The following is a 71,938-nucleotide window of genomic DNA, read 5'->3' as shown; positions in this document are numbered from 1 at the left end:
ACGCAGCAATACAAATATCTACTGGGGTTTTAATTCAACCTTCTGCGGACGGGGCACAATGGTTCAATCACAGTGACAAATTTTCACACGATGGCACTGAGCCATGGAAAGTCCACTTCATTTATACTAAACAAGACTCCTCCTCACACATGAGAAGAACGTTCTCCAATCAGCTCTCTGGGTGTCGTGATCAGACTGATCAGACATTCTGTCTCCATCAATGTCCATGGGCCTTCTTTGAAGTCTACAACACAATGACATGTGGATTCTGCTCAGACGCTTTAAGAGTCTCTTGGTGTTGAAAACATCTTTCTCGGAGACCCCTCATTTCTGGGCAATCACACTGATAGCCCCCCTGCTGTGAAACCTCATCTCCTTGAATGGCCCCTGCTGTTAAACCTTTTGCCTAGCTACAGGCAGAAGTCTAGAAGCAATACACATATGACTCCTATGAGAAACAGTCTGTTCACTTAGAAGTCTTAACCACAGAAAACACATTTGTCATTACATTCTCTATATTCGCTTTTCTTTCATTAAACATATCCAAATACAGAATTTCCCATTACAAGGACCAGCAATGCTTTGTAAATAGGTGACACTGTACCCTGACGATCTCCACCCTGAATAATCATTTGATCATCTATTTTTGTTAAAGTTGTGAAAAAAATGTATCAATGCCTTTAAAAAATGCAGCATAAGGTAAAACAAATTAATAAATCCAAAAAAATTACATTTGATTGACTAGATACATTTCAAGAAATTTTATAACTCATTAACAGGCAAAATTACAAAGTAATGTCCTTGTATCTTGTGTGAATTATTAACATTAAAAACAAGACACACAAAAGATAAAATATGAAACAGGTGCAGTTCAAGCACTTTCCTACTGTATAAGTTAGTTTAGTATTTTTTTTGCATACTTACCTCTTGCATCACAGAGCCATTTAATCCCAGGCAGTGCAGCGTCTCCTCTCTGTAGCTTTACTTCATCTTCAATTGGAGCTATTGCTGCCCTTGTCTGCCTATCCATATTCTGATCCCTTTTATCCAAAATCAGTATTCATCAGAGCTGAGGCCAATAGGGAGCCAGGCAGCCGGGTGCGGCACTTCCTCTGTGACAAGGAACAATCAACAAATACCCAGAGACCATGAGCAGAGGGAGGGGTTAGACAGGAAAAGATAAAGAGATGCACATGTTTGATTGATATAAATTAGAGTTTTGGAGACAGGGATTTGTGTATGACTATTTTCAAAATGTATCTGACTTTCCTTGAACTGTATCAATATTAGCATTCTATACTGATTAGGCATCAGATCATACTGATCCCTCATTCTGTTGTTCCTGACTGTTTATGTGTTACTGATTACTAATGGGGCCCCTCATCTCTAACAACCTTTACTATGTCTACTCAGGTCCCAGTTTATAGGTAAATATCTAAGTTACAACATTACACACTTTTGTAAATAGACAAAATAGTGGTTGATGTAATTTGTTGCCCTTGAATGTAACTTATGACATGGTTAGTCTTGTACACAGTGTGGATTGAACTGCCGACCTTCTGGTTGGTGAACAAATGCTCCACCGCTCAGCCACAGTTTCCCTGTTGTGTCTCTATGCATACCTACGTTGGGAGATACTTATTTTACAACCAGTGAGGATGTGTAGCTGGAGCTGGGCATAGTGGGCAGGTGTAGGTTTTGGGTTGAGGTAATTACATCATAGGTTGCTCTAAGAAAGTAACTAATCATGCTTGCATCATTCCCCAAAGGTCCTTCCAGCTGTTCGTTCGTTGCTCTCCCAATTCATCCACTGCCTTGCTTGAGTGACAGCCCTTGCACATCTTGCTGCTTCTGCCTGATGCCGGATGACAGGATAAGGCAGGAAAGGAACAAAATAATCTTCCCAGAGTTGCAACATCTTGCCTTTCTGCTCCTGACTTGCTTTGACATTTGTATTCAAGTAACCATTGCAACAAGGTGAATACAATTGAATAATATTTATTACATAAAATGTATGAAAATAGATCAATCTAAATCAGGGGTTCTCAAACTTTTGCAAGCTGGGCCCCCCCAAAGCCCCAACCCCCTGCCGCCCGTCACCGCCGCCCTCAACTACACCACCATATATAGATAGATAGATAGACCACAGGCTTCTCTTTCAAGTCAGGGTGTTAGGGGAGTAAGGTGCCTTGCTCAGGGGCACTTAGACAGTGGGGTGGGGTAGGCACTTTGACAGTGTGGAACAGATCCAGGTGTTGTCCAGGTGTTGTCCGTCCAGGTATGTTGTTTTTGTTGTCACTCCGTGGATTCGAACCAGAGACCACCGTCGGATTTTCTGCCCACAGTCCACTAGTCCACCGCCTCACGACAAGGGCAGGGGCTCAAGCTCCCTTTGATGTCTGTGTGTGCATGTGTTTGTTATCAGGTATACCAGCCAGAAGGGAGTGGCAGTAGTCTAGGCGTGAGATGACAAGAGCCTTGACCATAACCTGTGCCTTCTTTTGAGTGAGAAGGGAACTCATTCTCCTGTACATGCCAGGCCACATTTCGAATCATGATGCCGGATGACCAATCAGAGATCGTGATGGCTGATTGTATAGGCAGATCGTGGATTGTGTTGGCAGCCGATCGTGGATAGCGGCAGTGGAGCATAACGATAGATGTGGATTATCGTGGCATCTGATTGTTGTGGTGGATCCTGATCGTGGTGGCATCTGATTGTGATGGTGGATCCTGATCGCGGTGGCGGTGACAACTATTTTTAACAAGACTGCTTGATATACAATATGCCTACTCACATACTCTACCATTTCTGACAATAACTCATCAATTCAGTTACTTTCCATCATTTTACAAACAGTTTCTTCTAATCCATGTTGTAAATACTACTTATTATTCTCTTGTTCTCCATTACACGTGGCTTCTATTACACTTCTGTCCATCCTGGGAGAGGGATTCCTCACATGTGGCTCTCACATGTTATTCTCCCACCTTGTTTTTTAGTAGTTTTTCCTTAGTCTTGGTGAGGTTAAGGGTAGAGGATGTAACATCTTTTAACTGAATGGTGCCGAACTCTGTCAATCAATCAATCAATCAATCAAATTTTATTTGTATAGCCCATATTCACAAATTACAATTCATCTCATAGGGCTTTAACAGGGTGTGACATCCTCTGTCCTTAACCCTCAGCAAGAGTAAGGAAAAACTACTAAAAACCCTTTTAACAGGGTAAAAATATGTAGAAACCTCAGAGAGAGCCACATGTGAGGGATCCCTCTCCCAGGACGGACAGAAGTGCAATAGATGCCACGTGCAGGAGAACATCATCAATAATCAAAGTCTCTAGCAGCATTTGATGAGGGTAGACATCCCGAAGGACAACCCCAACATGACATGCCAAGCAGTCCCGCTGCAAGCACAGTCCATGCTCAGCAACCATCTAGACCACGATCCACCATCCAGACCAGACGCCACTCCAGTCTTCAGTCACCGTCCACCGCCGCCCACCAGGACCCATCACAAGCCACCACGCAGTCCTGGTCCACCGCCCGTGTCCAATGCCAACGCGACACAGGGTCCGCCACCAGCAGCACGATCAGCCCACATGACTCAGAATACGCCACACTGGATCCAACACCGCGACCCCCGGTGCGTGATCCACAAACAGCAATCCATGGTGTGGCCACAGAGGCCCTGGATCTGCGGGTGATAAAGCAAAGGGATTCCGGGGAAGGGGGATAGGGATGGAGAACAGGAAGGAGAAGCTGGAAAGAGAAGCTCTGTGTGTCATGTGTCATAAAATAGAACAAGTAACGTTCTGGCGCACTAATTAGCGCTAACTATAAGCTTTATCAAAAAGGAAGGTTTTGAGCCTACTTTTAAACGAAAAGATGGTGACTGCCTCCCGGCCTTGAAGGTGAGGAGGAGAATTTTAAATTCTATTCTAGATTTAACTGGAAGTCAGTGTAGCGATGCTAATATTGGAGAAATGTGCTCTCTTTTCTTTGTTCTCGTCAGGACACGTGCTGCGGCATTTTGGACAAGCTGTAGAGTCTTTAACGACTTACTGCTGGAGCCTGATAATAATGAATTACAATAGTTCAGTCTCGATGTAACAAAGGCGTGGACTAGTTTTTCTGCATCTTTTTGTGAAAGGACATGTCTAATTTTTGAAATATTACGCAAGTGGAAAAAAGCGGTCCTAAAAAATTATTTTAAGTGACTATTAAAGGATAAATCAGGATCGAAGATCACTCCCAAGTTCCTGACTGTTTCATTGGAAGCAAGGGCAATGTCGTCTAACGCAGCTATATCATTAGATAATGCATCTCTAAGGTGTTTGGGGCCAAGTATTATAATCTCTGTTTTGTCTGAGTTTAAGAGAAAATTGCGGGTCATCCAGGTTTTTATGTCCTTGAGACATGTTCGAAGTTTAGTTAATTGATTACTTTGTTCAGGTTTTATTGACAAATATAACTGGGTGTCATCCGCATAGCAGTGGAAATTTACCGAGTGTGTCCTGATAATGTTTCCTAATGGAAGCATATAACATCATAATATCAACCTTAGCAGTTATCACAGTTACACAACTGTTTCTGGTCTCTCTCTTCTCTCCCCTCTTTTCCACCCACCTCTTCCCTAGTTTTCTTATTTCACCTTAACTGGTGAAAGCAGATGACATCCAATCTGGTTCTACTAGATGTTTATTCCAGTTCTGAGTTTTTTTACTCCATAATCCCCAAAGTTTTGATTGTGTGAGTTGTTGGGATATTTTATCATATTTAATGTCTTGACCTTACTTTACACAGTGCCTTGAGGTATTGTTTGTTACATTTTAGCGCTATGCAAATACAAAATTTATTGGATTGCATTTAAAAAAAAAAAAAAATCAGTTTGGTTTTGTTCAGTCCAGCTCAAGTTTTTGGGGTTCTTTTGCCTGCCACAAGTTTAAGCCTCTTTATCTTTGATTACAGGTTTTTTCTGCACTTGCTTCTTTTGTTTGACTAAATTTGGGTCCAGCTCAGAAAATGATGTGACATTTATTGAACTGAAAGTTAATTTAACTCGCCATTTTTAAGTTGGAACAACTTGAAACAAAATATTAAGTAAAAATCTATTAAGTAAATACAACAAATAGTAATTTTAACTCACCTTTTTCAAGGCAATTTATTCCCTAGTTTTTTTAAAGTTAGATCAACTTTTCAAATTTTACAGTTTAGCAGGGGCAACAGGATGGGAAGTGATGGTTAACTGTAGAGTAGGGTTTTGATGCAAGGATGGTGGTGGAATAATTTTTGGATTGCAGATAAGAAAAGTGTCCCGATAACTACAGGGTGGGGTGTCTATGGGGGATAGTTGTTTATAAAAGAGGTATTTTCCACTTATGTGCCACAGCATGCTTCTCACCACATAATTAACTCCATGCAGTCACCATAGCAATCCAACATCCTGAATAGATCTGACCTTATATAGTTTGTAAGTTCAGGGCCAACTAGTTGTTTGTAGCTCTACTGTGTTTATCTGAGCAGGAAGAATCTTGCATAATTATGCTTATCTGGATTTTTTTCTCTTTTTGCTTCAATTGTTGTTGTCTTTTGACAGAACTTTCTCCACCCTATAAGCAAATCATGCTGCCTAAATAAACATTTTTATATCAATATATTAGTTTTATGATTTAATTCACTCTGGGATATTGGCAAAAAACAATACAGAAAGTGAAAAACAGTTGAGCTATTTCTGTTAATCGCCTTTCCCGAGTTTAGTCTTAACTACCTCCGCCCTGAATGAAATGCACTGAAATTTACTCTCTCATTATGAGATTAATAAAATAATAAAAATAAAATGAATGTCTTGATCCTGTCTTGAATCAAAAGCAATATAAGTTAGTTATCCTCCTGATTGCCATTTCATATAGCCAGAACCATTTTAGTTTGTGTAGGGATCTTCTAACAGGAAAACAGGTTAAATGTGCAGAAAATGCTGCTATTCAGGCAGATAAACAAACCAGACATGAGTGGAAACACAGGCACTGCTAGTTTTAGGGGCCTGTTTCAGAAAGTGGGTTTTGTGAAATCTGAGTTTGTTGATCCTGAGATGATGGGATATGTCACAAGGTCAAGAAAAGATGTTAAGGAGAAGCAAAAAATATGCTGTACAATCTGTATAAATCTATACAAAGATATATTTTGCTGATGATGTTGTGAAATATAATTTCATTATGTTTGTTGTTTATTGTGACTCTTGACTGGACAGATGACAGAGAAGAAATACGGAGCTCAGGCGTTCATATCCCATTCACATCAGTTCTGGACCCTAAAAACAGCTGATCCTAAAAATAGCTTGAAATGTTGCTGCCACAAAAACGTTGAGGGGCTGCATGTACTCCTTTCCTTTCGTAAAGGATGGTCTGATGTTTCCTAAGCTAAAGGAGATAAGTTATGAAGCATTGAACACCTTTCGTTATCATTTAGAGAATTCAAACAGCTCTTATTATGGCGGCCGCAGATGTCAGCATGCCGAACAGTTTATGGCTGGGGTGATAGGGGTCTGTAATGACCCGGTTGGCCTTCCTACACCGCTTGGTGTAGAGGTCCTCCATGGATGGCAGCTCCGTCCTGGTGATGTGCTGAGCATACTTCACCACCAAAGCCCTACGGTTCAGGGCGGTGCAGCTGCCAAACCAGGCGGTGATATAGCCAGTCAGAATACCCTCTAAGGCACTGGTTCTCAACCTTTTTAAGTGATGTACCCCCTTTAAAAAAAATTCTGGTTAAAGTACCCCCCTAACCAGCACAAAGCATTTTTGGTTGAACGAAAGATGTAATACACAGTACTGTGCCATTAGTATCTGATTTATTAAACTTTGTAACTAGGCACATTCAAATTTAAAACTCCATCAATGTCCATAGCATTGCTCAAATGTAGTGGTCTCTCTTGAACTATATGGAAACAAAAAGATATAAAAATAACTAAAGACTTATTAAAAATAAATAATCATCTCAATTATAAATAAAGATTTGTGCACAAAAAAATAACTTTCAAATTAAACTGACATTTTGGGATCATAATAAAGTTCTCAAACTGAACTAATGAACTTAATTATAGATAAACACTTAGATAAACAAAAATAAATCATTAACTTAATTTTAAATAAAACATTAGCTCAAAATAAAATATTAAAAAATGTATCATCATAAAATACCTTCTTAAGGATCGAAAAGAATACTGAAATTTAAAAACTTTTTTTCAAGATGGCGGCGTGAGGGAAGGTCATGTTCGGGAGAGCTGCTATGCTTATTAACTAATTTATTCACTTAATCCTACAAAAATAGCACTCCAACCTCTTAATGGTTCATTAGCCTAACATGAACATTGACAGCTACTTTCTGAGGCATCCGACAGCATGCCACGTAAAATAAATCAATCTCCGGATGATGCTGAGCACAGCCAGCAAGCTGGCGTGGTCCATCAGGGAGCTAGCATCATAGCCGACACCGGAGCCAAGGCTAGCCTACGGGCGCTTCGCGAAGCGGTGGGCGAAATTACATCCAACATCACTAGAGTCATCGACGAAAAACTCGGCCCACTGTCAGAGCTCTTTAAAATACACAGAGAAGAACTGGAAAGCCATGAGGAGCGGATCAACGAGGCCGAGCAGAGGATTTCAGCGCTGGAGGACTTCAAGGACCCGAGGAGGAAAAGTTGAAAGCTCTGGAGAGGTTTGTGTGTGAATTAAGAGAGCGGTCCGGCGACCTGGAAAACAGAGGACGATGCAGGAGGAGGCTGAAGGAGATGAGCCGACTCAGTTCTTTGAGGCTTGGCTCCCTAAAATCCTTCACATTGAAACGAAGTCGGGCCGCGTGAAGTTGGAGAGAGCACACCGCTCGCTGGCCCCGAAGCACCCCTCCACCCAGAGACCGCGGCCGGTGCTGGTCAGGTTCAACAACTATCAGGATAAACAGCGTGTGATGAATGCATCGTGGAAGATATGAAGGAAAAATCAAGCGCTGAAACATGAGGACGCGACGGTGATGATATTTCAGGACTTTTCAGCTTCCGTTCTCCGCAGGAGAATGGGATACGACGGATTGAAGAAACAGCTGAGAGCGCTCGGCACTGAGTACAGGCAGGTGTACCACGTGTCACTGAGAGTCACCTGTCGCAAATCCACCAAGATGTTTCACGACCCAGCCGCGGTGGAGAAATACATCCAGTCATTGAAGGTTGCCCCCCGTGATGATGATGTGTGAACATTAATCTAAGTTTTCATGCTGAGCAGCGGATCTGTCGGACCTTAGGTAAGTTTTGCTGTTAGGTCATGGATATACATTACACTTGATTTGGAGCACTGATGACGTCTTTTAGCTTTGTAAGATCACTATAAGCAATGCTTCCGGACTTCCCGGATAGATATTTCTCTTTTGAAATTTTTCTTTTGTTGCTAGAGAAGCCTTTCGCTCAAGCTCACAGTGTGTACATTTTATGCCAGTGTTAGGCAGAGGGTGCCTTAGATGCACTATTTTTTGTTATAACCTTTATAATGTTATGTTTTTGGTTTTGTTCTGTTCGGCTCACATCATTATGGATTACATTACAGGCAAATAGCTTTGAAGCTATGCACTTGGAACGTAAACGGTGTTCATACACCTGTCAAACCGAAAAAGGTTTTAACTTATCTTAAAAAGGAATGCGTTGACATAGCGCTATTGCAAGAGACACATTTAAACGACAGTGAACATCTGAAATTACAACAAGAAGGTTTTGGACAGGTTTATTTTTCATCTTTTACTTCAAGGAGTTGAGGCGTGGCCATTTTAATCAATCAATCAATCAATCAAATTTTATTTGTATAGCCCATATTCACAAATTACAATTCATCTCATAGGGCTTTAACAGGGTGTGACATCCTCTGTCCTTAACCCTCAGCAAGAGTAAGGAAAAACTACTAAAAACCCTTTTAACAGGGTAAAAATATGTAGAAACCTCAGAGAGAGCCACATGTGAGGGATCCCTCTCCCAGGACGGACAGAAGTGCAATAGATGCCACGTGCAGGAACACATCATCAATAATCAAAGTCTCTAGCAGCATTTGATGAGGGTAGACATCCCGAAGGACAACCCCAACATGACATGCCAAGCAGTCCCGCTGCAAGCAAAGTCCATGCTCAGCAACCATCTAGACCACGATCCACCATCCAGACCAGACGGCACTACAGTCCTCAGTCACCGTCAACCGCCGCCCACCAGGACCCATCACAAGCCACCACCGCGGTCCTGGTCCACCGCCCGTGCCCAATGCCAACGCGATACAGGGTCCGCCACCAGCACAACGATCAGCCCACATGATTCAGAATCCGCCACACTGGATCCAACACCGCGACCCCTGGTGCGAGATCCACAAACCGCAATCCATGGTGCGGCCACAGAGGCCCTGGATCTGCGGGTTATAAAGCAAATGGATTCCGGGGAAGGGGGATAGGGATGGAGAAGAGGAAGGAGAAGCTGGAAAGAGAAGCTCCGTGTGTCATGTGTCATAAAATAGAACAAGTAACGTTCTGGCGCACTAATTAGCTCTAACTATAAGCTTTATCAAAAAGGAAGGTTTTGAGCCTACTTTTAAACGAAAAGATGGTGACTGCCTCCCGAACTGAAAGTGGTAGATTATTCCACAGCCAAGGGGCTTGATGGCTAAAAGCTCTGGCTCCTACTCTACTTTTAGAGAATATAGGGACGACAAGTAGGCTTGAATTCTGGGAGCGGAGTGCTCTAGCGGGTTTATAAGGTACTAACAGCTCTTTAAGGTAAAAAGGCGCTATATTATTAAGGGCCTTGAAGGTGAGGAGGAGAATTTTAAATTCTATTCTAGATTTAACTGGAACCCAGTGTAGCGATGCTAATATTGGAGAAATGTGCTCTCTTCTCTTTGTTCTCGTCAGGACAAGTGCTGCGGCATTTTGGACAAGCTGTAGAGTCTTTAAGGACTTACTGCTGGAGCCTGATAATAATGAATTACGATAGTCCAGTCTCGATGTAACAAAGGCGTGGACTAGTTTTTCTGCATCTTTTTGAAATATTACGCAAGTGGAAAAAAGCGGTCCTAGAAATTTGTTTTAAGTGACTATTAAAGGATAAATCAGGATCGAAGATCACTCCCAAGTTCCTGACTGTTTCATTGGAAGCAAGGGCAATGTCGTCTAGCGCAGCTATATCATTAGATAATGTGTCTCTAAGGTGTTTGGGGCCAAGTATAATAACCTCTGTTTTGTCTGAGTTTAATAAGAGAAAATTGCGGGTCATCCAGGTTTTTATGTCCTTGAGACATGTTCGAAGTTTAGTTAATTGATTACTTTGTTCAGGTTTTATTGACAAATATAACTGGGTGTCATCCGCATAGCAGTGGAAATTTACCTTGTGTGTCCTGATAATGTTTCCTAGTGGAAGCATATATAATACTCTCAACAAATGAGAATAAAATTGGGCCGAGCACAGAGCCCTGTGGAACACCATGGTTAACTTTGGTGCGCAGAGATGACTCATCATTAATTTGCACAAATTGGGAGCGATCAGAAAAATACGATTTAAACCAGTTAAGGGCGGTTCCATTAATGTTAATTAACTGTTTAAGTCTTTGTAATAAAATTTGATGGTCAATTGTGTTGAATGCTGCACTGAGATCTAACAGAACGAGGACGGACACAAGTCCCTGATCTGAGGCTATTAAAAGGTCATTAGTGACTTTTGCCAAGGCTGTCTCTGTACTGTGATTGGCTCTAAACCCCGATTGAAAGTCTTCATATATATTATTTTCCTGGAGAAACTCACACAGCTGATTGGCAACAACTTTTTCTAAGATTTTAGAAATGAAGGGGAGATTAGATATTGGCCTGTAATTGGCTAAAACCTCTGGGTCTAGGGTGTGTTTTTTGAGTAGGGGTTTGATGACAGCTATTTTAAAAGACTGTGGTACATAACCTGATGATAATGACAGATTGATAATGTTAAGTAACGAACTATCAATTAGGGGCAGAATTTCTTTAAGTAATTTGTTAGGAATGGGATCTAAGACACAGGTTGTTGGTTTAGAACCTGAGATTAATTTGGTAAACTGATCACGGGTGATCAGAGAGAAGCTGTCTAAGTAATGGGTAGGATTCTCAGCCGTTTCTGAGATCTCTGTTGTTGGGAGGGTATTAGTGCCAATTGAGGGCAGGAGATGGTTGATTTTATTTCTAATGGTTTGAATTTTATCATTAAAAAAGGTCATAAAGATATTGCTATTTAAGGATCGAGGAATAATCCAGAGGAATGTACCATTTAAACTTCTAGACTGTACAAAAGACACAGCAGGTGGTTATGTGATTGTGAGAGGCCTACTACATGGGGAGAGAATTGCTATAATGAATATTTACAACCCACCTGGATACCCAAGCGACCTTCTTACCTCTTCTTTCTCTAAAGTGATAGATGTTAATGTCAGAAACACGTTTATTGGAGGATATTTTAATTGCCATTTAAATCCTATCATGGACAAATCTCCACCTGGTAAATTATCACTTTTACCTCAAGCTAAAACGATCTCAGCACTTTGTGAGGACCTAGACTATGCAGATGTGTGGAGAGCCCAACATATTGCTGAGAAAGAATATACGTTTTTCTCAAATGTTCACAAATCCTATACCAGGATCGACTATTTCTTTCTCCCCAGAACTTTACTGCCGTCAGTTATCTACAGCTCTATAGGAAATATAGTTATTTCTGATCATGCTGCTGTGTTCATACAATATAATTTAGAGAACCCAGTCAACCAAACCAGACATTGGAAGTTCAACCCCTTTCATCCTAACAGACAGCAAGTTCTAATCTTACTTAAGAGAAGAATTTCAGTCATTTCTTTCTGTTAATTCAGCCTCCACTAATGACTCCTCATTGTTGTGGGAAAAATCTAAAGCTTTCTCCAGAGGTATTATTATATCCTATACGTCCACTAGGAGGCGAAGGCAGGATGGACAAAGAAAAATCTTAGAGTCCAAACTGAAACATGCTGAGAAAGAATATGTCAAAAACTCATCTGTACAGAAACTTAAGGAGATTTCTGCACTTCGGTGTGCTTTAAATTTACTATGGACAAAAGAAGCAGAAGGTAAAATCAGACTTGCCAAACAAAAAAAATGTACGAACATGGAGATAAAGCGTGGAAATATCTGTCATACTTGATGAAAAAGAAGGCTGACTCCCGAGTTATCTCTTCAATCATAGGCAGTCGGGGTAAACAGACATTTAACACTGTAGCCATTAATGATGCATTCAGAACTTACTATGAAAGGTTGTATAAATCTGAACTACAAACTGATACAACTGAAAAAATGAACAATTTTTTTTCCTCTCTTAACCTTCCTAGTTTATCTGAGGACCAGAAAGCATCTCTTGAAACTCCTATATCTAAGAAGGAGGTACTCGATGCTATTAAAGGGTTACAGTCTGGTAAAGCCTCAGGTCCAGATGGATTCGGTAGTGAATTCTACAAAGAGTTCTGTGATTTACTGATTGACCCACTTCTAAATATGTTTAATGACTCTTTTAAGAGGGGCGTTTTGCCACAGTCTTTGAGAGAAGCGCTAATCTCTCTAATTAAAAAAAAAGGTAAAATCCCCGAAGACTGTGCGTCATACAGGCCTATCTCCCTATTGAATACTGATCTGAAACTTCTCTCCAAAATACTAGCAACAAGACTAGAAGGCTTACTTCCTATTCTTATAAATGATGACCAAACTGGATTCATTAAAGGTCGTAATTCATACAATAATATGCGCAGATTATTAAACACAATTCAGGTGTTTCAACAGCAGTCTTTGAATGGTGTAGTGCTTTCTCTGGACGCTGAGAAGGCGTTCGATCACTCTTTATGCTGACGATGTCTTGATTGTTTTGACTGAACCTGAGATATCTATTCCAACCCTTATTGAGACCATTAATATGTTTAGTACTTTTTCTGGTTACAGAATACATTTTAATAAATCGGAAGTGATGCCATTAGGCTGTCTGAAACAGATACCTAAAACCCCATCTCCCTTCCCGTTTAAATGGTCGCCAGAAGGTTTTGTCTATTTGGGAATACGCGTAACACCCTTGTTTGAACAGCTATACAAAGCAAATTTCCCACCCATATTTGAGCGCATAAGGCTAGACCTAGAAAGATGGAATACCCTCCCAATTTCCTGGTTAAGCCTTGTCGCACTTCTAAAAATGAACGTTCTCCCTAGGCTACTTTATCCCATACAAATGATCCCAGTCATGTTCCTCCATAAGACTATCAAACAGTTAAATAGTTGGTTTAGCTCCTTTATATGGTCTAAGAAGAAAGCCTGCCTGAGAATAGCCACGCTATGTCTTCCATCCTCAGAGGGGGGTCTCGATCTCCCGGACATTAGAAAATTTCAGCTTAGTGTTCATTTGTGTATCATAGCTGACTGTGTGCATAATAAGTCCACGTCTCTCTGGTTGGATGTAGAAAGTTCAATGTCTAATCACCCTTTGGTTAATCTTCTGTTTATTAGGAAAAATACATTTTTGAATTCTGCTTGTACTAACCCTATTACAATCTCCACAGTTAAGGCATGGTATGGCATTAGAAAATTAGAGGGCAGATCTGTATTCACTCCAATATGTGACAATCCTGACTTTCCCCCTGGACTAATGGACAATAACTTTCGGATTTGGGAAAATATCTACTTTACACAAACTATTGGAAGGCTCTACCATGATGTCTTTTAGTCAGTTGAAAACGAAATATGATATTCCAAAACAGGATTTCTTTCGATATTTGCAAGTGAGAGATTTTGTCACAAAGGATACCTCAATCCTTCAGTGTCAGGATATCTCCCGCCTCGAGAGACAGCTCTTTTTGCAAAACTCTGGCAGTTCTTTTAGCCTATTCTATAATATCCTTAAGGAGTATAACATCACAAACACCTCCTCTCTGAAGGGCTTATGGGAAAGGGAACTTAATGTTAGGATAACAGATAATGACTGGAATGATGCTTGGAAAAGTTCTAAAATACTGAATATCTGTAACCGAGTGAGAGCAATGCAACTGAAGCTCCTACACAGGGTTCATATCTCTCCCTCTCAGTGTCATAAATACAACCCTAATACATCTCCACTGTGCCCAAAGTGTAAGATAGAATCTGGGGGTCTGACACATTGTTTGTGGGATTGTAGAAAAGTAAAGCAGTTTTGGCAGGTCATTGGGCAGGAAATTAATAAGATTCTGTCTATTAACAGTAATAATAACCCTTCATACCTGCTACTTGGTATATATGACATGTCCATCACTGACAAATTTAAAAGAAGTCTTTATCAGACACTTGCTTTTTGTGCTAGAAAGTGTATTCTTTTGAATTGGATCACAGCTAAAGCTCCAACTAAGGCTCAGTGGCAAAGGGTTGTATTTGAATTCGTTGTGTTGGACCATTTGACATGTAAACTTCACAGCAATGATGATGCCTTTCGTAAAACATGGGAACCCTTTCTGTCATATGTTGGTCTGAATGTTTCCACCATTCTCACAAGTAGGTTTGTATCATAGATCAAAATGCTCCGCCTCAAAAGAGGCACTCTGTTTTACCATTTAATTGATTTACTTTTATTTCTGTATACTTTTATTTTACTTATCTCTTTTTATTTTTTTCTTACTAGTATAGGACGTGACCCCTGAATCTTCTGCCTGTATTGATTTGAATGTGAGCCAAATGTTTGTCTTGTTTTTGTTTTGTTTTGTGTTGTATTACCTGTTGGAAAACTATTAAACATATATATAAAAAAAAAAAAAACACTGAAGATTACATTGTTGCATTTAACTGAGTGAGTGCTTTTGCCTTTCCATTAGAGTGAGAAACTTGTGCTTGTGCTTCACTGAGGATCTTTGTAAGTCTTGGTGGCAGGGAGGCAACTGCTGTGATCAAGCTCTTCTCCAGGCACAGTCTGTTTCTTTGCTTCGTTTTGATCACAGTCATTGCTGAGAAGGAGGCCTCACATAAATATGTTGAGGCAAAGGGTAGTAGCTGCTCCAAAGCTTTCTGTCCCAGGTGAGGGTGCTCCTGCTTCACACACACCCAAAACTGTATGAGTGTGGATGTCACGGTCAGATGAAACTTCCAGGAGTTTTTCCTTATAAGTGACAGGTAGCTTGTTCAACGCGTCCCCAAGAGTTGGATACAACTCTTGGGGACGCGTTTGTTCTGTGTCAGGGTGGAGGATGTGGTGCTGCCTATCCGCACAGCCTGCGGTCTGCCTGTCAGGAAGTTGAGGATCCAATCACAGAAGGCGGTCAAGGTCTCTGAGCTTGGAGACAGGCTTCAAGGGCACGATGGTATTGAACGGTGAACTGTAGTCAATGAACAGAAATATAATCTACCATCTCCTATCCTCAATTGATGCTAATACATCATCAAGTACAGAAATCTCAGGAACACCTGAAAATCCTACTAACTATTTAAAGATCTTCTCTCTGATCACCCTTGATCCACTGACAACTATAATGCCCCTAATTATTGTAGTTTACGGAATGCAGTCAGTTGTTGGGAAACACTGTTTTTATGAAACCAAAGGCTCCCCTTTCGGCCTACATGTTAGTCAAAGCCTGAAAGCAGCATGTTTCTTTGTTCTTGGAAAAAGCCTTGCGAACTCAGTTTCCCAGGATGCGCCCCTTCTGTTCCGGACATCTTCACACATAGATGTGAAAAGCCAATTGGTCACTCTAGCCCCATGATCTCTGAGGTCACCAGGCCTATATGAGACCAAGATCTGCCCCAAATCTTCCTCTTTTCTACAACTTTTAAATACAGCAGTCGGCCAGCCCTTTTCTCCTGCATTCGCAGAGAGGGTGCCGGGCTGCTCCAGCACATCTTCTCTTCCAATCTACAAGAGGAGCGCAAAGGTCTAGCTTCCAGCTCACCTTCTCAAGGAAACCTCCTCGCCCTTCAAGCTCTAAAAATTCCTAGTAGCGACTAGATGTCCTGCAGGAGAACTTCAACCGGCAATTGAATTGCACAGCTAAACAGGACCACAATGAACGCCAAGGCAGAGATCACACAAAATCAAGGACGTCACAGAACTGCAAATGGCACAGCAATTTTCTCCCTTTCTGAGGACTGGTAACATACTGGGCTTAATAATGATACTAGACTAAGCAAGACTGTTTATTTGATTCTGTGTGGTGTTTATAAGTTTGATATATATTGTGATTTTGTAGTTATAAGTTAAATGAAAGTTAATACTAGTTAGGCTTACCAAAGGCTTTCTCTCTGACTCTCTCATTATCTGTTTAACATCAACACACACACACAGATATCTCTACACCTAGTTACCTCCTTCCCCACTTCACAAGAAAAGGAGGGGGGGGGCTGTTAACTTTAGGGGGAGGCCAAATCACCATTTTGTAAGCATTCTAAGGAAGGTGTGAATTTTGGTCAGCCATTTTGAGACACCCTGACTAACCTAGTCCCACACACATACACATCTTTGTTTACTTAATGAGTGTTAGTAATTTGTGTTTTTATAATTTATAATATCATAATAAATGTTTTTCTTTCACATAATATTGCATAAGTGAACTTTGCCAACCGTTACACTGTTAAGAGCTCTATAACCTTCACTGTTCATTATATCATCTTTAATAGTAAATATTGAGATTTCTAATTGAACTAGATCTAAATTAGACTGATATTAATCAATAAATTGGCTATCTTTTCCCTTCCTTCGAAGGCTGGTGCCCTGAGACAACTTTAACCAATTAAAGTTATGATTTAATATTAATATTTTAAATATTAGTTTTATATTTTATTTTCATAACCAAATTTATTGAATGCCTAAAGGCACACCATTCTATGGTATAACTCTTTAAGCATTATTGCACAAAACAGTCTATCATTATCATCAGGACATATACCGCAGTCCTTTAAGCTAGCTATTATCAAACCCCTTCTCAAAAACCCCGCCCTGGACCTGGAGGTTTAAGCCAACTATAGACCGATATCCAACCTCCCCTTCCTATCTAAAATCCTTGATAAGGTTGTGGCCTACCCACTGTGTGAATTGTGTCTGAAGGAAATATGTATTTTGCCAATTGTAAATGGTTTTGTATTTATAGAGCGCTTTTCTAGTCTTGATGACCACTCAAAGTGCTTTACAGTACAGTACAATACAGGGATCGAACTGCCGACCTTCAGGTTGGAGGACGACCACTCTACCCCTCAGCCACAGCCGTGATGATGAGATGACTATTCTACATAGAAGTCCCTATAGTGAAGTGTGGGTTCATGAATGGGTTAGTGATTTCACACACACATGAATTTCCGACTACAGCTGTAGAATCTGTAGTGGGAGCGGAGAGTCGGAATGAATGCGGAAGCAACTTACGATACAGAAAGAAAATTGTTTACAAAACAGAGTTGACATATGGTTTAAATTTAAAAAGTGAGAGTGAGAAAAGACGTGACTGATGAATCTGGAAACTGCGGGTGATATCTGTTAATCGGAGGCGAGGGATCAATCTGGAAGGTACGAAGCGAAAATGGCTGCGGGCAGGCAAAGACAGCTGTGCTGTGAATGGGCCAGAGTGGGGATAAATACTCTGGTCCCAATATACACAGGTAAAAGGAGCCAAAAATAAGGAATGATGTAGAATAAAAAAGGTTATAGTATGTTCAGTATCAGCATTAATAGTGAACATATGAAACACTATATAAACTAAAGCACTCACAAACTAAAGTCAGATTCATGTGGATCCATGCTCACAGGGGCATTGAGGAAAATGGAAGACTGCCTCGCCAAACAATCATTAAAACAAGAAATAATTATGGAAATAACATTCAGTAAGGCCGAAGCCAACAGTTATATCAAAGCTAAGAATAGGACACACAGGAGTATATAGAAAAATGCACTTAATAGGGAAACATCCATCAGGACAATGTGAATGTGGTCTAAGGGAAGAAACTGTGGAACATGTCATCTGTCACTACTAGAAATATAGCACACAAAGAGAAAAACTACAAAAGGAGCAGATTAAATTTGGGGTGGAAGAATTTAACTTATAAATATAAAATATAAGAAAATATAAAGTATAGTTTGAGTTTAAAAAAAAGAAATTGGTTTACTTTGTTTGTTTGTTAGATTTTTTTAATTATATATTTCCGCAGACCAAATACTCTGACCCACACTCCAGCATAGTATGAGGCGGTAATGCGCCTTTACCATTGAAGAAGAAGAAGAAGAAGAAGACTTTTGACTTTTGAATAACTTTATTTAAGTCACATTGTCAAAAGAAATCCTTAATTATTCAAAATTATGTGTAACAGAAAATGTTAAAAACATTCCAGGCACACATACATCATACACCAACGATAAAATGACCAGATGTTCTGTTAAAATTTTAAAACCAGAGACCGGTTGTCCCCCAGTTAGCACAGGACCTGTCCCACCCCCCATACAGCCCTGAAACCCTCCAGATTGTCCGTCAGTGTAAAATACGCATGTTCAATTCTGAGCCAAGCTGCCACCAAACCCCTCAGGCAGAGCAGTGGATCTGTCCAGCCTCCCCCCGCCATTTTGTTTTTTCGACTAATCCAGATTGCTATTTTGGCATTAGCAAAAATAAAATTCATTAAAACCATAGAGTTCTTTTTTCTTGCCAAGTACTTGGGTCCAAAAACAAAGAGTGGTAGCGAGAAGGCCTCTCCTAAACCCCCCACCCACTCCTGTAGCTGTTTAAAAGTCAATCAATCAATCAATCAAATTTTATTTGTATAGCCCATATTCACAAATTACAATTCATCTCATAGGGCTTTAACAGGGTGTGACATCCTCTGTCCTTAACCCTCAGCAAGAGTAAGGAAAAACTACAAAAAACCCTTTTAACAGGGTAAAAATATGTAGAAACCTCAGAGAGAGCCACATGTGAGGGATCCCTCTCCCAGGACGGACAGAAGTGCAATAGATGCCACGTGCAGGAGAACATCATCAATAATCAAAGTCTCTAGCAGCATTGATGAAGCACAGTCCATGCTCAGCAACCATCTAGACCACGATCCACCATCCAGACCAGACGCCACTTCAGTCCTCAGTCACCGTCCACCGCCGCCCACCAGGAGGACCCATCACAAGCCACCACTGCGGTCCTGGTCCACCGCCCGTGCCCAATGCCAACGCGACACAGGGTCCGCCACCAGCACCACGATCAGCCCACATGACTCAGAATCTGCCACACTGGATCCAACACCGCGACCCCCGGTGCGCGATCCACAAACCGTAATCCATGGTGCGGCCACAGAGGCCCTGGATCTGCGGGTGATAAAGCAAAGGGATTCCGGGGAAGGGGGATAGGGATGGAGAAGAGGAAGGAGAAGCTGGAAAGAGAAGCTCCGTGTGTCATGTGTCATAAAATAGAACAAGTAACGTTCTGGCGCACTAATTAGCTCTAACTATAAGCTTTATCAAAAAGGAAGGTTTTGAGCCTACTTTTAAACGAACAGATGGTGACTGCCTCCCGAACTGAAAGTGGTAGATTATTCCACAGCCGAGGGGCTTGATGGCTAAAAGCTCTGGCTCCTACTCTACTTTTAGAGAATTTAGGGACGACAAGTAGGCTTGAATTCTGGGAGCGGAGTGCTCTAGTGGGTTTATAAGGTATTAACAGCTCTTTAAGGTATAAAGGCGCTATATTATTAAGGGCCTTGAAGGTGAGGAGGAGAATTTTAAATTCTATTTTAGATTTAACTGGAAGCCAGTGTAGCGATGCTAATATTGGAGAAATGTGCTCTCTTCTCTTTGTTCTCGTCAGGACACGTGCTGCAGCATTTTGGACAAGCTGTAGAGTCTTTAACGACTTCCTGCTGGAGCCTGATAATAATGAATTACAATAGTCCAGTCTCGATGTAACAAAGGCGTGGACTAGTTTTTCTACATCTTTTTGTGAAAGGACATGTCTAATTTTTGAAATATTACGCAAGTGGAAAAAAGCGGTCCTAGAAATTTGTTTTAAGTGACTATTAAAGGATAAATCAGGATCGAAGATCACTCCCAAGTTCCTGACTGTTTCATTGGAAGCAAGGGCAATGTCGTCTAGCGCAGCTATATCATTAGATAATGCATCTCTAAGGTGTTTGGGGCCAAGTAAAAGTGTCAGCTAACCTGGGACACAACACTACTAAGTGCTCCAGGGTCTCTGGCAGCGAGCAGAAAGGACACCCCCCCTCAGTGCTTGGGTCCAGGTGAGCTCTGTATCTGTTTGTAGCTAGAGCTCCGTGTATAATTCTCCACAGGATGTCTGCCATCCGTTTCTCCACAGGAGGTTTATACAGGACCCGCCAGCTGCCACTAGGGGAATAATCTGAGCCAAAAACCTCCGTCCATTTCGACTCCCTGACTCCTTCAAGAGAGCGACAGTTCAGGACCTTCACACAGCTGCAGTAGAGCTGTTTCCCTGCAGAGGTGTTGAAAGGGCCCAGTGCTGGAGTCCTGATGGTTAGCAGTCGGCCGCTCTCTTCTCTCCACTCCCCCACTGCAGGACTCACATTCAGGACAGGAAACTGGTATTCTTCTGTTTTTGTCCACTGGTCAGCCTGGCTTTGGCTCTGGGCGAAGGTCCGAAGAGGCTGGGGCAGTGACTGCCACACCTCGTCCACGAGGCTCCTCAGCATCCTGGTAGATCTTATACCTGTCACCGCCGCCAGCCTCTCCAGTGATGTCCGTGTCAGGTGGCCCAGCTTCCCTCTTCCTGCCTCCCTGAACTTGTTTTGTATTGTCGTTGATGAGGATGTGGATGTTAGGACCAGAAAACCATTGTTGAACAGTGGCTCCTCAAAGAGCCACATCCCAGGCGTTGGGTCAGGAGGCCTTGTGATGGTGAGAGTCCTCCAGGCATCTATCACAGATGTATAAAAATTACTGAGCCCAGTCAGTCTGTGTAGTGGAGAGTTTAACAGGAACAGCTGTTTGTCGTACCTGAGGCCCCCGGCTCTCCAGAGCAGCAGGCGAGCCACAGCCGACCAGCACTGTGTGGATCCGTACAGCAGCCTCTGGGCGGCCTGCAGTCTGAAAGCAGCCGTCCTGGAGATGATGTCTATCATGGCCCCCCTCTGCCACAGGGAGGTACAGCACGGACGCCCGCACCCAGTGATTACCCGACCAGAAGAAGTCCACCAGCAGCCTCTGTCGTTGTTGCAGGAGTCCCGTTGGAGGAGTCAGCACCTGGAGTCTGTGCCACAGGGACGCTGCAACCAGGTTATTGACGATCAGAGTTCTTCCCCTGTAGGACAGCTGGGGTAGCAACCATTTCCATTTAGACAACTTGAGCTGCACCTTCCCCAGCACTCCCTCCCAGTTCTGCCTCTCTATCTCTTCACTGCCTAAAAACAAACCGAGGACTTTTAACCCTTTTACTCCCCATGTCAGGTTCCCAGGGAGACGGGGTATTCTCCCTGCGTCCCACTGACCAATCACACATGCCTCGCTCTTTTCCCAGTTCACCTTGGCTGTCGTAGCCTTCTCACATAATGCCAGACTGCCCTCTAATTCCTGTATGTCCCCCTGATCCCGGACAAGAATGTTTACGTCATCAGCATAAGCTGATATTATTATAGGGGGACTTTGAGGCAGCTCTGGCAGACGCAGGCCTTTCAGCCGAGTTCTGAGGCGACACAGGAGAGGTTCGATGGCCACGCTGTAGAGCTGGCCTGATATTGGACATCCCTGCCTGATCCCTCTTTGGACTGGTACCTGTCTGCTCAGCCCTCCCCCCACCTTCACCACACAACATGTATCATTATATAATAACTTCACCCAGGACAGAAAGTGCTCCCCGACACCAAAAGCCTGCAGTGTGGCAAACAAGAATGACCGATCGACACGATCAAATGCTTTTTCTTGGTCGATGGAAATAATGCCAATATTAATATTATATGTTGTACATAAATCAAAAATGTCTCATTAAAAACAAATTGTCCTGGATTGACCTTCCTGGTACACAATAAGATTGGTCAGCACTAATAAATACTTCCATAAAAACCTTGAGTCTATTTGCTAAAACCTAAGATAAAACCTTATAGTCACTGCATAAAAGAGAGACGGGTCTCCAGTTCTTCAGTAGGGTCAGATCTCCTTTCTTCGGTAGCAGTGATATTACTGCCCGTCTGCAGGAGGCCGGAAGAAGCCCTTTAGCAAATGCCTCCTTCAAGACATCCAGCAGATCCTGTCCCATACTATTCCAGAAATGTTTTAAAAAATCTGCTGGTAATACATCCAACCCTGGTGACTTGCCTGCAGCCATCTGAGATATAGCAGTGGTCAGCTCCTCCAGCATGATGTCGGCGCTCAGGGTGTCTCGCTCACCTGGACTCAGCTGTGGGAGGTCCTGCAGCAGCTCGGCCACAGCTTCCCCGTCACACTCCTCTGCCCCAAAACAGGTCGGTATAAAAGTCCACCGCGTGTCTCCTCATCTCTGCTGGTTCAGATGTAACATTCCCATCTGGCAGCCGGAGACCCACCATCTGCTTCCCCTGGGCCACGGATCTCTCCAGGTTAAAAAAGAACGTGGTAGGTGCATCTATATCTTTTAATTCCTGGAACCGAGCTAGGACCAGAGCTCCTTTGGCCTTCTCCTGGAGAAAGGAGTTCAGTTGCTGTCTTTTACCTTTTAATTTCTCTGTGTTGGTAGGTACGCTCTCCAGCTCCTTAATGTCTTCCTCCAACTGCTCCATCGCTCTTTTAATGTTCCTCGTCGAGTATGCAGTGTACTGCTGGCAGAAGACCTTAATCTGACCCTTGCCAACCTCCCACCACTGACCAAGGGAGGGAAACGAGTCTTTCCTGGAACACCAGTTGGCCCAGAACAGTTTAAAATTCTCACAGAAATTTAAATCATTTAAAAGCTTAACATTAAAATGCCAGAAGGATCCAGGCTTTCTAGCAGGAGATAAAAGTAGCTCTACTAAAACCAAATGATGGTCTGTGAAACCAACCGGGTGGATTTGACAGTTGGTCACACGCGTGATAAAAGGAGCAGATATGTAAAATCTGTCCAGCCGGGCCCCACTGACCCTGCCATCTGTTATTTTTATCCAGGTATACTGCCTGGTGGAAGGATGTTTCCTCCTCCACACATCCACTAGATCCACCTCCATGACTGTCTGGGCCAGAAACAAGGAGGACTGAGGATGGAGCTCCTGTCCTGTCCGGTCTAAAGTGACGTCTGTGCAGCAGTTCCAATCCCCCCAATTATTATACACTCCCCTTGACCCACACTGTCCAACTTGTTTTTTAATAATGTAAAAAGAGTAACACGTTCAGGACCGTGGTTTGTTGCATACACGTTGATTAGATTAAAAATAACACCGTGTATTTCCACTCTTATACTCAGAGCCCTGCCTGCCACGATCTCCGTGCTGGATAGAAAAGTCAGGTTTATTGAGGGAGAAAATATAACAGCGACTCCAGCGCTCAGGTTAGAGCCATGGCTGAGTACGTGCTGACCCCCCCACCATACTCCCCAGTCTGTTTCATTCAGTGAATCACTGTGAGTCTCCTGTAAAAAGAGGACATCCAGATTTTTACTTTAAAAAGTTCTGATACTAAAAACCTTTTATTAGCACTTCTACCCCCTTTTATGTTTAATGAGGCTACCTTTAATGCCATGAGAGGATAAAAAATAGAGCGTAAAAGGACAAACAGGTAAAAAAAGCAGAATAAAAATACCCAGTGATGAATGGTCATGGTCAATTTTATTTACAATTTTTCCTTCTCTTGGACCGTATCTTACATGGAAGACCTTTTCGTGCTGCAGTCACATGCTTCCTGAGCCTATATCTGCGTTTCTCATCCAGGACATCCGTCCCTACCTCTTTCTGGAGGGTACTGACTGTCTGGATGAACTTCTTAATGTCTGGGAAGTACTCTGCCACCTCCACTGCTTTGCCAAAGGATTCATCTAAAAACTCATTGACCTCCTTTAATGAATATAAATCTGTGCTAATTGAGACGCTGTCAGCTAGAGACACATTGTCCGATTCATAGTCCTCCTCCACGTCCATCTCGTTAACCTGACTGCTGTCTACTTCAGCCTGTATCAGTTCAGCCTGCTGAGCAGGACCACACTGCATCCCCTGCTCCGGGTTGGCAACCAACACCTTTCCTATTACGACCTGTTCCTCACTTATCTTCTATTGCCTCGCCAAGGACTCAGAAACAGGCGCAGCAGAGGGAACCTCTGCGCCCCTCACAACAGATGGACCTTCAGCAGCTGGAGCCGGCGCAGCTCGCGTACACTATATAGAACTGTTCTTCATATCGAACCCGGAAAGACACGTCTAGTGTGTGAGACTCATTATCTAGAAACATGAAAGCTTGCCTCCGCAGAGACTGGACGTGCTTCAGCTTCAGGTCTTTGCAGCCCAGACCCACCGCGCGGAAAACACTCGCGAACTTCCAGAAGCGCCGCAGCTCTCGCTCCAGCGCCTCATTGGGGATGAACGGTGGGACACCTGACAAGGTGATCCGGGTGGAAGCTACCGCTAACGGGGACACCTGAATGAACTCCTCCTCTACTGTAACCCCGCTTTCAATGAGCTTAGTGACCGAGTCTGGATCCTTAAAAAAGATCACAAGCGCCTTGTTCATCCGGGAAGCGTAGGTGATGTTCCTGTGACCCACCTGCTCCAGAGGTGTGGACTCGAGTCACATGACTTGGACTCGAGTCAGACTCGAGTCATGAATTTGATGACTTTAGACTCGACTTGACAAAATGTAAAGAGACTTGCAACTCGACTTTGACTTCAAAATCAATGACTCGTGGACACTTGGACTTGAGCCGTTTGACTTGATAAGACTTGCTCCTTTCCCCAAAACACAAAGATTAAAAAGTATGTTATTAAGGAGCGCTCTGTATCTGTCATCGTGTTGGGCACCAAGTCCTGAGGGGGCACCAAAAAAAAGCAACTGAAAAATTAGCATAGTTATTATAATTATGTAGCCGAGCGTTTGGTTGTATCATAAGTCCGGCTTCAGCCGACAAAGGACACGAGAGCAGGTCATGCGCTCGGGACAGCACACCCGTTTATTCTCCGTTAATTTTACAACTTCACTCATCACAGCACCCACTTCCTTTAAAACCCCCTTTCAAAATAAGAGTCACTACCAACAACCCACTTAAAACCGGAAATACAAATCAACCCTCAACAATAACGTCATTAAATAAATTAGCTTACAATTATAATGCCGATATTATTTCAGTATAGAAATATTAGGTTCCTTTTAGCCATGTATATCACAAAAAAGGCAGAACAAGAGATATATTAAATTGCTCAAAAAAGTTAAAGAAGATTGACTATTCTTGTTTGTACTTATTGATGATTATTTAATGTAATCATAGAGGAGTTATGCTTAGGGCACCAAAATGGCTCGCAGCGGCACTGGGTGGAATCATACTACGTCCACATCGTGCACAAATGACTGACGGACTTTTGGCCAATTTGGTCTTTTGCAAATGCAATTCAGCATAGGGCCCTGACATATAAAAAGCACAACCCTGTTCATTGTTATGTTCAAGTATTTGTTATGTTTCTCACATGTACACACACACACAGACAATATGAGGTAAGATAAATGAGATGAGATAAACACAGGACAGGACAGAAATGTTCATGTTCATGTATTTGTTATGTTTCTCACATGTACACACACACACAGACAATATGAGGTGAGATAAATGAGATGAGATAAACACAGGACAGGACAGAAACTGCTGTGGAACTAGTTAAAATGCAAAATACAATGTTAGCACTTTTGTACAAATAATAACAGTTGCACTTGTTTTTTCAAATGTGTTCATTCTGTAGGAGTGGTTTAAAATGTAGACTATTCTTGCAAAATATGAGTTAAATGTTAAAAATGACTGGTTAATAGTGCAATAGGGAAGTGCAATGTTGGCACAATTTTTTTCTGTAATTTCAATTGCACTTGTTTTAATAAATAAATAAATACAGATTTTAAAAGCATACATGATCTGTGTAAATATATTATTACTCAGTGATCAAAAGGACTCGAAACGACTCGAAACTCAAACTGCAGGACTTGGACATGACTTGAGACTTGTCAGTCTTGACTTTGGACTTGACTCGGGACTTGCCTGTCTTGACTTGGGACTTGACTCGGGACTTGAGGGCAAAGACTTGAGACTTACTTGGGACTTGCAAAAAAATGACTTGGTCCCACCTCTGACCTGCTCCCCCACGGCCAACAGCACCTGCTCCACTGTGGAGCTGAGCTGAGGCACCAGCCTGACGCCATGTCTCAGGGACATCGGCGGCGTCCCTGCGGACGCCATCCCCGCCACGGGACACGCACAACACACAGAAAACTACACTACACGTACACAAACACTACAAAACAATGAGCATACAATAAACATATATAAACCTGAAAAAGTTTGAACGCGCTTTCCTTCACCTCCTCTCTTCACAACTACACCTCCACCAACGAAGAAGAAGAAGAGGAAGAAGGTTCATGAAGCATTGAAGCTTTCAATCCAATTGGTTCATTCATTGGCCGAGGCTTCATGGTGCTTCATTTGCACTATTGTGCCATTAAGTTATGGAGGACCAAACATGACTTAAGTACAAATAAATAAATAAATGTATAAATAAATACAGAAATAAATAAATAAATAAAAAAGGAAATTAATTAATTAATACAGAAATAAATAAATACGTTCATAACAACAGACATGTCTAAATAAATGTCTTATATATTTGCACATTTATTTATTTGTTCCCTAATTTATTTTTCCATTTCAGTGTCCTTATGCTAATGAGAAAGGCGGGCCTAACCGCATCCTCATGCAGGATTGGTCACAGGAGTGTAATGATCCAGTCCTACTACTTCTGCCTTTCAATGCTGACTGGTGTCCAGTAGATGTTTGCAGCGTTGAGCCAGATCACACTTAAAATGAACTAGTTCAAGTTCAGAGGGTTAGTTAAGGTTATTTTTGGGTGGGCGAGCTGCCTGTGGCAAGATGGCCGCCATGTGCGGACGTTCGACTCCGTTGGCCGAGACATAGATGTATATATATAAAGGCTTTATTATTATTATTATTATTATTTATTAATATTATTATTTATTTAGACTTTATATTTATTTATGGGCCGAGACATCTAGACTTTATATATATCTATGGTTCGACTCCGTTGGACGAGACATCTATCCTTTATATATATATCTATGGTACGGCCGCCTCGCAGCTCTGAACGTCACCACATACGTCATCAACACGAGCCTCGATACGCGCGTCACAAAACTCTTCCTGGATTACTGGAAACACACTTCGAGGCCTCGACACGGAAGGATACATCACTACAGGTAACGTTTAGCCGTGTAATTGGCAGTGCAGATAGTACATTAGCTCTTTTCTGACATTGTCTGTTCTCGTTATCTGAATTCATCAGGATGCTTGGTTTAGAAGCTAATTAAGCTCCTTAGAATGATTTACTCAAGGCAACATTAAAAGGCTGCCATGTTTTCCTCAGATCGTCCAGAAAAATCGAAGGTGCAATGACCCGCCATGGAAAGAATTGCACGGCAGGAGCTGTTTACACGTACCACGAGAAAAAGAAGGACACCGGTGAGTACCACAGGGAGCTAGATGAGTTTTCCCAATTTAGTCCCATGGTGTTGGGTCAGGCTTTTTTCAAACGCAGTGACACACTTTACACACAGGAATACAAAAAGCGGGCACAGCTTGAGCAATATAATCTCAGAGGTACAGTCAACCTGAAGAAATTCATTGCGAATTCTGAAAGCATTTAGCAGTAATGCTGCAGATATCTAAAGTCTGAGCTATATTAGTGGGAAGATATGAAGGTATTTCTTTATGCAAAACAACTGCTCAGTACAAGTAACAATGGAATTCCCCTTCACACATGTGTTTCTCACAATTTGTAGTCACAAAGAAAAATGCTTTAGACATTGCAAACTTCTTCATCACAGGTGCACAAATCCATTGCTTTGAATCACAAATCAAGAAACTGCTACTCTCACAGTTTTAGTTACTGCTGTAATGAGAGCTGCACATGTGTGGAATATTTTCTCAGAAATCCTTTGGGTATTCTTCCAGCACAAACACAAGTCATAAATTAAGACTGAAGTTGATGCTATGAGTCACGAATGCTGTTTTTCCTGAAAACACTTCTGCCCTCTCACTTTTAAACCAAATAGATCTGTTAAAGTGAAGCAAAAGGGATATGTTTGTCTGTAGAGCCTGGAGTGGGCTTTGCTTAGAGATCAGAGAAACTCATTGGTCATTAAAACAAGTTCTTGGAGTCTTATATGGACCAACATGTAGGCCATCCAATATCTCCCTCATCACCATCATTAGTGTCATCTAGGGGTGTGCGATATTAGGAAAACATGCAAAATAAATAACGTTGCTTAATTTCGTGATGACGATATGTCTTGCTATAAATAAACAAACAGTCCCTGGCTATGGAGACAGCCGGGAGAAGGCGCACAATGTGTTCACAGCCCTACCAAGTCCGAACCAGACGCCAGGGAGCCATGCACGGCTCCCCTAAGTACACTTACAGTTTTAATGTGGGTCTTTTCTTACATTTTTGGGCTGCGAAAATATATTTTTTTCCAGATTATAGCGATAAGTAATTTACTGCTCCTCTGTGTCTCTATCATTCCCGCTGTGCCCCGCCACGTTATTTGTAGAATAATGCTGTGCACACTTTTTTATTGACATATTCGTTTATATTTAAGAAAAGATGATTAAATAAATATAAATTACACGCTTTTTTAATATGTTTTGATAAATTAATTATCATATTAATTCTGTAATAAAAAAAACTCTGGCACGAATTGTTTTCAGCACCGGAGAACTATAAATGAAAAAGTGTCCGTCCGTCCTTAACGGACTCGGAGAAGCATACATTGGCCTTGAGTGGTGCACATCAATTATGTGCTGGTACTCCTTAGAATGTCAGTAAGGAGCACATGTTCTATTAGTGGAAAAAGTGACCTATTTCATTACTGATAGACCTCTTAAGGGCGGCGCATGCTTCTGCGTTTTCATCAGTGGAATTGTTCTGCTAACTACATCCTTGTCGGAGTCACATTTCTGGTTTCATGTCCCATAATACCGGCAGAAACCAAGGACGATTTAGAAGAACGAATATGGACCAACACGCGCAACCCCTGGAGAATCATGAATGAAAACGAGTCCGTCGACACAACTGCGTAGAAAGCCGCAGCCCAAGTTGCAGAACCATGCGCCGGCCTTAAGGCAGAACCATTTCCCCCCCCTCCCCCGCCGCCGACGGGAGCCTTTCCTGCATAATCCTTTAGTACACAATTTAAGCATGTTGTATGTGGCTTTCCTTCTTTTTGTTCAGCTGCATCTGGTTATGGCACTCAGAGCATTCGATTGGGCAAAGATGCTATCAAAGACTTTGACTGCTGCTGCCTGTCCCTTCAAACCTGTCAGGATCCTGTGGTGACGTATGTTTCTCTCTCAAGCGCTCACACTATATACTACATATTGAAAAATGTATTGTGTGATGGCATACATAAGCAGTTATCTTTCTTTTACTGTCCGTAGTCCAGATGGATTCTTGTATGACAAACAGGCCATTCTTGAATACATTCTACACCAGAAGACGGATACTGCCAAAAAAATGAAGGTAAAACCAGAACTTCTAACTATGTATACACACTGGTGTATCCAGTTTGATGTAAGACCGAGTCTGTCCGCTAACTGCAACAGTGAGACCTGGAGAGTTGAAGCTTATGTTGTTAATTTTTCTCAAACATGTATATATTTATACATACATATACATACGTGTGTTTATTAACAATATATATTTTATATTCTTTCTCTTAGTTTACCTTATTTTACATTTAAAAATAATGAAAGCCAAGTCTTATCCAATCAGTTTTCTTTTTCTCCTCTCCATAGCTGTATGACAAGCAGAAAAGGGCACAGAAGAGTAGCAGCCAGCTTGAGTCCAAGTCGGAGGAAAGGGAGAGAGTGGAGAAGTTTAAAACCAGGGAGAACAGCATCGTTTCCAAACCCATCAACCCATTTATATCTGGTACAAAGTGTTTCACATTTTTTTTTGTTGTAAACCATATTCACAAATTTCTATTTGTCTTACAGGGATTATTAAGGTTCAATATCCTCTGCCTTTAACCATGAGTATGGAAAAAAACACCTAAAAAAATCCCATGGGGGGGTTGGGAGCGTCTGTGTAGAAACCCCTTTTCACTGGGCTGGTGCTGGTTCACAGCTGGCTCCCCTTATGAACCTTCTAAGATCCAGTTTGCTATTCCTTGGGCTATAGCGACTTCAGTGCGTAACAATCTCAGTAAGGTCCGTAAGTATTTGAAAAGTGACAGGTTTTGGTTGACAAGATTGGTGATGGCACGGTTTACCTCAGCGTGAGCCTTCCACTTATGGCCTGGGCGGATGGGCACTTTGGAGCTCCTTATTAACTTTTCTAATGGCTTGCCTGACTCTGATGATCCAGCAGGCATGACGTATTTCACCAAATACCCCCTTAGTTGCTGGAAGGTTTAACATAATCGTTAATCAGGAGCTGTGTTAAAGGTGTTTAGGGTCAAGCACTATTTGATACAGTGCCTTGCATAAGTATTCACCCCCCTTGGACTTTTCTACATTTTGTCATGGCTTAACCACAGATTACAATTTGTTTAATTGGAATTGTATGTAATGGACCAGCACAAAATAGTCATCATTTGGAAGTAAGGGGAAATATTTCATAGATTTCATAATTATTTAAAAAAAAAAATCTGAAAAGTGCTGAGTGCATATGTATTCACCCCCTTTACTGTGAAACCCCTAGAAGGATCTGGTGTGACCAATTGCCTTCACAAGTCATATTTGCAAGGCATTAGTTAGTAAATAGGGTCCACATGTCTGCAATTTAATCTCACTATAAATACACCTGTTCTGTGAAGGCCTCAGAGTTTGTTAGAGATCATTACTGAACAAACAGCATCATGAAGACCAAGGAGCTCGCCAAACAGGTCAGGGATACAGTTCTGGAGAAGTATGACGCAGGGTTAGGTTATAAATAAATATCCCAAGCTTTGAACATCTCAAGGAGCACCATAAAATCCATCATCTTGAAATTAAAAGAATATGGCACAACCGTAAACCTACCAAGACTAGGTCGTCCACCCAGACTGACAAGCCGGACAAGGAGAAAATTAACCAGAAGAGCAACCAAGAGGCCCACGGTAGCTCTGGAGGAGCTGCAAAGATCCACAGCTGAGTGGGGAGAATCTGTCCACAGGACAACTATTAGTCGTGTACTGGCCTTTATGGAAGAGTGGCAAGAAGGAAGCCGTTGTTGAAAGTGAACCATAAGAAATCCCATTTGCAGTTTGCCAGACGCCACGTGGGAGACACAGCAAACATCTGGAAGAAGGTACTCTGTTCAGATGAGACCAAAATTGAACTTTTTTGCCTCAATGCAAAACGCTATGTGTGGCAGAAACCCAACACTGCCCATCACCGTGAGCACACCATCCAAACAGTGAAACATGGTGGTGTTAGCATCATGCTGTGGGGATGTTTCTCTTCAGCATGTACAGGGACACTGGTCAAAATTGAAGGAAAGATGGATTGAGCCAAATACAGGGCAATACTTAAAGAAAATCTGATGCAGTCTGCAAAAAACTTGAGACTGGGGTGGAGGTTCATCTTCCAGCAGTACAATGACCCTAAACATACAGCAAGAGCTACAATGGCATGGTTTAGGTCAAAGCATGTTAATGTCTTAAAATGGCCCTGTCAAACCCAGACCTAAATGCAATTGAGAATCTATGGCAAGACTTGAAAATTGCTGTTCACAGATGGTCTCCATCCAATCTAATTGTGCTTCACCTTTTTTGCCAAGAAGAATGGACAAACATTGCCATCTCTAGATGTGCAAAGCTGGTAGAGACCTACCCCAAAATACTTGCAGCTGTTATTGCAGCGAAAGGGGGTTCTACCACGTATTCACTCAGGGGGGTGAATACTTATGCATCCACCAGATGTCTACTTTTTTGTTTTCATTATTGTTTGTGTTACAAATACATTTTGCACCTTCAAAGTACTATGCATGTTGTGTTGATCAAATGGGAAAAAGTCTATTTAAGTCTATTTGAATTCCAGTTTGTGACAGTACAAAATGGGAATGGCTTGATTCACATGTGTATGTTGATCCAAACATACACTGTGAGTGCTACCGTCTTGACATTAGGGAACTGACCGTTGAACTCAGCCCAAAATTTCTCAGGCCCATTAGTGCGAAACTCCTGTGGTAGTAACGGATGACTGCAAATCAACAAGTTCAAATATGAATTTCCCCTTGCCGATGGAAGGGAGCCCTTACTTTTCTCTGTAAGATAAGTCCCCATCTGTTGCAACATTGAACGGGTCTCTGGCAAAACCCATTACCTCTGGGTAGAGTACGTTCCTCCAACCAACCAGCAAAGTTCTCTTACAACCTCCTAATGAAATCAGTCATTCTGTGATTTGTGCGTGATGAGATGCATTGGCAAAGGTTCGAGAAATGCAGCATTCGGCCTGTGCTGTTTGACGTGTCTGACGCAGTTTGATAGCGGGGGTCACACTCGTCTGTATGCAATCAAACTATGCACTTTTGAAGCCCTTTCCTGAGATCCTTCGGGAAGATTTGTGCGGAAGACTCCGCACATTGCAAACTTAAAATACGCAAAGCACTCACTGCAAATTAGACAAATGGGTTTAGCGTTTGGATTTGGTGTTAAAATAAAAAAATATTTTAACACCAAATCCAGGCAGGGGTAGTAAACCCAAGGATTTATTTTCAACTTTTTGGTTATTGGTTGTTAGACATGATAGATTATAGAATACTCCCGCGATTTCTGCAGAGACACAACGCGCAGCATTTTGGGTTGAGAGTTGCTTTGTAATACTTGCAAAATGTTTTTTTTTATTAAAAAGTATATAACTAATCTGTTTTTTCAAGCTGAGGTCCCAGGAGGCTGCTTCTGGGCCACATTCGGCCTGCGGGCCGCCATTTGAATGGGCCTGTTTATTGAGGTTTAAAATTGTGCATAATTATCACTCAATGGACAGCTGACATGAGCGTTAGCTTGTCACTCCAGCTCCTAGCCTGTTGCCTTCTCGGCTGCACCTGAGCTAACAGGCTAATCCCTGTCACTGAACACAACCTGAGTCTGTGGAAAAGCTTTCAAAAGTACTGCGGGGTCTTAAAAAGTCTTAAATTTAATAATCGGAATTTTAGGCCTTAAAAAGTCTTAAAGTCTTATGATTAAGCTAGGTTTTAAAAATGAAATGGATTAGGTAGCGACTTCGCGATAACTTGCTCTCCAGTAATTGTGGTTTTAGGAAATGTCTGTGCTGCAGAGTAAGCAGTACGGTAATCAGTCCAGTGGAGGGGAATGTTTTTGAAGGCCACTGCACCTTTAGCAGTAAAACCAGGAACATCGGGGGTTAACACATGGCTAGTCAGAGAAACATAAGAGATGAGAGGAGATTGTGGCCTAGGCAGCAGGTTTAGGTAGTGTTGGGTTGGGATGTTTAATTTTCTTCGCTGGCCATTTGGAACATCCTTTTTTCTCTATGCTGAAAGAATTGTTTATTGAACTCATACTGGGTAACTGTTTGATAAACAAAAAAATCCTTATTGACTATAAGGCTCAGTTATTTCTGATTATATTTGTAACTACTTTGGACCTGTTAGGACTTCAAACTTCTGTAAGTCCAGGGATACAGTCTTTGCCTCATTGCAGGGCCAGCTAGCTGTTGCCTGTATTCCTTCTCAACCAGGTTTACAGAACCGCACACACAGTTCTGTGTACTGTTATGTTCAGTCATTGTTATGTTGAACAGGAATACATTTACTTTGCAAGTAATTCTGGTACTTATTTCTTCTTTCATAGTAATTTTCCTTCTTACTTTTTTGCCAGTATGGCCGTGAAATAGGTCTTAAATTATATTCAAAGTGGTCTTAAAAAGTTCTTCTAAAAAGTCTTAAATTTAACTTGTTAAAACCTGTAGGAACTCAGTGAGAGAGAATCGTATATATTGAAGGAATATACGACAAATCAGAAATAGTTGGGACTGTAGGTTACATTTACAGTGATTTATAAATTATCTTATGTTATCTATTTGACCTGTATAACAATAAAAAGCACATTATTTGATATTTGACAACAGGAATTTTTAGTTTTTTCAAAAATAAACACTATTCCTGCAACATATTTAAAAAAAAAAGTTGGGACGGTAAAGCATTTACCGCTTTGTAATCCTTCACAACATTTAGGGACTCAAGACACCAAGTGATGAAGTGTTTCAGGTGTCATTTGTCCCATTCTTCCTGCAAACAACAGTACGGGTCTCTGCATTTTGAAGACGTTCTATGTTCTGTAATAAAATGTGATGATCAGTAGTGTCAAATGCCGCACTAAGATCTACCAGGAAGAGGACAGATACAAACCCTTTATCTGAAGCTATTAGAAGGTCATTAGTGACTTTTGCAATGGCTGTCTCTGTCCTGTGAAGAGCTCTAAACCCTGAATGAGGGTCTTTATATACATTACCTTACTGGAGAAATTCACACAACTGATTGGCTACAACCTTCTCAAGGATTTTAGACAGAAGGGGAAGTTTGGATATTGGTCTGTAGTTTGCTTAAACCTCCGGTTCCACAGTGGGTTTTTTGAGAAGGGATTTTTATGTCAGCTCATCAAGGGTAATCAGAAAATAGTTCTGTAAATAATTTGTAGCATTATCGGCTGCTCCTGAGATTTCTGTGCTTGATGATGTTTTAGCATTTCTAATTCTAATTTCTAATTTTATTGTTAAAGAAGTGCATAAAGACAGATAAAGATAAAGGAGGCTGAATTGCAGGCAGGTGAGTAAAAGGCATATGAGGTGACATAACTGGGCGTAAAGGTGAGGGGCCAGGTCCTGAAATTGGTAAGGCTGAACATTGAGGCTTATAGGAAGCAATTGCTGGATTTGGTTGGGAATGAGCTGATGAGGCTGAGAGTGAAGGACTTGAGGGTTCCTGGGGTTGAAGCTGAGGACCACAACTTGTATAAGAGACTGAAACAGGTGTTTTGTGCTATATTAGTATCTCTTTGTTCTTCCTGGAATGGTATGAAGGGAAAAAGGAGAGGCACATCGCTGTAAGGTGGACATACAGTATATAAGCCTTGGGAAGTGGACTGTGTGGCAGTGGTGCAGGTTTGGCAAAGACTTGTTATTTAACTTGGACTATTCGTTTGTCTGAGTGAGAGAGAGTGACAGGACGGTAAAGAGCACTTCACAAAGCAAGCTTCCATATTGTGCAAATGGAGTACATTTATGTAGTGTTTTTTGGGTCTTGTCAACGACTCAAAGCACTCTCCAACAAGTCGCATTCCCCCATTCATACAGCAGTAATACAACTCACAATTGTGTAATTGGTACATTTAGGCAATGTCAGACTGGTAGATAAAATCAAAGTATGCCATCAAAGGCAGTAGAAACTAACTGTTTTCTCCTTCAGGGCAGAACAAAGGAATTGAAAAAGGCAGGACAGAAAGCAGTTCAGTAGAATCCTCCACTGTCTCCTCAGCTTCAACTTCAACCCAGAGCCTTCCCAGTTTCTGGATCCCCTCTCTGACTCCAGAGGCCAAGCCCACTCTGCTCAAGAAACCAGTGAGTGGATTCTCCTTCCATGTCTATCATCTTTCAGGAACCTAACTGATAACATGTACCGTACTGCCCTGATGTCTTGTTTGTATCAGGTTGGTGATGTCTGTCAGAGAGTTTAGCTGCTTTCGGACATTTTCCCCTTTTGTATTAACCTCATGACAATTCAACATTTTATTTAAGATTATCTTAGGATCATGTTACATATATGAAAAAATAATTATCCAGCAAGTGTAACACCTTGCAGCCTCTATTGGGACTTTTTAGACTTGTTTCATACTCTGTGTGGTCAGAGGTTTTGGGTTAGGCTGCTGTTGATGTTGCTGTATTCTCATTGTTTGTTTTGTTTATCTGTGTGATTAATGTTGAAGCTATTTTAAAGGTTGAAGGCAGGTTGCCCTGGATCAAAAGATGGAAACCTGCCTTTTCCTGAAAAAGAGCCCTCTACTGTTTGACTGAAGTTATGTTGTGCGAAATTTTATTCATCTTATCTCCTTACTCAATGTCTCTAATTTCTATCAGAGTAAGGCTGTGTTGTGCCCCATGTCAGGACGACCAATTAAGATGAATGAGCTTGTCACAGTGCGCTTCACTCCCGTGGACCCAAGCCTGAGCCGAGTGGCCTTGCTCAGCCAACAGGTCAGTTTATGTCATCATACAATAAGCTCAGTGTTAACAGCTTTCCCTACTAAAATGGTAAATGTAAATGGTGTATCTTTATATGTGCTGTCATACGATTACAAAATTAAATCGTGATTAATCGCATTTATGTCATAGTGAACTCAAAATCAATTGCAAATTTGTATCTGTTCTAAATGTCCCTTCATTTATAAATTTTTTCCATTATTTTTTTCATGTTTTAATGCTCTTATCAACATGGAAAAGTAGATTGGCTTGCTTCATTCAAAAGTTTTATTTTATTGAAAAACAACATTGCTAAATAAGGCGATACAAAATAAAATTATAAAGTGCACATTTCAGGTAAACAAGAACTCAGCCTATAGTGCAGTAAAACCATGGCTTAATATTTAATTTTTTTCAAGTTTGCTTTGAACATAGCAGTCCGGCCTCTAAATCAGAAACAATGAACCGTAACAGTTAGGTTACCAATAAAAGGTAAGCCTACTACTTCTTTGCTTTCAGCCAGCTACTCAAACAGACAAGCAACAAAATAACAAACAAACAAAACACACAGGCAAGTGTCGGCCTACTTTAAACCAATTAACACAGAACTTTGTAGGGCTATTTGAGTCCTCCTATATTTGTGGAAAATGTATGAAATAAGAAGTACCCTATTTTGAAATAAATAAAAAAAAAATTCCGATATATTTGAGTTGGCGAAATATTAAAACAAGAAGCGAGAGCAGGTCAGACTTGAGGCGAACACAGATACTGAAGTTCGAAAGAAACTAACTGCAGCTTCTGCTCTGATCAAGAAGCTGAGGCGCTGATCTCTGAGCAGCTGAGACCAGAGAAACTCAGTGTTTTCACTGTTTCCATAGTTAAGAAGCAGTCAGTCACTGAGTGGCTGCTTCACGTGAACGAGCTCTGATCTCACTGTGTCTCTAAGAGCGAGTGAGCGGGGGCGGGGGCGGAGCCCCCAGACCGGTGCGCTATCTGGGAGCGCGCACACACACACACACACACACACACACACACACACACACACACACTCGCCCATTCCTGGTACTTCATGACGGTCTGATACGATGATGTTTTAAAAATGATTGTGACTTAGTCAACCACCAACCAAAAGCGTGAGAGTTGGCATCTCTGCGGTAATCTCGCAGAAAAAAATTGATGTAGTAAAATGGGTTTGTGTTAACGCCGTTAATAACACGTTTAACTGACAGCACTAGTATTTATATAGTGCTTCTTTCGTCTTGCTCTTTACAGTTTGCCATTCACACACATATTCATACAGTGCATCAATGGGTAGCACTTTTTTCTATAGGGTCCAACAGGGTTTCAGTATCTTGCCCAAGGACAGTTCGGCATTCAGATGGGGAAGTCGGGGAACAAACCACCAACCTTTTGGTTGGAGGACCTAAGCCACAGCCACCTAGTGCCCAGGACTGCCACAGAGTGTTATCACTACGATTTAAACAAGTTAAAGATACAATTTTTACATATGGTATTGCTGCGGCTCATCCCCCAACCAAGGTTATTGGGTGATCTTCCTTGATCATTTAAGATGGTGAATCTGTATCTATCAGTTATCTGAGAAAGCGCCTTGCACTGAAAACATCACTTTAATTCTTTCTTACACAAAACATTTCAGTTGCATTGTCTGATGGCCAACACATTATGATTGGTCCAGGCCAGCCACTTCATACCACTTCCCCATTTGTTCGAAGGCAGCTTTCATTCAGACACCTTTGCATGTTTTGCAGACCAGTCCATCACAGACTGGGCTGTCTTTTTATTATCTTCAGTGAGTACTCAGGGCTCACTTTCCCGACACCATTACATTACATTTCTACTTTAATTCAAACCAATATAGTGTCTGCAATATAGTGACAACAACAGGTCGAGAACCGTCAAATCCAGCTAGCTCTCAGCAGCTAGATGCTGCTCTCTCCGGCGGCTAGCTGCTCTCTCAGCGGGGTTTAAGAGTACAGCAGCGCATATTTTCAAGTATAACCATTTAACGGATCCCGTTTAACTGCCACAAGAGTTGTTCATCTTGTAATAAAGATCTCAATTAGGAAACACGCTGTGTTTTTTTCTATTGTCACGGCATTTTTATATAGCCTTTAAATTGTGAATTTTAATATAAAAATATTAATGATTAATCGAAAATCGATCATTAAGTCTCCCGACGATCGATTGAGACCATTTAATCGAATGCCCATCCCTAGTTTGAACTGAAATGGTTTCACATTTCGGGTCAGATGTGGATATGGCCTTAAATTATGTATTTTGATGTTTTTCTTACTGTCAATAGAGAATGTCCTAAAAAGACTCCAGACAAGACGATAATGGAGCATAGCACATAAGAAGAATCATCATAGTCTTTGGGGGTGCACACACTTTTAAGTTGCTTTTATTGAGGTACTGAACTCTGGATAATCAAAATTCCCAGGATTGGCTACATACTAAAGTTGCTGTGTCTTTTCTCTGTCTGGATGACGTTTTTGGATGACTTTTTTCGACGGATGGAAAAAAAGAATAGTAATCTCTCAAGATGAAAAATATGTGTTATACACCTAAAACAGGCCTATAGATATGTCAACATGGAAAGATTTGACATGCCATTGCTGCAGTGGAATTAATACATTACATAATGCCTCCCGCATGCTAAACCAAATGGTAAATGTTTTTGTATTTATATAGCGCTTTTCTAGTCTTGATTACCACTCAAAGCGCTTTACAGTACAGTTTAACAATCACCCACACATTCATACAGGGCATGTATTCGCAGCACTTTGTTGTTCTATGGGGGGCCGGTTCGGTTTCAGTATCTTGTACAAGGACATTTCGGCATGCAGATGGGTCACACTGGGGATCGAACTGCCAACCTTCAGGTTGGAGGACGACCACTCTACCCCTCAGCTACAGCCGCCACCGTCGGCTAGGTTTAAAAAGAAAAAGCACCCCAAGTTTCTGCAGTTAATTTTTTTTTTGCCTTCAATGACATTATAAACACGTCTGTGTGGAGAACTTCCTACAGCGTTCTTCATGTGTTAAAAACAAACTACGCACCCCATTGTGGACATTTGCTGAGTTCATGTCTGCCTAAGTGTGATCAACATATTGTTTTTTATGGATATATGATGACCTTTTTTATCTGACCAATGAATTTGATATATTCTGGATATGGTGATATAAAACAGAGCAGCAAATCAGCTTCTCAGCCACAACTGTGTATTTAATGATGGTAATATGGTCAAACCTTTTTCTCTGTGTAATGTGTTTCCTCTGCCGTGCTGCAAATGTGATCTAATCCATTCTTGTGTCATCAGGACAGGTATGTATGTGCAGTAACCAGAGACATCCTCGCTAACAGTGTTCCCTGCGCTGTTCTGCGACCCTCGTGAGTGGCCTTACTCTTGCAGTTGCATGCTAAGTGTTCTGTTAGTACCCCCAAGAGTATGTGACACTTTCCTTTTTTCAGGGGTGCAGTGGTGACTCAGGAGTGTGTAGAGAGGTTGATCAAGAAGGACATGATTGATCCTATGACGGGAGAAAAACTGTCTGACAGAGACATCATACCACTGCAGAGGGTATGTCTGTACTTCTATTGAGCTGACACTCAACGCGATGTCAGCTCCCCTTATAATCAAGCTCCTGATCCAGTCTACAAAGGATTTTACTGTAGTTTCCCCGTTAATAAGATTGACATGACAACTGTATGATTTCAGACAGTGAATGGTTGTCACTGCTGCCTCATCGTGTAGACGCGTTGGCAGCCATGCTTCTGACTTCAGTTGCAGGGGAGTTACCCCAAGTGAAGCCACGAGTATTTTATTACATAGTACGCATAAGGCTTTGTTCACTGGGTACGGAAAGTATTCAGACTCCTTTAAATCTATCACTCTGTTTCATTGCATCCATTTGCTAAAATCCAAAGTTCATTTTATTTCTATTATTATTCATGTACACTCATCTTGACAGAAAAAAACTTAAATGTAGAAATTTTGCAAATTTATTAAAAAAGAGAAACTGAAATATCACATGGTCATAAGTATTCAGACCCTTTGCTCAGTATTGAGTAGAAGCACCCTTTTGAGCTAGTACAGCCATGAGTCTTCTTGGGAATGATGCAACAAGTTTTTCACACCTGGATTTGGGGATCCTCTGCCATTCTTCCCTGCAGATCCTCTCCAGTTCCGTCAGGTTGGATGGTGAACGTTGGTGGACAGCCATTTTCAGATCTCTCCAGAGATGCTCAATTGGGTTTAGGTCAGGGCTCTGGCTGGGCCAGTCAAGAATGGTCACAGAGTTGTTCCGAAGCAACTCCTTTTTTATTTTAGCTGTGTGCTTAGGGTCATCGTCGGCTCAGTCTAAGGTCCAGAGCACTCTGGAAGAGGTTTTCTTACAGGATATCACTGTACTTGGCAACAGTCATCTTTCCTTCAATTGCAACGAGTCGTCCTGTCCCTGCAGCTGAAAAACATCCCCATAGCATGATGCTACCACCACCAGGTTTCACTTTTGGGATTGTATTGGGCAGGTGATGAGCAGTGCCTGGTTTTCTCAGCACATACCGCTTAGAGTTCAATCCTGGTCTCATCAGACCAGAGAATCTTATTTCTCCTTCATGTGTTTTTTGGAAAACTCTATGCAGGCTTTCATATGTCTTGCACTGAGGAGAGGCTTCCGTCAGGCCACTCTGCCATAAAGCCCTGACTGGTGGAGGGCTGCAGTGATAGTTGACTTTGTGGAACTTTCTCCCATCTTCCTACTGCATCTCTGGAGCTCAGCCACAGTGATCTTTGGGTTCTTCTTTACCATTTAAGGATTATGGAGGCCACTGTGCTCTTAGGAACCTTGAGTGCTGCAGAAATTCTTTTGTAACCTTTGCCAGATCTGTGCCTTCCCACAATTCTTTTTTTTTTTAATTCTCTTTTTATTTAGAAAGGCACATTTCCATCACATACATTAAATACAGCTTTAGTCTGTCAAGGACATAAGAGGATGGATGTAGTAAGTTTGGGTGACTTTGTTCATACTGCCTTTCTGGGGTCTTGGTTTATGGCCCTAAATTACTCCATGTAGGAACAGTAACAGAGGTAAAGAGAACACAACCGGGGAGCACATATCACATCAAAAAAAGGAGGATCACACAAAATACAAGTATATTCAAATAAAATCAGATCTAACTGGTTTTACATACTCAGTCCATTTGTTCCAGGTCTTATAAAAAATGTCTTTCTCGATCTTGAGGGAAAAAGAGATCTTTTCCATAACATAAATCTCATACACAATTTCAATCCGTTCATCAATGGTGGGAGGGTGCACGTTTAACCATTTCCTCGTGACACATTTCTTACTAGCTGCCAACAGTATAGCGAGCAGTTTTTTGTCTTTTATGTTCCACGTTTCAAACAATATATTGCCCAAAAACAAAGTTTCACATTTTAATGGGATGTTCACATTAAATACATTGTTAATATGTTTATGGATCTCTTCCCAGTAAGACCTCATTGCTTGGCAGTCCCACAAAAAATATGGAAGTGGTTGGGTCCAATAGATCCACAGAGCCTGCAACTGGTGTCTCCGCTGCCTTGGTGTCGTTTTTGTATGGGTGTGATTAAAAAATCTTGTTATATTTTTCCAGCAGAACTCCTGCCATGTATTTGACCCGGTCGAGAGCGATTGTAGTTGACATATTTTCTCCCAGATCCCCTGTGAGATCTTTACCCCTATGTCCTTTTCCCATTTCCTCTTTATGTATTCTGTATTCTCTTGTTTGAATAATTGTATGGTGTTATATAATTTGGAGATAATTTTATTGCATGTTCTAGATTTAGTCAATGCTAAAAATAGTACCTAAAGTACCTAAAAAAATCATCTTTCCCCAGACCGTGGTCCTTCTGTAGGGTTTTAAAACTCTGAAATACCCCCTTGTGGACAAATGAATAATAGGAAGTTAAACCTTTTGTGATCGATGTCTTAAATCTGCCGTCGGTTTTATTTGGTGTAAAGTCTGAGCCTCATCATTTTAGTGTTTTTTAATCTGCAAATTTTGGCTATTTCCTGCCAGGACTTCAGGAAGCTGCCTGTTATAGAGTCTTCTGGGATCTCCTGTTCTACTTGTAGTTTGTTATCATTTAGTAGAGCTGTTATTGGGATACCCTTTACCATCGTTCCTTCTATTCCCTTCCATGATGCAGTGTATGATGGTGAACACAGGCAAACTAGCGGCCTTAATTGGGCTGCATCGTAGTATTCCTGTAAGCAGGGAAGACCCGTCCCACCCTTTTCTTTTCTTAATTGCAGCGTTTTGAATTTAATTCTGGCCTTTTTCCCTTGCCACAGATACCACGCTATTAATCTGTCCCATTCTAAGAATTGCTTAGATGGTATTCTAACTGGTAGACATTGAAAAAGATACAGCATCCATGGGAGAAAATATTCATCCTGATTGATTCTATCCGGGAGCTTAAACACAAAAAGGGAATAACGTTCCATCTTTGTATATCAGTTTTTATCTTTGCATTTAACGGGTCGATGTTATATAACCTTGTGAAGTCCCTAGGTAATGAGACACCCAAATATTTAATGGACTCACAATTCCAGTTGTACATGGTCTTAATTGAAACTGGAGGGTCATAATTAAATGTTAATACTTGACTTTTATTAATATTAATTTTATAACCTGAAATTGAACCAAATTCCTCTAGCAATTTCATCAATTTTTGGAGTGTCTGAGTAGGCTGTGTTAAACTTATCAATAAATCGTCTGCAAATAGGGCCAGTTTTTGCTCCCTGGATGCCATCGTTACCCCCTTTATATCAGCCCTCTGCCTAATTAGCTGACTTATGGGTTCTACAAACAAGGTGAAGAGGAGCGGCGACGCACAACACCCCTGTCTCGTTCCTCTTTCCAGAATGAACGAGTTGGATAAATCTCCATTGATTTTGACTCTAGCAGTTGGTCTGCCATATAGTGCTGCAAACCTGTCAGTTATAGTTGTATGAAAGACAAATTTTGAAATTACTTTATATAAAAAAGACCACCTCACTGAGTCAAATGCTTTCTGTGCATCCAAATTTAGTATCAACGTCTCCAGTCTTTGTTGTGTGACTTGTTTCATAACGTGCAGTGTTTTCATGATGTTATCTTGGGTCTGTCTCTTTCTGACAAATCCAGTCTGGTCCTGATGTATTAATACTGGTAGTATCAATTCTATTCGTTTAGATAATATGGAGGTGAATAGTTTTTAGTCGTTGTTTAAAAGACTTACAGGACGGTAATTCCCACATTCCAATTTGTCTTTCCCCTCTTTAGGTATGGTCGAAATCACCGCCTCCCTCCATGAGGGGGGGATGCTTTTGTTTTCCAAAACCCAGTTGAATGTTTTTAATAATGTTGGAATTAGTTGATCTTGCATTGTTTTGTATCATTCTGTGGAAAAAAAACTGTCTGTCCCTGGAGACTTCCCCCCTTTCATCCTCCTGATTGCCAATTTAATTTCTTCTTTTGTTATTTTAGATGTTAATTTTCCATTTTGTTCATCAGTGATCTTTGGAAGGTTTACCTGAGACAAGAAGGCATAGATTTGGTCGTTGCTTGTCTGTGGTTGGTAATATCATTTTTTATAGTATTCTCGAAGTATTGTTGTATTTTCTCCTGGCTAGTTTCTATTACATTCGTCATAGAGTTTCTTATTTTATATATAGTTCTGTCTGCTTGTTGTTTTCTTAACCTATATGATAAAAGTTTCATTGATTTCCCACCTGTCTCATAGTATTGCTGCTTTGTAGTATTTATTTCATCTATTTCTTTTTTTTAATTGATAATCTTACATTTGTTGTCATCTTTGAGAGACTTTGCATGTTCTTTCTGTATACTTTTCAAGTCCTCTTCTAATTTTTTTAATTGTTGCTCCCTAATTTTCTTCTCATATGAGAAGATGGCTATTATTTTGCCCCTCAACACTGCTTTTAATGCATCCAAGAGAATGGGTGGGGTCACTTCCTCATTATCATTATTTTCCAAATATAATTAAATTTCACTTTTCAGTTTATCTTTAATAATTGGGTTGTTCAGAATACTTGAGTTCAGTCTCCAGAGAGTAGATTTCTTATTATTATTCAGATAGATTGACATATAGATGGGACCGTGATCTGAAATGGTACTGGGTCCTATTTCACAGTTATCCACCCTAAAAAAAATCTCCTTTAAGCATAAAAAAGTAATCGATGCGCGAGTATACATTGTGAGCGATCGAGTAATGTGAGTAGTCTCGGCTCCTCGGGTTTATCTCTTTCCACACGGCAACAGTCCCCACGCATCCAAATATTTAATCTTATGCTAATGTTTTTTGCGTCTGATTTCCCGTTTGAAGAGTCAATTTTCGTGTTTAATGGGATGTTAAAATCTCCGCTACCTATTAAATTCCCTTGACTTTTTGTCGTCATTAATCAACCATATGTTTATAGAAGGACCAGACACTGCCTGTCGGAACATACACGTTAAGGAGACTTATCACCACACCTTCTGAGTAGAAAGAGGAAGAGTTTCCTATAACCATAACAAATCTGCCTTCCTTATCCTTATGTTCTGATATTTGTTCATAGTTTACCGCATTGGATATCAGAGTCGCCACTCCTCTCCGCCTCCCCAATTCATGTGAAGAGAAGTAAACATGTTTAAATCCTGATTTAGTCAATTTTGTATGTTCGGAGTCGCTGAGGTGTGTCTCCTGTAGGAAAGCTATTTGAATTTTATCTTTCTTTAATTTTGATAAGATTTTCCCCCTCTTAACTGGATTGAGTACTCCATTTATATTAAATTATGCTATTTTCAAAGACCTGTTTTGCATCTATGTAATTTCCTCCTCCATCCCAAACAAAAACCTGGTGCGCTTCCCCCTCCCCGCGTAAACCGTCAGGAATGAAGAACTAACACATTAATAAACATCAAACTGAACACAATTTGTCCTTGTGACTCCCTATGTAGGAGTCTGTTAACCTGACCCTGTTGAGCCCCTGAGGCAGCTTGAAGGGAAAAATTGGCCCCGAACGAACCAGTCTATTAAATAGTGGATCTCCACTACTAATTACAGACATAATACATGATCAATTTCACAGTTTATTCCGTCGTCCTCAGGCCGTGGGTTAAGTCCTTAAGGTCCTGGAGGGGGAAGGTGATGATTTCCTGAAGGCTTGGAGCTTCTCCTTGTATCCCGGCTCCCGTTCGGCTGTGCCCTTCCTTGCCCGTCGGTCCACTCTCTTCCAGGTCAGCCGCTGCACCTGCTCCATGAGCGTCGCCGGAGGTGTGGTGGTTGTCACGGTGTAGCCTCTTCTCAGCAGGTCCTCTGATGCCTCCTCCATGGTATCGTAGGTTTTGGTCCCGTCCTCGTGTCTCACGCGCAGCCTGGCAGGGAAGAGGGTCTGGAACTGGACTTTATTTTCCTTCAGCACTTTGCGTATCTCTGTGTATTCTCTTTGTTTCTTGAGTATTAGAGGTGGGTAGTCGTGGTCCAGATTTACGTGGTTTTCTTGCCAGGCAAACCCCTTCTTCTACCATGCCTTGCGGGGTAGTGTGTCTTTTGTTTTAAAGATTAGACACTTGATTACAATTGAGCGTGGCGGCGCGTCCGCCGGTGGCTGCGGTCCCAGAGACCTTTGAACTCTTTCAATCTGCAGGTCTGGCATGTCGTTAGTCAGCTCGAGACCTTCGCAGAGTAGATTTTCCACAAATGAGATCATTGTGGTTGATTCCTTCTCGGATCCCTCCGGCACCCCATAGATCCTTATGTTCTCGCGTCTGGAGCGGCTTTCCAGATCCAGCAACTTGTCCTCCAGCTTGGTGTGCAGCTGTAGCATAGCCGTGATGACTTCTTCTGTGCTTTGGATCCTCTCCTCTGCTCTCCCAATTCGCCCTTCCGCCTCGTCCAATCTGGCATTCGACTTAACTATTTCTTCTTTTATTGTCCCTAATTGTTCTTTGTTTTCTTAGCAAAACTCTCTTAGTTCTCGCAGAATCAGTTCCTTGTCGGCCATTTCTCCACACTGAACCACGTTGCTTGTACCCCTGTTAGCTGCTTATTGTTGGTGTGTCCGTCTTTCTCACCCCCGTCTTCAGACGACGTTTACTGCTCAAAGTGGTGATAATACTTTTTCTCCCCTTTCTCTACACTTTTTGCGGAATTATTTATTTGGTTTATATGGGGGTATTTCTCTAATTGTTCTGGCTCAGTCGGGAACTCTCTCGCTATGCGACCATCGTGACGGTGTACCGACTGGAAGTCGCCTTCCCACAATTCTGTCCCTGAGCACCTTGGGCAGTTCCTTCGACCTCATGATTCTCATTTGCTCTGACATGCACTGTGAGCTGAAAGGTTTTGTGCCTTTCCTAATCAAGTCCAATCAGTTTAATTAAACATAGCTGGAATCCAATGAAGGAGTAGAACCATCTCAAGGAGGATCAGAAGAAATGAACAGCATGTGAGTTAATTATGAGTGTCACAGCAAAGGGTCTGAATAGTTATGACCATGTGATATTTCAGTTTTTCTTTATTAATACATTTTTTCTGTCAAGATGGGGTGCTGAGTGTACACTAATGAGAAATTAAATGAACGTTTTTGATTTTAGCCAATGGCTGCAATGAAACAAAGAGTGAAAAATTTAAAGGGGTCTGAATACTTTCCGTACCTACTGTATATAAAAACAGTTTGTTTGTGGCGGCCAGCCACGGCAAATCTGTGAATTATGACTAAAAATGTTCCCTTGTTGCACTGGAACACCTAACATTTAGCTGGTATGTGTATTTGATCGGGTTGATTGTTGCCTCACTCATCTCCTTTGAGCCTGGGAGCAAGGTAGGGTTTTCACTCAAACACACAGGCCCCCAGACAGCAACCGGTTGTCCAATTAGCAACTCTTATGTAAACAAACACATGGAGACACATAGGGAATTTATTGATGTCTTCTAAATTATTGTCTTCATGTTTATATATAGTACGAAAAGTCAGTATTGTAATTATCATGACTATGGGTCAAGTTTACATGGATCATGACCGTCAAATATTAAGGCCGTAATCCTAGTGTTTTTAGTTTCCCACATTTCTCGACAGTATTACTGTACTCTGATGTGAACATGGATCATGACCGTCAAATATTAAGGCCGTAATCCTAGTGTTTTTAGTTTCCCACATTTCTCGACAGTATTACTGTACTCTGATGTGAATTTAGCGCTGATGGCCTGTCATGTGTTCTAACAGGGTGGAACTGGCTTCGCTGCCTCAGGGGTTGACCTCAGTGCCAAAGAGGCTCGTCCAGTGATGCAAGTGTGAGACAATGGAGGATCTGAGGAATGCGTGAACATGTGTCCAAGACACACACTCTGATGGCCTATGTCATTTGCTGACATATTTTTACTCTTCCTGAAGCATTTTTTTTTTCATTTAATATAAAAGTTAAATAAATGGTTGAATACCTTTTACATTTTGATTGTGCGTTCAATGACTATGTACATACAAGACAAAACTCTTGATCTGAAGTTTGCCCTTCACACAAACAACGCCGGAAATTCTCTTCTCAGAGATGTTCACAACAATAAAAAAATCACTCAATCAATAAAATGTTATATCACAAATCAGAATTTATCTCAAAGGGCTTAACAAGGTGCGACATTCTCTGCTTTTAACCCTCAACAAAAGTAAGGACAAATTACAGGGGGGGTAAAAACATTGACTTCATAGAGAGACACATGTGAGGGATCCTTCTCCCAGGAAAGACAGAAGTGCAATAGATGCCACGTGTAACTGAGAACATCAGCAAAATAACAGTATTTTAAACAATGATCGGCAGAAACCATTTGTAGCATATTGGAAAGTGTGTCTACGTTTAAAGTATTTGTAGTTATTGTCAGTAATGGTAGGGTATGTATATAGGCATATTGTATATCAAGCAGTCTTGTAAATAATAGTCCGTGATCATCTGCCTACACAATCAACGGGCAACAAGATCCATGATCTGCCATCTGATTCTCTGATTCATGATATACCAATCATAATCTACGATGTATTTGCAGTAGCGATCGATAAAGCACAAGGACTACGGGAAGAAGTCAAGTCAGTAACGTTTTGATGAGACATTAATGTGATAAAGAGGGAGTGGAAGAGGAGCTTGGTGAGGAGAAGAATTTAAAATTATATTCTTTTGTTAACCGGAAGCCAGTATAGCAAAGCTAATACAGGATAAATGTGTGCTTTTTTCATGGTTCTTCTCAGGACACGTGCTAAGCATTTTTGACAAGCTGCAGAGTTTTTAACAACTTACTGCTGGAGCCTGATAACAAGGAATTACAATATCAAATCTGGATGTAACAAAGGCGTGGACAAATGTTTCTGCATCTTTTTGAGATGCTACGCAAGTGAAAGAAGGCGGTCCTAGAAATTTGTTTTGTGAGAATCAAAAGAAAAATCGGGATCGAAAATCACTCCCAAGTTCCTGACTGTTTCATTGGAAGCAAGGGCAATGTCGTCTAGCGCAGCTATATCATCAGATAATGCATTTCTAAGGTGTTAAGGGCCAAGTATTAGAGCCTCGGTTTTATCTGCATTTAATAAGAGAAAATTCCTGTTCATCCATGTTTTTATGTCCTTCAAACATGCTTGAAGTTGAGTTGGATTACAATATTCTAGTTTTATTATTAGGTACAACTGGTTGTCATCTGCATAGCAGCGAACATTTAATTATGCAATGAAGAAAGTCCATAGGCTCTCTCTGATATTTGCGTTCATATATATATACAGCCCCTCTGGAGAATGTCTAGAGCAGTGGTTCTCAAATGGGGGTACGCGTACCCCTGGGGGTACTTGAAGGTACTCCAGGGGGTACGTGAGATTTTTTTTAAATATATTTCCAATTAGCATCCATTCAAAAATCCTTTAAAATTTGTCATTTAATAAATATTCAATAAAATATAAGTTTAAGTTCATGAAATTAATTTTATATTCAGTAGGCTATTCTATTTCATTATCCTAAAAACCCAGAGTCTCCCCCATACCGATGGCTTGACCCAACCTGGCACACGCCAGCTCTCATCACCTGTCATCACTGAAGTGCCGCCTTGAAAACTCTGTAGTTTGGGTTGAAGCGCAGAAACCGCTGAAACACGGAGGGACAATTGCCAAAGAAGGCAAGACCAGAGCCGGCAAAATTCCGTCAGTATTCACTAGAAGGTCGAGACTTTAACTGATGTTTTCAGGTTTATTTGAAACTTCCCTAAACCACACCGTGAGCGCTTGTGCCTATTCGGAGGGGCGCTAAATCACACTTTTCCATTGTGAAGTTACAAATTCATAACAGGAACTCCACGTCTCTACCGGAACACTTTCAAAATAAAAGCATTTAATAAAAAAAAAAAGAAGCTTAAAGCGAGCAAATATTTCACAATAAAATAACAGAAAGATACTTGAACAATATTAACATAACATAGATTGGGTTATTTAAACTTTGTGTTTTTTTCTGTGGGGAGAGATTAGCCAACAGTGGCATTAAGGCAGCACATCTTCAGTGGTATCTCCAGACAAAACATGAAAGTCATGTTGGTAAGCCACATGAGGTTTTTTAAGAGGAAACTTTCTGAATTCAGGTCATCTCAAGAAACGATGCGAAAAGCCTCCCCGAAGCAAATGGAAACAAGCTACCAGTCACTTATCAGGAAAAACTCCTGGAAGTGTCATCTGACCTAGCCTCCAGATGAAGTTTGCCACATCCACACTCACAAAGTTTTGGGTGTGAGTGAAGCAGTAGCACCCACACCTGGGACGGAAAGCTTTGGAGCAGCTACTACCCTTTGCCTCCTTACATTTATGTGAGGCCTTCTTCTCTGCAATGACTGTGATCAAAACAAAGCAAAGAAACAGACTGTGCATGGAGAAGAGCTTGATCACAGCAGTTGCTTCCCTGCCACCAAGACTGACAAAGATCCTCAGTGAAGCACAAGTTTCTCACTAAAATGTAAATGAAGCACTCACTCAGCTCAATGCAGCAATGGCATCTTAAGTGATGACAGTTTGTAAATTTAAGATAGTTAGTATTCTTTTCACTCCATAAAGAAGATATAGGATGATACATATTTAAAATTGTTATTTTGAGCTAATCTTTTATTTAAAATTAAGTTAATGATTTATTTTTTGTGAAGAATTGTTTATCTATAATAAAGTTCATGAGTTCAGTTTGAGACCATCTTTATTATGATCCCAAAAGAGGTCACTTTAAGTTCTTTAGTTATTTTCATATCATTTTATTTCCAAATAGTTAGAGAGAGAACGTGTCTAGTTACAAGGATTATTAAAATCAGACATTAATGGGACAGCACTGTGTATTGGATCTTTCTTTCAACCAAAAATGCTTTGCGCTGGTTAGGGGGTACTCAGCTGAATTATTTTTCAAAGGGGGTACATCACTGAAAAAGGGTTGAGAACCACTGGTCTAGAGGATCTAGAGAGTTCAGAGCATGTTTGAAAGCAGCTTTACATTCAGTATCAAGCACTATGAAATGAATAAAAAGTTACATTCAAATTTCTGAACCATATTATTCTAAAGCCTTGCCAAATATAAGATCCTGATGACAGGGTGAATCTGACCATCTGAGTTGACTCGGTTTAGCTGTCCTATATTATGATAAGGGTCCAAACTTAGAAGGATTACACTAGTAATTACTTACCCTTTCAGACAGGCTCTGGTTTAATCTACTGCATTGAGTCGGCGTTTGTGGGTGAAAAAGAGTGTATTTCTTTTGTTGTGAGGGAAATTTTTTGTTCAAACCACTTTTATGAGTACTGGCCAAAATGTCCTCACAACCAAAATTTATCAAAGGGCTGCTCAGTTTTATTGTTCAGGTTGAAGTTTAACTTATGCAAGGTTGGGTATGGGTTAGGTATTAAGCTGTGAAGGTTAGGATAAAAGGGGTCAGCTGTCCTTCCATAGCCGTCTTTAAAGCAGATAGAGGTAAACATTATTAGACTATTAATATGAATAACTCTAATTTCAAGTGATTTACATTAAACATAATGACTAAATCTATTTTAACTTTCGTTGACTGGCAGTGTTTATTGTTTGGTGGAGATTTAATTTAATATCCATGGGTTGTTTTGAATAGTTTCTGAACATTAACCACAGTACTTAGCAGGGTTGCCTTGTCTCTGAAAGAAGAAACAAACAAGAGCCGCTTGAAATCCCAAAGAGACTAATCCACAATATCGATTATTCTTATTCACAGTTCATCGTGGTCATCCAACCTCATGCCTCCATAGTCAGTGATGGTGCTGGTCTTGATGTAGTCAATCTTGTCCAATAGCTCGGAAAGAGACAGATGGCCATCCTGACGAGCAGAACACATCATTAGTAGGACACAAAAGCCTTGACTGGCAAGAGAGGATCACCACTCTGCTTATGTTCATGCATCTAAATAACCCTGAAAATCCTATGAACCTGAGGACCATTCGGCCATTGATATATAAAGGCTACATGTCTAGATGGGCCGGTGTAGCCTAGGGGGTAGAGTGGCCATTCTCCAACATGAAGGTTGCCGGTTCAATCCCCACTCTTCCCCATCTGCATGCCGAAGTGTCCTTGGCAAGATACTGAACCCCTAAATGGTCCCTCATAAAATGTTAACTGTACTTAAAATGTAAGACGCTTTGGACAAAAGCGTCAGCTAAATGACATGTAATATCTCATCCATATTGAACTTCCGCACATGGCGGCCATCTTCCAACAGGCGGCTCGCTCACCCATAACATTGTGTTGGTAGTGGTACGTACCAGTGTAAATTTCGTTGACGAACACTATAACGAAAAATATTCGTTAACGAACTTTTTCCCATGACGAAGACGAGACGAAGATGTAACGAAAACGGATCTTTGAAAATAAAAACTATGACTAAATCTATTTTAACTTTCGTTGACGAGACGAAAATGTTGGTGGTTGACTAAGTCACAATAATTTTTAAAACATCATTGTATCAGGCCGTCATGAAGTATCAGGAGCGGGCGAGTGAGTCTGTGTGTCTGTGTGTGTGTGTGTGTGTGTGTGTGCCTGTGCGCTCCCAGATAGCGTACCGTTCCGTAGCTCCGCCCCCTGCCCCAGGAACTCGCTCAGAGAGACACAGTGAAAGCAGTGAAAGCGCTAATAATCTTCACTTATTAGCGCGTTCTCATGGAGCAGCCTCTCAGTGACCGACTGCTTCTTAACTATGGAAACAGTGAAAACACAGTTTCTCTGGTCTCAGCTGATCAGGGATCAGCGCCTCAGCTTCTTGATCAGAGCAGAAGCTGCAGTTTCTGTGTTCGCCTACAGTCTGACCTGCTCTCCCTTTTTTGTTTTCACATTTAAAATTAAATATATATTTTTAAGCTATTAGGCTGCAGCTATATCTTTTTATAGAAAAGGAGTTTAATGTGGCTATTAAATGTGACTAAAACTAGACTAAAATGTAATTCGTTTTCGTCGACTAAAACTAGACTAACATGTAATTTGTTTTAGTCGACTAAAACTAGACTAAAACTAAGAAGGATAAAAATGACTAAATGTGACAAACTAATTTGCATTTTCTTAAAAAGACTAAGACTAAGACTTAGTCAAAAATTGCCAAAATTAACAGTGGTACGTACTTTTTAAATAACCATAACTTGCTAAATTTTCAACCGATTTTTAAACGGTTTGGTTTGTTATAAACGTCCAAGATTAACTTATGACACTGAGTACTTATGAATAATTATGTTATTTTTAAAAAAAAATAGAATAATGTGCTCAAATAGGTACACTTCCCTTTACAAATATACATCAAGAATGTTTTTATTTTATTTTATTTAAAAAGTACATGTACCACTACCAACACAATGTTATGGGTGAGCGAGCCATCTGTGGCAAAATGACTGCCATGTGCGGACGTTCGACTCCGTTGGCCGGCAACGTGGACGAGACATCTAGCCTATATATATATATATATCTATGCATTCAACACTAAAGTGCCAAGTTAAGTTTCAGAAAGCCCTTGTTGATGGGTGTTTGGTGTTTTATTGACAAATGCACATTGGTTCTCACCAATAATTTAAGCTAGTAAAACTACATCCTTAGATTCAATAGTCTGACAATATTACAATACATAGATGCGTGTAGCAATGACAGTCATTTCACTGATTGGGTTTATTACTCCTAACAATTGCACAGTCTCATATATTTTCCATTGAGGTATAGGACATAACTATGTCCTATACCTCAATGCAACACTAAATCAGTAACATAATAGTCTGTTATATTTAAATATTGGCGATACTGCATAATACTTTGATGTGTTCTAGTTACTAATTGTACATAGAACAATTTTTGTGTGTCAGGCCTCTCTTTTTTCAAGACGGTATTTTAGCATCAAACTCCATCCCATGTGATACTCCTACTGTGGTTCAAGACTCAAGGCCAATGTATGCTTCTCCGTTTTGACGGACACGGACAGATAGGGCCGCCTTCTCCAACGTGGAACGCCCTCTCCGGGCCTCTCCGCGGCTCCTCGGAGAGCTTTTCGTGCAGCTCTCATTTTTCTAACTACACGTCGAAATGGCGGAGAGCCCACGGATAGCCCTTGGCTGTGATCAGTCCGCTAACGCCAGCATTTCGGAATGGAAACTTCCTGTTCCATTCCCTACATCACAATAAACCAAGATCACAACTACGACTCTATGATTAATGTGACAAGTGTGTTCAGCCAGCGGCGTTGTCCGGCTGACGGTGGCTGATTAGAGCACTTACGGCATGTGTGTACGGTCACATACGGTTATAACGAACTTTCATAACAGGGCTAGTGGGCTAGCCACCATGCTAACTGCGGTGGGAACAGCCCAAAAACCCGCTGACTTTAATCCCACGGCTGTCATGACACTGTTTCTCAAACACCGTTAGGTTAGAAGCAAACACTTGGTAGTAGTTAGTATCGGGTGTCCCTGCTGACTGTGTGTGGAAGCTGGGGGGAAGCTAGCTGCCTCCGTGTAGCTTCAAGCTGTTGCAGCTGTTGAATTAGCAACGCAGTTTGGAAACAAGACCGGGGAACCGCTGCGTTAAGACACGATAACACAAAAATGTTGACCCCCTGGGTGTCACTTTATTCAGCAAAAACTGTCGCGTCATCAACATCCTTTTTCTGTTAGTTGCCATCGTTCACTGTGTGTGAGGAGCCGGGAGGACGTAAATAAACCAGCGTGGACTTCTTCTATATACCTCATGAGGTAGGCTTCTCTAAGCTCGACTTCAGTTGCGCCATCTACTGTTCGGGCGGTGAATTGTTTTCACAACAAAAAGGCTCGTAGAACTATAAATCAAAAATGGTCCGTCCGATCCGTCCGTCCCTCAGTCCGCAACGGACTCGGAGAAGCATACTGAGGCCTTTACCCTCCGCAGGAAATAAGTGCGTGTGCAAAAGCGGCGTTGGATTCATGACACATGGGCGCCAACCAATTTTTTTCTCACCACCATGCGTTTGTGAATCGGAATCATACTAAACCGATAGGTGCCTGTGCGCTCTTTGAACTTAGCATACTGCCACGCCTCTATTTCTCCATATAAGGACACAACATCAGAAATTGAAGGCGCAGGTGGTGGAAGACACAAAAGACACACTTTTGTGTAACATGTCCCCAAGAATGACGATGTTCGCTAAGATGCAAAGGGAATTTATGACACATGACACACGGAGCTTCTCTTTTCAGCTTCTCCTTCCTCTTCTCCATCACTATCACATTGAAGTAAGTCATATCTCATCAGTACATACATGTTACTGACTTGACCCCTTCCCCGAGTCCCTTTGCTTTATCGCCCGCAGATCCGGGCCTGCTGTGGCCGCACCATGGATTAAGATTGTGGAGATCTAAGATTGCGCATTAGAGGTCGCAATGGTTGATCCAGTACGGCGGATTCTATATCTTGAAGGCTGATCGTAGTGGTAATGGTGGATCCTGTGTCGCGTTGGCATCATATAATGCTGGTGGACCACGACCGAGGTCGGCGGCTGATGAGGGATCCCAATAAGCGGCAGTGGACAATGACTGTGGACTAAAGTGGCATCCGATCCGGATGGTGGATCATGATCATGCTGGCTGCTGACCATGTACTATGATTGCAGCAGGATTTATTGACATATAGTATTGAAGTTATCCTTCAGAATATTTACCCTCGTCAATGCTGCTAAAAACTTTAATCTTGACGATGTTTTCCTACACCTGACATCTATTGCACTTCTGTCTGTCCTGGGAGAGGGATTCCTCACATGTGGCTCTCTCTTAGGTTTCTACGTATTTTTACCTTGTTTAAAGGGTTTTTAGTAGTTTTTCCTTACTCTTGCTGAGGGTTAAGGACAGGGGATGTTCCACCATGTTGAAGCCCTATGAGACGAATTGTGATTTGTGACTATGGGCTATACAAATAAACAAATTTGATTGATTGATTGATTAACTTAACAATTTTAGTTTTGTTACCCACCTTGTCACTTTGCTCTGTGAAAGGTACATGCATTTTACTTGCTTAATGACTGTTTCTGTAGACAATCTAAGTTGGTGTATTGGCAGTTTTGGTCAGTAAATAGAACTTGGCACAGTTTCGGTTCAAGCCTACCCAAAAAACTTTGATGGACTTTGAATCCTTGTTGATTTTAAAGTGGTACCATTCAAATTTGACATAGTCTTGTGTCAAGTCACTTGCTTGTTTTGGAAAGCTTCTGAGTTTCACAACTCTGCAAATTAATTTACAGCATGTGATTCTGTATGAGTGAATAATTCAACCTGAAATTGCATTTTTTATTGTTCAAATCGTCCAGCTTATTAACTACAACAAACATTAATAATTAACAAATGTAAAAAATGCTGTTGAGTCACATTCAATGCGCACTTAATGTTGGACACCCCACTAATATTGAGTGGTTGCTCCCTTTGGTCTCAAACACAAGATGTTGGAAACAGTTCTTTGAGATTCTGCTTCATGTTTACATGACTACATCCCATAATTTCTGCTGCAGATTTGTCAGCTGCACATTCATCCTCGGATTTAGTGTCCTTTTTTAGTCATGTTTACATAACTATGTTAAGATATAGTGAAGATCTAAACAAAAACATCTCAGCTTTATTTTCACTAATCAGGGTTTTGGTTCAGAAACAAATGATTTGCCATTAAACTAACAAATACTTTTCAAGCTATAGTGACATTTTTTTATTATTAATTTACTTTGTTGCTTTATGTCTTGTAAAAGAGAGGAAGATTATATAGCATAATTTGGTCTGCAACTTTTCATTTAAGTTTTGAGTTTGAGATTTAATTGATTTGTTTGGTCGTTGAATGAAATAAACGTTTATTTATATAAACAGGATGGGAGAGCGGGGTAATGTGAGACATTTTTTACATTTGCTCCCCTCTAGGCGAGCTAAAATGATATATCAGTAAAATGTACACATTTCCCATTAATTCAGGATGTTTCCTAGCAATGGAATGATCAGAATGTCTTCAGGACAAAGGGCAGTGAAAATATAATTGTTTTTAAAAAAGTGGTCTTGTGTCTCACTTTACCCCAGCTTAGGGGTAAAGTGAAATAAATCTTTTGAGGGTTGTCTTGTCAATATTTCTATCCCTTCCAGCTTTTCTTAAGGACTTCTTTCCTTGCATGACCTCAGCGGCTGCACTCTCCATCTCTGCGAGGGGTGTTGGCCCCAGGTTGTCTTCCTGGTTAGTTTCTTGGCATGATGGCATGATGGCTTTTGTCACACTGGACAATAAACTGGACTGGTCCACCAACACAGAGGTCGTCTACATGAAGAGCCTGAGCCGGCTTTACTTCCATGAGGAGGTTCAGGTCCTTCAATGTCTGCAACAAGATGCTGCAGATGTTCTATAAGTCTGTTGTGGCGAGCACCATTTTCTTTGCTGTGGTGTCCTGGGCTGGGGCATCAAGGCTAAGGACACCAGCAGACTGAGAAAACTCATCAGGAAGGCAGAGTCTGTGGTTGGCTCTAAGCTTGTCACCCTGGAGGAGGTGGTGGAGGACAGGATGCTGGCAAAACTGCTGGCAAAACTGCTGGCAATCATGGACAATCCCTCTCACCCCCTCCACAAAACACTGGACAAGCTAAGGAGCAGCTTCAGCCACAGACTCATTCAACCCCGCTGCTCTAAGGAACGATACAGGATATCGTTTCCTCCAAACCGCAATAAGACTGTACAACTCATCTACCTCTGTCAGAGCCACCATCACAGAACTGCACGAAACATACCTGTCTCCTTGCACTGTGTACCCTGTACAACACTCCGCTCCATATACTGGAACACTTACTTCACATCATATGTGATATGTGTTATAGTCCGGTGGTATAGTGGTAGAAACTTGGACTATGGGCAGAGAAGGTCTCTGGTTTGTCTCTGGTTCGACTCCACGGAGAGACAACAAAAGACGAACCTGGATTGATCTGTCCAAAAATCCAAGAGTCTCCCTACCCTGTCTAGTGCCCCTGAGCAAGGCACCTTACTCCCCCAACATCTGCTCCCCGAGCGCCGTACATGGTCGCTCTGTGTGTCCTGCACCAGATGGGTCAAAAGCAAAATTAATTAAATTTCCCTACCTGCATGAGTGTGCCTTTGCATGTCTGTGCATGTGTTTGGGATGAATAAATGCATCTTAATCTTTAATAAACCATATTGATACTATATATCATTTTATACAATAATATTGTCTTTTGCACAGTCTGTCTACATATTCTTACTCTTATACCCGTACTATGTATCATATATTATATCATACTCTTTGTATATTCTTTGTATATATAAGTCTATATACACATATTTATACATGTGTACATGTTATTACTATTATTATTATTATTATATTTACTATTATTATTATATATACTGTTGCTGCCATTATTACTATATTCTGCTATTATATTGGTATAATTACTATCATATATAAATATATATTATGTTATATTATATACTATATATACTGTACTATTTTTTTATATACTGTCTAACAATAACATTACCATCATATCATCAGTACTATTACCATCATCTGCCACTGCACCTTATCTACCTATTTATCTTGTGTTTCTGTTTTTATTCTTTCTACCTCAATATTTTTTATTTTATTCTATTGTATTGTATTTTATTGTATTCAAATGTACCGGCTGCTATGATGACTTAATTTCCCTTCGGGGATGAATAAAGTAATCTATCTATCTATCTATCTACAATGTTTATGACATTAAAAAATAAAACATATGTAATGTAATATTACACTAAAATATGTTTGTAAGATATGTAAGAGTAAACTTAACTTGTGCTTCATGTCTCACTTTACCCCACAGCTTTTGTCTCACTTTACTCCAAAGCCAACATTTTAGAAAAAACGACATCTTTTAGCAATTCAGGCTAATCTTCACCTAGCATCAATCATATGGTTTTATATGTTGGAAGTTCATCAACATGTATGATATAAGTTTTTCTACCTGAATCAATTTGTTTTGATTCAGGTAGAAAAGATTAGTCCAAATTTGGGGCCATCAAGTGCAACATGCTTACTGGTTTTAATCAGAGGGAGCTCTATAGCTCAGTGGAATAGAATATATCAGTCTTTGCATACATTGAATTTTGGACATTTGCTTTGAACTTATTGATTAAGTTCAAAGCAAGAAAAGTTACTTTTACATGCAAAAAACAATTTTTTGTGAATAAACATAATTACCACAGCACCAGCAACAACCTCTCCTTCATGGCAAGGGGGAATGGGAGGGGCTTGAAAACATAATGGTCACATGACCACAAATGTGTACCGTTGCCTAGATACAGGGTGTCTCACATTACCGATGTTTCACATTACCCCGCTCTCCCCTATATTTATATATATATATATTTCACTGGTGTAGAAATTGTGCTGTGGTACAGAAATCAGTAGCTGTTACACTAGAGCAAAGCTCACCAACCATTCTTAAGGATAAATTATTTCTTAAAACCTACTTCTGCAGTTTTTTAGAAAGACTCTGACTTTCATCAATGGGAAGTCCACAAAACACTTTTGGAGTTTCAGTGGTAAAGTGCATTGCAGCCAAATCCAATACAACTGAAGTAAAAGGTGAACGATTGTTCAAACTACAGAAAAAAAAAAAAAAAGCCTTCATACTGCTCGTGTGGTGTCGTCCAATTGTCCGTAAGCCCCGAAATTGATCATCGGATCTAAACTGAGTAATTTACACCATGTTCTTATTGTAAATGTCCTCTGCAGCTGAGTAGGAACACAGTGAGTCGAAATTAATGAGGTTACCACTTACTTCAATTTTATAACATTTGGCTGTAAACAAAGTTTATTTCTGTTCTGAAATGAGCAATGCCTCAGGAAATGCAACAGGTCTGTGGATGCTGAGCCCCTTGTGTGCATGCCGCGCACCAAGTGGAACTTGAACCCGAATATTATTGAAAATCTTTTGTTTAAACCTGACCTGGCATGTCTGGTCCTAATGGGTCCATCAGGCTCAGGTAGAGTATCCACAGGTGCTCAGCTGAGGGTTCACCTCCAGTGCTGTGTTTTCAATAAAAACTACAATTGTTTGAATATTTTATTTTTATTTAATAGACAGAAGCCCCCAAATTTCAATTAAAACCATTGATCTTCAAATCCCCTCTTTTTGTTTGTTTCCATTGTCTGTTTCATGCACTTTAACAACAAATGGTCACATGCATTTTTGGTTATGTAAACACAAGGTTCTCAGTTAAACCCACATTTTGAAATGAACCACAGAATGTTTTTTTCCATTCGTCAATATTATACTTATGAGGATAGGCATCTCAGTAAACAGTCTAATACAGTGTCCGCAAACCTGTCAATCGCTATTTACTGGTCGATCTCTAAAACTCTCTGGGCTCTGGCTGCAGATCAGCTGTGTATCGCTTGTCTGTTGTTATCATGCGCAGTGTGTCCACCACTGACAGCGGAGCTGCAGGTTTATCTATTGCATTTCCTTGAATACAAGTTGGATTATGTACTAAATTAAATGTCCGGACCCCAAGGTATGAAGACGTGCATCTGTCAATAACAATTGAGCTGAACATAAAATTGTGCCTTTAACAGATGCTGTCAATATGCCTTTCTTTGTGAATATCTTTATGCTCGTACATTCAGCCTTTAACAGAAATTTCCTTTTATATGACCCTCCTAAGTGGGTGTTTTGGAAGATATCAGGGTGGTAGATCTCAGTCTACGCTTGGAAATAAAAAAGATCTTGAGCTGGAAAAGGTTGGTGAAAACTTATCTAAAGGATATGCCAATAAAACAAGGAAAAGTATATTCAGGACCATCAGTAATTTCTGTACTCACATACATGGTATGTGATTGCTTGCTGAACTCTATGTCTCTTTACTGTGGATTTGAAATTGTATATGTGGGTTCATGGGTGCATGATTATACCCTTGATAATAGCCTAACTTAAAGTCAGAAATTTCACCCCCACAGACAGCCCAATTACCCATGTAACAGAATTCTCCATAGTAGCTCAATATAAACCCAACCTACTGGGGCGTGAAGGCTCATCAAAGTTCATCATGTCTCTTTGTTAAATCTTCCCCATAATTGGTTGCCTGGCTGCCCACAAACATGTTCCAGTTGGCCAGAATCTCCTTCTTGGTTATTTTCTCATCCTGTTATTTGGTTTATTGGTTTTTGATCGAGAGAAAAATGGGGGGGGGGGGGGGGGGGGGGGGGGGGGAGGTAATGAAAAACAGGGACAAGAGAAGGAGAAGTTTGTTAATAATTAAACAACAATTACCCCAATTATTTCCAAAATTTTTACCATTATACTTGACAGCATAGACACATGACAGTCAGTCTGCTGGTCATTAAAATGATGACATAACTCTGAATGCTGTACCTGTCCTCACAGTTGTTCTTGGTTACATGAAGCACGTTGTCCTTCTACAATTAGGTAGTAATGAAGTCTTCTGTATGTACATGGTCCCTCTCATCTTCATTTGAGTAATTGTGGATTTTTACAGCATTGTTTTGTTTACATCATTGTGCTGTTGTACTTGTTTTCTTTAACTCTAAGTTTTAGGGATGAATTTTTCTGTATTTCAGAAAAAAGTCAATAGTATTCAGCATCCCAGAGTAGCCATTACAAACCACAATGAGATAAAATGTAACAATGTGTAAAAAATAGGTCTGATACATTTTTCAAAACAAACTTATTACAGGCTTTATGCAATATTGCAGGGCTATTTGGTGGCACTGCATGACATTTAGCTAGGTGTATCTAATAAACTGCCAACTCGCTGCACAATGAAATTACTTAAAGGACAACATATCTCAAGGTACTTTTTTTTGCCTCAGTAATTTCAAGGAAATACCCTACACTATTGTTAAGCCCTATTTTCAGCAGCGGATTAGTCCAAATTTGGGGCCATCAAGTGCAACATGCTTACTGGTTTTAATCAGAGGGAGCTCTATAGCTCAGTGGAATAGAATATATCAGTCTTTGCATACATTGATTTTGGATAAATTCTTCTCATGGGGTTTGTTGACTTAGCAAATCTAGGTTTTAAACACAAACTCTAACTATATCATAAAATATCAGTGCATGGTACTGCATGAATTAAATAAAATTTTCAGTTGCTAGCCGTTTTCCACGTTGAAGCAACTTTGAACACACCACAGGTCAGTTTTTACCCTCTTTCTGCTCCCCGTTTACAACTTCATCACCACCAGCTGCAGATGTGAATCCTCTGCGATGGTATTAATATGAAAGTAAACCCAAAAACAATTCTGGTATTTGGAATTTATAAATGGTAAATTTGAGATCTGTGGTTTAGTTTCTATGTGTGAGTGTCAAAGGCTCTCTGTGGCATAGGTCGGAGAACTGGGGGGTCTACCTTGTCCGTGTCTGTATCATGGATCAAGTGTTTGGCTTCATTGTCAGCATGGTCAACCTCTCGCGGCAAAATCCACTCGGCCACTTCATCATCATCCAGGTAGCCATCCTGGACAAACATCAGGGTATTACTGAGAAGGTGCTTTCAGACTTGCAGTTTCTCCAGATTTTTTCTGGAGGAGGTGCTTGTGTTAAACACAAATGTCAGAATGAGACATTCAGCAGTCTCTGTGGAATTTCTCTTCCTGAACTCCAAGTATATAGTATCATACTAGTATAAGTCAGTTGAAATTCAGGAGAAATCGATGTGTGAACCCACGCTGGACTTACAGCGTGTGAGTGGTTGAGAATCATGTGCAACAGATGTAAAAATGAAAAACTCTATTTCTTCTCACCTGGAAGCAATGGGATTTTCAAGTAGTGTCACATCAGTATACACATGTAAAAACATGTACACATAAACTACATTTCCCAAAAGGCAATTGATTGCATACATTATTATGAACTCAGACACCGGATTGACATCACTCTTCCGGGATAATGTGTTGAGAAAAGATTGGTTAATGGCTGAGCAGCATTTACCTTGTTGGCATCTCTGAACTCTGTGAAATGTTTCCGCTCTGTCTGGATCCACTCGGGCTCACTCTCCCCATTCTCTGGTGTGTACATGTCGCCTATGGAGCAGAAGGCACACATTTAGGGCAGATTGAATCCAGGTGACAAGTGGAGTAGCTGGTTTAAAATATAGCTCAGTCACCCACCAATGTATTCATTTAAGTTGATCTTGCCATCCCCATTTTTATCAATGTCTTCCACCGTCTCCTATAAAAAGAAAATAGTTAAATTATTTTCAGTTATTATCTGTAAAGGTTTCTTAATAATAAAAGCTCTCTGAGGAGGTGAAGCCTATAAAAAGTAAGCTGTTTGTCTTTTATATGAATAGTATTAGCTGTCCTGCTCGACAGCTATGATACTATGTTAATTCTTTAAAAATACAATATCTTGGGCAAGAGGCAGGGTACACCTAGACGGGTTACCTTACACCTTTCATGTCCCATTCACAACTATGGGCATTTTAGAATCACCAATTGACCTAACCTCCATGTTACACATGCAGAAGAAAACATTCCTTTTAAGGCTCCATACAAAGATGTACAGTAAACCAGATTAAACTAACCAGAAGTTTGTTGGTCACACTGAATCCCAATTTACCTCTGACGGCTAAGCCGGCAGTGTATGAGTGATAAGTGACAGGGAAAATAATAAGCATATATGTGGGAATAGATGAATGGCAAAACTTAACTGTAAAGAGCTTTGAGTGTCATCAAGACTGTTATAGCGCTATATAAATAAAGAGCATTTACCATTTAGCATTAAAGGTGCTTTAAGACAGCATGCACTGGCACCACAGCTGCAGCAAAATTCTGTATCATAAATCAATAGCAACATAATTTAATACAGGTACTGCGACACTCCTCTGATCCTAACAGACTGCACAGCACATAATTAGTCGATTTTAGCTTAAACTAGAGACATTTTTTGTTATGTGAAATTTATTAATATCAAATAAATTAAAAAACATAAGCCTAGGTTCACTAAGGGACTAAGTTCCCTCCTACCATGAAGGTGCATACAACAGACAACTGGGACTGACTTTTATAGAACAAAATCACTGACACATGACTAAAAAGTTCTCAAATGTTTAGAGAGTAGACTCTACCTTCACTACCAATTCCTTCATGTAATCAAACTCCTCAGGGTGCAGGAAGGCAGTAAACTCATCCCGTGTAGCGATATCATCACCGTCTCGGTCAGCTGTCTTGAAGCGTCTTTCGTCGCGGCGGAGCATTGACTTATAGGTAGCCTTGTCTTCAACATCATCAAACTCCTCATCTGAAATCACAAAAGTTACATTTTTCAGTGAAACAGGTGTTCTACTGTTCCATTTCAGATTGAACTCATACGTTTCGTTTAAATTATTAATCCGTCCAGACAATTCTAGTCCTAGGTCATTAAGATGCTCTGAAAAATGAAAATTTTAACATTCACTAAAATTCATGAAAACTGAGCTAACTATTTGCTGATGAGGTCCATGCAATATTATTGAAAGCTACAACAAAGACTTGGAATTTGAAGTGACATTTTTTAACAATGTCACACATAATTAAGCTTATCTGGTATCTTTTGCTATATTAATCATCTAAAGGCAAATATCTCAGTTCCATTTGCTAATGAAGGCCATAACGTGTGGTTGAAAGCCGTAGACAGCAGGTAAGTGGAAATTTGAGTTGAAATTATTTTGTAACATACTGTGTTTTTTCTTAAGAAGATTCAGGTAAGTGTGTGCTGGGACAGGCTCCATTTACTAATGCATGGATAAGTCATCACATTAGGGACAGATGGATGGACTGTAAACATGAATAACAGGAGTTAAAATAGTTTGTTATTTGTCAGCTATGGCTGATGTTAACAATTATTCAAGACATTCTAAATTCAAGATGGAACCCTCGCTGAGTGCATGTGGTATGTTCTGTGCTTAAGAAAAGTGGCCTGACAGAAGATGCTTGTGTTTACTTATGCAGTCCCTAAATGTACACTTCTTCTCTGTCACACTTGTCATGGGGAAGAAGACAATTACATGAAGGGGGAAGACTTATACAATTTAGAAATGAGGAACATCTTTCACACTCAAAGAATTACCCAGATAGTATCCATAGGTGGTATTTTTGTACTCCTCCCAAGCAATCTTCCCGTCCTGATTCTGGTCGTAGTCGTTCCAGTTTTTGTTCACATTCTCCTCAATGTACCGCCTCTGCCGGTGTTTGATCCAGTAGTGCAGCTCTGCGTGGTTGACATAGCCATTCTTGTCAGTGTCAATGCGATCCACAATCTTTCTGTGGAGAGTGATTTGGTCAGAATTATTAATAAGGTATAAATTTAAGGATATCGCTCTTGTAAATGCTTTTTAATGTTTCAATCGATACCAAAATGTTTTTGACTGTGCAGCCTGTGTCTTGTATCTTAACACTTTGACACATAAAAGTAAAACAATCTGCTCTCTCTATTCTTTTGAAAGTAGAACACAAAATTGCCTTACTTTAAAGTAGCCATGGCTATTGCTGAGGCAGTTGGTAGCAGCCCTTTATAGTTTAGAAAGAGTGCGCTGAAGGTCAGCTTAACCTACGCTAATCTGTCTTTGCTCTCATCAGGGGTCAGTTGGTCAAAGGTCTTGGCCTCTTCCTTGCCCAGAAAGGCCTCATGGTCATAGTGGAAGCCGTGATCATCCTTGTGGACATGGTCACTCAAATCAGCATGGTGATGGATGCGTTTCTCCTGAGCGGGGACAGCAAAGGCAACAGCAGCAAGGATGCAGAGGGACACGAGTGACTTGAGCAGCATCATGATCAACTGGAGAAGTGTGATGGAGAAGCATTGTGGAGTGGCACAGAGATAGAAAATATGAAACAGAACAGAGTAGAACTTTTAAATACCTAAAGCATAAAACAAGAAGACATTAAATGAAATAACGTAGAGCAAGGTCTACACACCTTAGTTTTTTATTTAAAAATCCAACTGAACAACAGCACCCCCAAAAGGTCAAAGTGTCAAACTGAGGAAATAAAGGCCCAGAAGTACCTCCCTGAATCTCTCCACCCAACAATGCACAGCTAGGTTACTCAGATTCAGCTGGGGTTTACAGCTTTCTCTGTTCAGACCAGAATCAGACCGGGATGGTGGGTAAATGATAGCATCAAACTGTTGAGACTACTGAGGAGATGAAATGTTCTCATAACATGAGTTTAAATAAGTCAAGTATTATCAACTATCATCAACTGCAGCAAGATATTTGGTACGTTCTACAGTTACATCATGTTCAGCAGGCCGGGTATGAAATGCTGCTTGACACATCCATTATTTCTTTGGTCTTAACCACATGAATCCCCAAGGAGCATTTAGCCCCAGTCTCTATATTCTATTACAGTACTATGACCACCTCGTGGACAGACTCACTTGACACACACCAAAAAATGTCTACTCTTTAACTGTGAATGTACATACGGACAGAAAAGCACAGTAGCACGGCAAGTTAGGCAGTTGTTCCATCCACCTAGTCGCCATTAACCCTGTCACTGCTAAGAGTGGAGCTAAATCAAACAAATTTGATTTGTATAGTCCAGAGGCGGGACCAAGTCATTTTTTTGCAAGTCCCAAGTAAGTCTCAAATCTTTGCCCTCAAGTCCCGAGTAAAGTCCCAAGTCAAGACAGGCAAGTCCCGAGTCAAGTCAAAAGTCAAGACTGACAAGTCTCAAGTCAAGTCCAAGTCCTGCAGTTTGAGTTTCGAGTCTTTTCGAGTCCTTTTGATCACTGAGTAATAATATATTTATACAGATCATGTATGCTTTTAAAATCTGTATTTATTTATTAAAAGTGCGATTGAAATTGCAGAAAAAACATTGTGCTGACATTGCTCTTCCCTATTGCACTATTAACCAGTCATTTTTAACATTTAACTCATATTTTGCAAGAATATTCTTCATTTTAAACCACTCCTTTACAGAATGAACACATTTGAAAAAACAAGTGCAACTGTAATTATTTGTAAAAAAATGCTAAAATTGTATTTTGCATTTTAACTAGTTCCACAGCAGTTTCTGTCCTGTCCTGTGTTTATCTCATCTCATTTATCTCACCCCATATTGTCTGTGTGTGTGTGTACATGTGAGAAACATAACAAATACTTGAACATAACAATGAACAGGGTTGTGCTTTTTATATGTCAGGGCCCTATGCTGCATTGCATTTGCAAAAGACCAAATTGGTCAAAAGTCTGTCAGTCATTTGTGCACGATGGGGACGTACTACGATTCCACCAAGTGTCGCTGCAAGCCATTTTGGTGCCCTAAGCATAACTCCTCTATGATTACATTAAATAATCATCAATAAGTACAAACAAGAATAGTCAATCTTCTTTAACTTTTTTTGACCAATTTAACATATCTCTTGTTCTGCCTTTTTTGTGATATACATGGCTAAAAGGTACCTAATATTTCTATACTGAAATAATATCGGCATTATAATTGTAAGCTAATTTATTTAATGACGTTGTTGTTGAGGATTGATTTGTATTTCCGGTTTTTCCGGTGACTCTTATTTTGAAAGGGGGTTTTAAGGGAAGTGGGTGCTGTGATGAGTGAAGTTGTAGAATGAACGAAGAATAAACGGGTGTGCTGTCCCGAGCGCATGACCTGCTCTCGTGTTCTTTGTCGGCTGAAGCCGGACCTATGATACAACCAAACGCTCGGCTACATAATTATTATAACTATGATGATTTTTCAGTTGCCTATTTTTTGGGGCCCCTCAGGACTTGGTGCCCGACGCACAGCGCGTAGTGCGCGTTTTGCGCGTTTTGGGAGCGGCGGCGCTGCACACACACAGACTCACACAAAGACGGTGAAAGATAAAGAGCGCTCCTTAATAACATACTTTTTAATCTTTATGTTTTGGGGAAAGGAGCAAGTCTTATCAAGTCAAACGGCTAAAGTCCAAGAGAAGTCACGAGTCATCGATGTTGAAGTCCAAGTCGAGTTGCATGTCTCTTTACATTTTGTCTAGTCGAGTCTAAAGTCATCAAATTCATGACTCGAGTCTGACTCGAGTCCAAGTCATGTGACTCGAAAAATCAAAAAAACACTATTATCAAATCAATAAAGTTTTATTTGTATAGCCCATATTCACAAATTGACAATTTTTTCATTTTTTTTTCTCTAAAAAATTAGAAACCTCAGAGAGAGACACATGTAAGGGATCCCTCTCCCAGGAGAGACAGGGGTGCAATAGATGCCACGTGTAACTGAACGCATTAACATAATAACTGTATATACAACACTGATTTGAAAAAAACAGTTTTTAACATAATGGAAGGAGGTATCATTGTAAAAAGTGTTTATACAAAAGATGTCCTATAGGAATGAAGGGAGCAGCAATGACAATTGAAAAGAGTTATGGTCAGTAATGGTAGAATATGTAATATGAGTATCCATATTGTATATCAAGAAGTCTTGTTGTAATCATAATCCATGATCAGCTGCCATCACACTCAACATAAAATGACTACCCTGAGTAGATTTATCCCCCCCATCCCTAGTCTACACATTTCCTTCCCCCTCATGTTGCTGGCAGTGTTTAAGATAAGCTTCAAATATTAGAAGTCCCTTTTCCTCCAACACTCTTTAATAGACAAGATTACACCAACTCACCAGATCCCACGAAACCTCCCTTCAGAGTTTGCGGATCGTTGGCAGGAAAATGTATAAAAAGCATATTCGGGGAGGCGGGCTTTCTTTCTCAGATACCCAATTAACAGTGGCCTAACGTTGATTCCAACCAATACAAAAGGGGGACGTAGTGACAAAGTACTCTCATTGGCTGTCAACCGCCACGTTGATCTTTTTAACCCTATAGCTGCGGCATGAGAGTAAAAAAGTTTCCTAGACAAAGATCCTTACGATAGAAAATGTCATGCGTTCAAAGAAATATACGATGGAGAATCTGTCGGTTGGGACCTCCTACCTCATTTACATATGGACACAGATATACTGAAAGAAAAATATGAGAATAAATAAATGTGTTGACAAATTTAAGACATTAATTTCTGTGTTTCTGTATTTATAATTTTTTTGTCACAAGAACAGTATTTGAGCATTTATTGAGTTCATCATGGTGATTCCTCCTCACATATAGTTTGACAACCCTGGTCTGTTTCTGCGCTGTGGAGCTAAATTCATGCCAAAACAAACAAACCATGTTTAACAAATCAGTCATTCACTTGCAAACACTGTGTGGTTTGCAAATATAAAACCCCATTACCCAACTAATCTTTTTTTTAGCAAATACAAAACACACCTAACAAACAACAAAACAAAAATACATATTTATAAAGAAAATATGCCTCAGAAACTAGTAGCTTTCTATATATATCAACCCTAACCCTTTTTTTGATCAAACTTATATTCAAGGGATAACACAAACACATACAAAAACATCATACCATGAGATGAAAAACATACATAAACCAGTCCCCTGACAAGAACCAAGAAAAGAGACCACATATCTCCTGTATTAGCTTCGCTACATTGGCTTCCAGTTAAATCTAGAATAGAATTTAAAATTAACCTCCTCACCTTCAAGGCCCTTAATAATATGGCACTATTATACCTCATAGAGCTCCCTTCTTCCTCGGAGTCCCTTTGCTGCGACACATCATGGATTATGATTTATGGATCGCGTATCAGAGATCCTGATTGTAATGGTGGATTCTGTATTGCACTGGCTGATCGTGATATTAATGGTGGATCCTGTATCGTGTTGGCATCTGATAATGGTGGTGGACCACGATTAAAGAAGCAGCTGATGGTGGATCCTGATATGGACAATGACTGTGGACTATAGTGGCATCCGATCTTGATGGTGGATCATGAGCGTGGTGGTTGCTGACCGTGGACTATGATTACAACAAGAGTGCTTGATATATAATATTTCTCCTCAGATAGTCAGTACAGGACAAAAATCAATCAATTAATTTACCTTCCATTATGCTACAAAGTGTTTATTCTAATCAATCTTGCAAATACTCTTATCTTTCTAATGTTTTCCTTTACACGTGGCATCTATTACACTTCTGCCCATCCTGGGAGAGGAATCCCTCACATGTGGCTCTCTGAGGTTTCTCCGATCTTTGTATCCTGTTAAAAGTAATTTTTTGTAGTTTTTCCTTACTCTTGTTGAGGGTTGAGGGCAGAGGATTTCACAAATTGTTAAAGCCCTATGAGACAAATTGTGATTTGTGAAAATGGGCTATATAAACAAAATTTGATTGATTGATTGATTGATAAACAAACAAATCACAGCCGTCTTTTCAGTTCCTCTAACGCTGTAAACCACATTTACATTCACCTCTTTAGCCCCATTAATACGGGCTGTTGACAGTTCATATAACCACAAAGAAAAATTTAAATCTACTTTTTGTTTGGTAAATTTTGGGGAGGGCTCCAGCACACTGTCACCATTTTCTTAGCGGTTGTTAGACCAGCAAGAACCATCCGTTTTTTACACTTAGGGATCTGAAGTGACGAAACATCATTCAACAGCAGAACTCGTATGGTCGCGGGTACTGTCTCGGACACGAATGCTGTCAGCTCCAAAGCTACACTCTGCCAGAACCGTGCAACAGGGGGCACCCCCAGAACATGTGAAGAAATGTGCCTGGGGTCTTTAATGAAAAGAGGACCTTACCTGAAACACTGGGATAAAATTGGACCTCTTCCATTGCTCGCCAAGAAACTGCGGCCAAGAATCAAACCATGTAACCAGGGGCCGGTTTTTCAAAAGTGATCTGATCGGATTACGGCTATTGGATTGGATCAAATCTTGAAAATGGGTATTTCAAAAGAAAAAAAGGATTCAGAAATTGGATTGGATCACATAATCTAATCTTGTTGTTGATCCGGATCAAACCTTGAGTTTGGGTTTTTCAAAACTTTTTGGTAGGATTGGGATCATTTTGATCCCAAAAATCAGGATTAAACTGATCCCAGTAGGAGGGTGGATTCATGGTGGATATCAGTAATAAATCTAGGTAACTAAAATTGGTTAGTTAAATAATACAACATTTATATCATGCATTTTACAGTATTTATATTTATTCACTTGAAATGTTCAACAGGAAGTACATAAAGTAGGTAGGCTATGTAGGCTAGCAACCTTTCAGTACAGCAAATTATAAATTATAACTATTTCGGCCCCATAAAATAATCCCCCAAACAGCTGTCAATATTGAACACAAATAATAAATTCTGTCTTGTTCATTAAACATTAATCACACTGACACAATCATCAGTCATGGACTTATCAAAAATAGTATCTAACAATTGCATCTCTTATTGGTCGTCCAGTCGGGCCCTCATTCTGACAGAATGCCGGAGGTTGGTCTGTGTCTCCTAATGGCCTCAGGTGCGTCAGGGACGTCATTACAGAGAGGGACTTTGCACCTGGTTGAGATGCTGTGTAGGACAATGCAATTCTAATTTCGCTCAGCGCTGGTGGTCACTATGCTCTCAGTAACCAGTAGCGTCATTAGGTGTTTCAACCTTTTCATCACAAGACACCCTCTACTTAGGGAGGCCCACCACAGGTTGATCAGACCTGGTTTCATGTCCCCAGCATCTTGGTGCCTAATTGGGATCTTTCTTCCTGATCCAGTGCCATTGGCTGTGTGTGATGTTTCTTTCTGGTCTGGCAGAGGGCATGTAGATTACTTATATATTGTCCCATCTTTCCCAACATTGACACATTTAGTGGAGGAAATAACAGCAATATTTTGGGGAAATCGTTCAAATGGTGATACAAGCGTGAAATTTGGTACAAATCATCTTTGACGGTCACTCTACGATTTAGGAATCGGGGCCACTCGAAAATCAAAAATGGCCGCCATTTATTTCAAGATGGCCACCATGGTTAGACTGATTTAGCATTTCAGCTAATCTTTGCCTATACTTTGTAGATGTCAATAATATCTAACTCCCAAGTATGTTTTTGAACATTTTGAAA

At 40.7% G+C, this 71,938-nt stretch overlaps 2 protein-coding genes across 4 annotated transcripts; one reads left to right on the top strand and one right to left on the bottom strand.

Moving 5' to 3' along the window:
* Positions 1-27,280: 27,280 nt before the first annotated feature.
* On the top strand, positions 27,281-47,877 carry nosip (nitric oxide synthase interacting protein). Its single transcript, XM_062408548.1, has 10 exons — positions 27,281-27,402; positions 27,570-27,664; positions 29,436-29,541; positions 29,642-29,723; positions 29,999-30,134; positions 35,613-35,764; positions 36,281-36,397; positions 39,724-39,794; positions 39,876-39,984; positions 47,657-47,877. Exons 2-10 carry the CDS (start codon positions 27,595-27,597, stop codon positions 47,726-47,728), a joined length of 915 nt encoding a protein of 304 aa, XP_062264532.1. The 5' UTR covers positions 27,281-27,402; positions 27,570-27,594; the 3' UTR covers positions 47,729-47,877.
* A 139-nt stretch (positions 47,878-48,016) lies between these two features.
* rcn3 (reticulocalbin 3, EF-hand calcium binding domain) lies at positions 48,017-68,678 on the bottom strand. Of its 3 annotated transcripts, XM_062408547.1 has the most exons (9): positions 68,590-68,678; positions 65,517-65,740; positions 65,033-65,226; positions 64,053-64,225; positions 63,094-63,154; positions 62,915-63,006; positions 62,334-62,441; positions 60,982-61,106; positions 51,645-51,768 (listed from the first exon to the last, which is right to left on the bottom strand). In XM_062408547.1, the coding sequence occupies exons 2-8, from the start codon at positions 65,732-65,734 to the stop codon at positions 60,999-61,001; spliced, it is 954 nt and encodes a 317-aa protein (XP_062264531.1). In that variant the 5' UTR covers positions 65,735-65,740; positions 68,590-68,678; the 3' UTR covers positions 51,645-51,768; positions 60,982-60,998. The 3 variants fall into 3 exon arrangements, with proteins under 3 accessions (XP_062264529.1, XP_062264531.1, XP_062264530.1); XM_062408545.1 differs by lacking the exon at positions 60,982-61,106 and having other exon boundaries at positions 48,017-51,768; XM_062408546.1 differs by lacking the exon at positions 51,645-51,768 and having other exon boundaries at positions 60,015-61,106.
* Positions 68,679-71,938: the final 3,260 nt, after the last annotated feature.

Source organism: Platichthys flesus, chromosome 16, assembly GCF_949316205.1.
Source record: "Platichthys flesus chromosome 16, fPlaFle2.1, whole genome shotgun sequence".
In the NCBI taxonomy this organism is placed as follows: domain Eukaryota; kingdom Metazoa; phylum Chordata; class Actinopteri; order Pleuronectiformes; family Pleuronectidae; genus Platichthys; species Platichthys flesus.
The sequence above is the reverse complement of the archived record's forward strand: the minus strand, read 5'-3'. Positions and strand labels throughout refer to the sequence as shown.

Coding starts and splice junctions, on each gene's coding strand:
- nosip (XM_062408548.1), top strand. CDS start 27,595: ATGACCCGCCATGGAAAGAATTGCACGGCAGGAGCTGTTTACACGTAC. Junction 29,542..29,641: donor TGTCAGGATCCTGTGGTGAC/GTATGTTTCTCT, acceptor TACTGTCCGTAG/TCCAGATGGATTCTTGTATG. Junction 35,765..36,280: donor CCACTCTGCTCAAGAAACCA/GTGAGTGGATTC, acceptor AATTTCTATCAG/AGTAAGGCTGTGTTGTGCCC.
- rcn3 (XM_062408545.1), bottom strand. CDS start 65,734: ATGATGCTGCTCAAGTCACTCGTGTCCCTCTGCATCCTTGCTGCTGTT. Junction 65,227..65,516: donor GAGAGCAAAGACAGATTAGC/GTAGGTTAAGCT, acceptor CACTCTCCACAG/AAAGATTGTGGATCGCATTG. Junction 63,155..64,052: donor TGAAGGAATTGGTAGTGAAG/GTAGAGTCTACT, acceptor TTCTTTTTATAG/GAGACGGTGGAAGACATTGA.